The sequence below is a fragment of the Hordeum vulgare genome, chromosome 4H (assembly GCF_904849725.1).
Source record: "Hordeum vulgare subsp. vulgare chromosome 4H, MorexV3_pseudomolecules_assembly, whole genome shotgun sequence".
Taxonomy (NCBI): domain Eukaryota; kingdom Viridiplantae; phylum Streptophyta; class Magnoliopsida; order Poales; family Poaceae; genus Hordeum; species Hordeum vulgare.
In genome coordinates, this window is record NC_058521.1 from 268,192,256 (window position 1) to 268,264,344 (window position 72,089).

Sequence of the window (72,089 nt, forward strand, 5' to 3'; positions counted from 1 at the left end):
CTTTTGGCCTAGCTTGGTCTACTCCCAAGGTGGGAAATAACCAGCTTCGGGATACTCCGGAGCAGACTGTGGATGCCATTGCTGTGTGAGCTCCTATGGGTCTCCTATGGTTATGTAGTCTCTTCGTTTTACCTGAAAGTCAAAGAAAGAAAGAGCAGGAAGGGTAATATGGAAAACATGCTGCCGGTTAAATATCCAGCGGTATAGGAGGGATCAATGATCTCTCTCAAGGAACTGGTAGCGTGTTAGAGCGACACGATCAAGGTAGGCTGTACGGAGAGGAGGCTCTTCTGGACGGATGGATACTCCAAGAAAATTTGCTAAGCGTGTAGCATAAACTCCACCAAAGAAATCCCCCTCACTGGCATTTTTATTCAGCCTCCTTGCTATTATAGCTCCCATATTGAAGCTCCTGTCACCTGTTACTGCGCTCTTAAGGATACTAAGGTCGGAAGCGCATAGGTGACGATGTGCACCCTTGCCGTTAATGCACCTACCTATGAAGAGGGCAAGTGCAAGGCAGGGAAATGGATGCTTCATATGGTGGCTTGCGTGATATCTCTGGTTTCTCCAACAGTTATACTGGAGACAAAGTCTCTGACCGAACACTTAGAATGATCATTAATACTACCCCATCGGGTATCTTGGAAATCCTATTGAAATCCTCCAAATCCACGGTTAGGATTTATCGTACAGATCAAACAGTATGGATGAGTCACGGCCAACTGAAAATTTAAATCTACGCACGAAAGAGGTAGTGAGCATAGCATACTGTTCACATTTATCTAAGAGGAATTCTTCTAACCCGACATTGCGGACAAGTGTATCAAACTCATCCTTGAAACCTGCTTTGATCATGAACTCATCGGAAGGCCATTCACATGGTTGTACCAGTGCGTCCATTAGTTGAAAAGGTTCGGGCTCCCGAAAAGAGAGACGAGGACCCTTCTTACTAGAGGAACCACCATGAAACTTCCTCCTGAACATAATTTCCTTTTGCTGAAATTTTTGAAGTTCAAGAGAAAAATGAATGAAGACCCACCACACCTTGTAGCAACTACTCCTACTAGTGCCTAGAGACTGTATCACGCGCTAAAACTACTTGGGACCAACTAAAATCAACATTTCTAGCTCAAGAACAGGATCACCAAGGTAGCAAGAATACACGAAGAATAAAGCACTAGAGCAAAAAACTAATTGGACCAATGGAGGAGTCACTTACCAAGGAGTAATTTCCCCAAAACGGTTCGGAGAATGGTGCTTTGAGCAAGGAGATCAAAAATCACAGCCAAATGAGCAAGATCATGGGTTTGAGCTGCAAAACAATTTTTTCTAGAGGTGGAAGAAAAGGCTGGGAGCTGGAATGAGTGGAGGGGGTCCCTATGGGCCCCACAAGCTTGCACTCCGTCACCAGGGGGTGGGTGGCAGTGGCAGGGCTTGTGGCCCACTGGTCTGGCCCCCAGGCCAGCTCTCAGGCCCAGTAATTTTCAAAAATTCCAGAAAAAATCATACTAAATTTTCAGGACCATCAGAGAACTTTTATTTTCGAGGTATTTTTCTCCAAGACGCTAAAACAGAAAACACGAAAAACTAAACTAATTCTATCATTTTTCTTGTAAGCAACAGAAAATGAAAGCTTAAAGCAGAGGTATGTGACTCTTTGATTCATCCGTTTCATGGTCATCGAAAGAAATCCGTCAATGGGGTTGATCAAGTCCTCATGACAAAACCTTCTCGAATCGCAAGAGAGAATGGAAAATTTTCGAATAGCCACTAAGTCACCCCAATGGGGATATGTATCTCCCCAACAACCAAATCATACTTCATCTTGACACGAGGAATAGGGCATTCAAAGCTCCCAATGAGAATCGATGAAGTATTTTCGATAGCATTGATGCAATGTGCTTGTATCGTTTCTTCGAAAAGTGCACTGTGTGCTCATTACTGTTGACATGGAAAGTGACATTGCCTTTGTTGCAATCTATAACAGCCCCTGCGGTGTTTAAAAAGGGTCTTCCTAGGATGACAGTCATGGCATCGTCCTCGGTAATATCCAAGATAACAAAGTCTGTTAAGATAGTAGTGTTAGCAACCACAACAGGCCCATCCTCGCAAATGCCGATAGGGAAAGCAGTTGATTTGTCGGCCATTTGCAGAGAAATTTTAGTGGGTGTCAACTTATCCAATTCTAGTCTACGATAAAGAGAGAGAGGCATAACACTAACACCGGCTCCAAGGTCACATAAGGCAGTTCTTACGTAGTTTCCTTTAATGGAGCAAGGTATGGTGGGCACTCTGGGATCACCAAGTTTCTTAGGAGTTCCACCTTTAAAAGTGTAATTGGCACGCATGGTGGAGATCTCAAGATCTGGTATCTTCCATTTATTAGTCACGATATCTTTCATGTACTTGGCACACGGAGACATCTTGAGCATATCAGTTAACCGCATCTGCAGAAAGATGGGTCTTATCATCTCAACGAAGCGCTCAAAATCCTCATCATCCTTTTTCTTGGATGGCTTAGGTGGAAAGGGCATAGGTCTCTGAACCCATGGCTCCCTTTCTTTACCATGCTTCCTAGCAGTGAGGTCATTCTTATCGTATTTCTTAGGTTGTGGGTTATCAGGATTAACCGTAGGTTCAATTTCCACATCCTCGTCATTGCTAGGTTGAGCATTATTATGAACATCACTATCCATATTGTCACCAATTTCATGTTCATCACCAGATTGTGTTTCTGCATCAGACGCAGAAATATCATTAGGTTCTTCAGGTGTGACAGTATTTGGTGAACTGGCATGCAGGCTTCTATCATCCTTCTTCTTCTCCTTAGGATGACTAGGTGTATCAGCATTGATTCCTTGAGAATCTTGATCAATTCTCTTAGGATGACCTTCAGGATACAAAGGTTCGTGAGTCATTTTGCCTCCTCTAGTAATGACTCTGACAGAGTTGTCATTTAATTCATTAAGCAGGTCACTATGAGCTTTAAGTACTTGTTCTACCTGAGTAGTAATCATAGAGGCATGTTTACTCAGAAGCTTCAGATCATTGACATTTCTGTCTACACAAGCACTTAAATGGCTAAGCATACGAGTACTTTGTTCCAAATGTCTGCTAACATAATCATTGAAACTCTGTTGTTTGGCAACAAAGTTGTCAAATTCATCAAAGCATAGGCTAGCAGGTTTGTCAAAAGGAATATCACTCTCATCAAACCTACGCAGAGAATTCACTTCTACTACGTGTATCGGGTTATCGAGACCATGGATCTCTTCGATAGGTGGTAGATTTTTGACATCTTCAGATCTAATGCCTTTCCCTTCCATAGATTTCTTGGCTTCCTGCATATCTTCGGTACTGAGGAATAGAATACCTCTTTTCTTAGGAGTTGGCTTAGGAGGTGGTTCGGGAATAGTCCAAGCATTATCGTTGATCAAGATGTTATTCAGTAGAGTCTCAGCTTGTTCTATAGTTCGTTCCCAAAAAACAAAACCGGCACAACTATCTAGGTGGTCTCTAGAGGTATCGGTAAGTCCGTTATAGAGGATATCAAGTATCTCGTTCTTCTTAAGAGGGTGATCAGGCAAAGCATTCTGTAGCTGGACGAGCCTCCCCCAAGCTTCTGGAAGCCTCTCTTCTTGGAGTTGAGCAAAGTTATATATTTCCTGCAAGGCAGCTTGCTTCTTATGGGCAGGGAAATATTTCTCACAGAAGTAATAGACCATCTCCTGGGGACTACTCACACATCCAGGAGCAAGAGAGGTGAACCAGGCATTAGGTGCATCCTTTATAGAGAAAGGAAACAGCTTAAGGATATAGTAGTGGCGGATCTTCTCCTCAGTAGTGAAAAGGGTGGCTATATCGTGTAGTTTCGCAAGATGGGCTACGACCGTCTCAGACTCATAACCGTGAAAAGGATCAGATTCGACTAGAGAGATTATCTCAGGATCGACAGAGAATTCATAATCCTTATCGGTGATAAAGATAGGTGAAGTGGCAAACTTCGGGTCGTATTTCATCTTAGCTTTCAGAGATTTTTCCTTCCACTTGAGAAGTAATTTCTCGGCGTCATAGGCATCCTTACACGCAAGAAAATCCTCAGCTATCTCTCCCTCCATAACGTAATCCTCAGGTAGATCAGGCAATTCATATCTAGGAGAGCTAGATCTAGCAGGAGCAAAAGCAGGTTCTATCTCAATAGTATCGGCAGTTTTATAAGCATCACGAGCATTGGCAGTAACTCTAGCAATATGAGCATCAAGGAATACCCCTAGTGGAACATCAGGCAAAGTAGCATCTCTAGCAGTATCAAGCATAGCATCATCAGGCAAAATAGTATCTCTAGCATCATCAGGCAAAGCAGTATCAAGCATAGCATCTCTAGCAGTATCAAGCATAGCATCATCAGGCATAGTATCAAGAATAGCATCTCTAGCAGTAGCATCAAAAGCATCATCAAGCACAGGCTACATATCAAGATTTCTAGCAGGAGGTGATGTCGCAAACTTACTCATAACTGAAGGTGAATCAAGTGCAGAGCTAGATGGCAATTCCTTACCTCCCCTCGTAGTTGAGGGCAAGACTTTGGTCTTCGGATCCTTCAGCTTCTTCATAGTGATCAGCAGATATAAATCCCAAGTGACTCAGAGAATATAACAATACCTCCCCGGCAACGACGCCAGAAAAATGCTTCATGTCAGTTGTGCTTCCCCTTGCAACGACACCAGAAGAATGCTGCTAGCACTCTCTGGCAATCGAAACTAGAAGAATGTTGTTGACGGCCCACCAACGAGTGGGATCGTAGCAGTTTTTGAGGGTAGAGTATTCGACCCAAATTTGTTGATCGCCAAACAACAGGTGAGAGAATACTCTCGAGTATTAGCAACTGAATTTGTCAGATTCGACCACACCTGAAAGATTAGTATCTGCAAGCAAAGTAGTAACAACAGAGTAGCGAGTAACGGCAGTGGCAAGGAACAGCAGTAGTGACAGAAGTAGCAAGTAGCCACAATAGCAAGCGATAGTAGTAGCAACAGTAGCAGCAGAGCAAGACAAGTAACATCAGTAGCAACAGTAGTAACAACAGCAGAGCAAGACAAGTAATAGCAGCAGTAGGACAAACTCGTAAGCAATGGGTCGGTGATTTGTTTGGTTGATATTCATCATGCAACAGTTATAACACAGAGAGATATGTGGCTAGCTCTTGTTCGTCAATGTGATGTAGGCATGCATTCCGTGTGTCGTCATACGTGCTTAGGGAAAAGAACTTGCATGACATCTATTGTCCATCCCTCCCGTGGCAGCGGGGTCCAAAAGGAAACTACGGGATATTAAGGTTCTCCTTTTAATAAAGAACCGGACCAACGCATTAGCACTTGGTGAACACACGAACTCCTCAAACTATTGTCATCACCGGGAGTGGTTTCGGTTCTTGTCACTCCGGGGTTGCCGGATCATAACACATAGTAGGTAACTACAACTTGCAAGATCGGATCTAAAACACACATATATTGGTGACAACATAATAATTTCAGATATGAAATCATGGCACTCGGGCCCTAGTGACAAGCATTAAGCATGGCAAAGTAGTAGCAACATCAATCTCAGAACATAGTGGATACTAGGGATCAATCCCCATCAAAACTAACTCGATTACATGATAGATCTCATCCTACTTATCACCGCTCGGCGAGCTTATGAATAGATTACTCACGAATGACGAAGAGCTTCATGGAATTGGAGAGGGAAGAAGGTTGATGATGACGATGGTGACGATTTCCACTCTCCGGAGCCCAAGACGGACTCCAGATCCGCCCTCCAGATGAAGAACAGGTGGTGGAGGCGCCTCCTTAACGCAAACGCGATGAAAACTTCTCTTCTTATTTTTTCTTGGACAAAAGTGAACTTATAGAGCTGGAATTGGGGGCGGCAGATCCGTGTGGGCCCCACAAGCCTGCCCACCGCCACTAGGGGGGTGGCGGAGCCAGGGCTTGTGGCCCACTGGCCCACCTTCTCAGGTGGAACTTGGCGTAGATATTTTTCATATTTTCCAAAAATGCTCCCGTAAATTTTTAGGACGTTCGGAGAACTTTGATTTCTGCACAAAAATAACACCAAGGCAATTTTGCTGAAAAAGCGTTAGTCCAGGTTAGTTCCATTCAAATCATGCAAATTAGAGTCCAAAACAAGGGCAAAAGAGTTTGGAAAAGTAGATACGATGGAGACGTATCACTTATCTTGATGAAAAAGAGATATATCATGTTATTATTAGTGCTAGCCTATCAGAGCATGAAGAAAAGAAGTTACTAAAAACTATGAGGAAGCACCGTGCTGCTATTTGATATACTCTTGATGATCTTAAGGGCATTAGTCCCACTTTATGTAAGCACAAGATTAAAACTGATCCTGATTCCAAGCCAGTTGTTGATCATCAACAGAGATTAAATCCTGAGATGAAAGAGGTAGTAAGAAAAGAAATACTAAAGCTCCTGGAAGCGGGTATTATCTATCATGTTGCTCATACTGATTGGGTGAGTCCCTAAGAAGGGAGGCATTACCGTTGTCCCTAATGATAAGGATGAATTGATCCCACAGAGGATTATTACTGGCTATAGGATGGTGATCGATTTTAAGAAATTAAATAAAGCCACTAGGAAATATCATTACCCTCTTCCTTTTATCGACCAAATGCTAGAAAGACAGTCTAAACACACACACTTCCGCTTTCTAGAGAGTTATTCCGGTTTCTCCCAAATACCTGTTCCACAATCTGATCAGGAGAAAACCACTTTCACGTGCCCTTTCGGTACCTTTGCTTACAGACGTATGCCTTTTGGCTTATGTAATTCACCTGCCACCTTTCAAAGATGTATGATGGTTATATTCTTTGACTTTTGTGAAAAGATTGTTGAGGTTTTCATGGATGACTTCTCCGTTTATGGGTCTTCTTTTGACGATTGCCTCAGCAAGCTTGATCGAGTCTTGCAGAGATGTAAAGATATCAATCTTGTCTTGAATTGGGAGAAGTGCCACTTTATGGTTAATGAAGGCACCATCTTAGGACATAAAATTTCTGAAAGAGGTATTGAAGTCGATAAGGCTAAGGTTGATGCAATCGAGAAAATGCCATGCCCCACAGATATCAAAGGTATAAGAAGTTTCCTTGGTCATGTTGGTTTCCATAGGAGGTTCATTAAAGACTTCTCTAAGATTTCTAGGCCTCTTACCAATCTCTTGCAAAAGGATATTCCTTTTGTTTTTGACGATGATTCTGAGGAAGCCTTCAAAATACTTAAGAACGCCTTGATAACTGCATCTATTGTTCAACCACCTGATTGGAACTTACCTTTTGAAATCATGTGTGATGCTATTGATTATGTTGTTGGTGCTGTCCTAGGGCAAAGAGTTGATAAGAAGTTGAAATGTTATTCACTATGCTAGTAAAACTCTAGACAGTGCCCAAAGAAACTATGCTACTACCGAAAAGGAATTTTTAGCAGTCGTGTTTGCATGTGAAAAGTTCAGGTCTTACATAGTAGATTCCAAAGTCAATATTCACACTGATCATGCTGCTATTAAGTACCTCATGGAGAAGAAAGACGCTAAACCTAGACTCATCAGATGGGTTCTCTCTCTACAAGAATTTGATTTGCATGTTCTTGACAGGAAGGGTGTTGATAACCCAGTAGCAGATAACTTGTCTAGTTTGGAGAATGTTCTTGATGACCCACAACCTATTGATGATAGCTTTCCTGATGAGCAATTGAATGTCATCAATGCTTCACATAGTACGCCGTGGTATGCTGATTATGCAAACTATATCGTTGCCAAATATATACCACCTAGTTTCACATACACGAAAAAGAAGAAATTCTTCTTTGATTTGAGACATTACTTTTGGGATGATCCTCACCTTTATAAGGAAGGAGTAGATGGTGTTATTAGACGTTGTGTACCTGAACAAGAACAGGGACAGATCCTACAGAAGTGTCACTCCGAGTCCTACGGAGGACACCATGCCGGGGATAGAACTGCACACAAGGTATTGCAATCAGGTTTCTATTGGCCCACTCTCTTTAAGGATGCCCGTAAGTTTGTCTTGTCTTGTGACGAATGTCAAAGAATAAGTAATATCGATAAACGTGAGGTAATGCATATGAACTATAAACTTGTCATTGAACCATTTGATGTCTGGGGCTTGATTATATGGGACCTTTTCCAAAATCCAACGGGTATACTCATATCCTAGTTGTTGTTGATTACGGCACTAAGTGGCACTACAAGAAATATGTCAACTAACGACCTTTTGTTAGTGACGCTGGAAGGAATGGTCATAAATCTACGACCATTTGATATCATTTGGTCGTAAGCTATTTGGAGGGGTCCTAGCCCCAAAAACCAACGACCATTTCATCAGAAAGTTCATCACTTGCTTACTGGAAAAGGTCATAAAGCGGACAGCACCTGGCACTGCCTTATTTCTAGGTGATAATGACCAATATGAATGGTCGTGACTAAATAGTTTGAATGCATTAGGCTGGTTACGCAGCCACCTCAGCAGCCTCGCTTACTTGTCACTGAGGTAGGACCCATTTGACAGGCAGGTGAGGGGCGAAAAAACATGCGCGAGCCTCACTTAATTCCCGTGGGACTCGAACCCACGATCGAGCGCTTCCGCTAAGTGTTTGCTACCGCTGGGCTAGAGAGGGACTGTTGCTCAGGTATCGGTATTTGGTGTTATATTATATTAAATCGCGGGTCTCTCATATCATTGACAAGTGGGACGGCCAACACTTGGCCAATTTCTGACGAGCAAATCTAGATCTCGGGGGGCGGCGGCAACCGACGGGGATGGGGCGGCGGCGATCGACGGGGGCGGTGACCAGCGGTGGTGGTGCTGACGCCACGGCCACCTAACCCATCGGCAGTGGTGGTGGTGCCGGCACCACGGCCACCTCGGCCACGACGACCTCGCCCGGCCAGTGGTGGTGCCGCTCACCTCAGCCACCTCGCCCACTGGTAGTGGTGGTGGTGCCGCTCGCCTCGAACAGCGACCTCGCCCACACATGGGGGACTCGACGCCGCCGAGCATGAGGGACTCACCGCCGAGCATGGGGGACTCGCTGCTGCCGCCGGACAGAAGCTGGATTAGAAAAGGAGTTAGAAGGTTTTTGAAAGAACATATGAAAGGAGTTGATGAATTCATGCAATTTGTTCGTGCCAATTTTTCCAAGGATGCTGTCATTGTTTGCCCATGCTGTAATTGCCTCAACCATTCGAGAAAAGCTCAAGGAGTAGTGGAAGATCATCTTCTTCTTAATGGGATGGCCAGCACATATGATAGATGGATATATCATGGAGAACCTTTAGCCAGACAACCTCAACATATTGAAGCTGATACACAGGCCCCTCATATGATGGGTGGTGGTGATGCTTGCATTAATTTTATGGAAAATATTTTGCGACAGAATGCCAGTTTGGATGAAGAGGATGGGCATGAAGATGATAGGATTCCTGACCTATTGAAGGATCCGTACGATCCTGAAGATCATGTTCATGGGCAGAAGTCGATGTTTGCTGAGGTGTTGGAGGAGGCTAAGCGCGCAGCTCATGAAGGGGGTAAATTTTCAATATTTACCTTCACCGTGAAGTTACTCCACATCAAGTCTTTCTACCGGATTAGCAATGATGCATTCAACGCAATACTCCGCCTTTTGACCTTGCAATTCCCTGATAGCTGTGTTCCCAGGTCTTATGATGAAGCATTGAGCATAATCCGCAGGTTGGGGCTAGGTTATGTTTCAATACATGTGTGCCCAAATAACTGTGTCTTGTTTCGGAAGGATTTTGCGAAGCATGACAACTGTCCAAAATGCAATGCCTCAAGGTGGAAAGATACTGATGGGAAGAAGTCAATACCAGAGAAGGTACTGAGGCACTTTCCATTGATACCAAGGCTGCAGCTGATGTTTATCTCGAAGAAATCATTGTTGGAGGTACAATGGCACAAGCTTCAGCGGCGACCTGTGGACAATGAGCTGAGCTATCCAGCGGACGGAGAGGCATGGAAAGAATTTGACAGTGAACATGGAGATTTTTCTGCAGAACCAAGGAATATAAAATTCGGCATTGCCACAGATGGCTTTAATCCGTTTTTGTGGTGCCATACAACCTGCCACCTTGGGCATGCATGGATCAGTCGAACTTCATGATGTCACTGCTTATCCTAGGTCCAGAGTCTCCAGGAAAGGATTTTGATGTCTTTATGGAGCCCCTCGTAGAAGAACTGCTCCAGCTCTAGACTGGTGTACGTACATGCAATGCCTCTAGTTCGGAAGAAAAGTTCAATCTACGTGCTGCAGTCATATGGTCCATCCATGATTTCCCGGCACTGCACACTCTGTCTGGGAGGAACACAGCGGGTTATCAGGCATGTGTCCATTGTGACAAAGACCCTTGCTCAAAGAGAATAAGGAGCAAGATCTGCTATATTGGACACCGCCGCTTTCTTCCCCGAAACCATCGCTGGAGAAGAAGTAAAGATTTTAATGGTGAGAATGAAACCCGTGACAAGCCAGCTAAATTCACTAAGGAAGAGTTGGAGAAACAACTTGAGAAGGTGAAGGATGTGCGACTAGGAAAGCTTGCAAAGAAAAGAAAGCGCGCGGAAGCTCAATGTTGGGACCGGAGGTCTTGTTTGTGGGACCTGCCATACTGGGCTGGTCTGAAATCAAGGCATAATCTCGATGTAATGCACATTGAGAAAAACATATGTGAGAATCTGGTAGGGATGTTTCTGAACATTGAAGGGAAGACAAAGGACACGGTTAGTTCTAGGCTTGATTTGGAGGACATGGGCATAAGAGAAGCTTTGCATCTACAACATGATGAAGCTGAACATACATTTGAAATGCCACGAGCATGGTATACAATGAGTAAAGAACAAAAGCTAGCATTCTATGAATTCATAAGAACGGTGAGATTTCCAGATGGTTATGCTTCTAACCTAGCAAAGTGTGTTACTTCTGATGGATTCAAGCTTTCAGTACTGAAAACCCATTATTGTAACATCCTCCTCCAAAGGATTTTACCGGCTGGCCTCCGTGGAATCATGGACAATGATATATATGAAGCGGTTGCTGAGGTGGGAAATTTCTTTAGAGAACTGTGCTGCAAATCACTCTAGTTAACTGTTCTGGAAAGACTTGAAAAATAAATCCCAATTATTCTTTGCAAGCTTGAGAAGATTTTCCCTCCAGCTTTCTTCACCGTGATGGTCCATTTGGCGGTGCACTTACCAAAAGAGGCAATGCTTAGAGGCCCTGCGCAATACGGTTGGATGTACCCAATCGAAAGAAGGCTGCTTACTTGTAAGCGTTATGTGCGAAACAAGGAAAGACCTGAAGGTTCGATTGTTGAAGCATATTTCGTTGATGAGTGCTTGACTTTTTGCTCTAGATACTTTGGTGATGTGGAAACAAGATGGAACCGGCCGGGCAGAAACAGAGAGCGGTCTGATTCGCATACTGGTGATGTCTCGGTTTTCAACCATGGTGTGAACTCTCTTGGAGCCTCGCGATAATTGGAGGCTGGTGATGAGTATGACAAGATGGTTTGGTATGTGCTCAGCAATTGCGCCGAGGTTATACCATATATCGAGTACGTTATATCTTGTGCACTCGTTATTTATTTACTTTTGCTTGGGTTCTTGGCACCAGCCTAATATTTTAATTCACATGTTTTGTTGGCATTGCAGGAAATGCAAGGAGAGTTAAATCAGGAAGAAAGCCAGATCAATGTTGATACAAGGGTTGCCAAGGGATTTGCTAAATGGTTTAAGCATCATGTTGGAAAGTTGCATGAGGAGAAGAAACTCAGTGATGATCTATTTGCTTTGGCATGCTTACCGGATAAGCGAGTGCGAGTGTATTCAGCATGCATTGCTGATGGTGTCCGGTACCACACCGTTGATCGCGAGGAAAAAAGGAAGACACAAAATAGTGGAATCGTCACTGAGGGGTCACATGATCGTGAGAACATTGACTTCTATGGTCAGCTGAGAAGCATCATAGAGTTGCAGTACAACTCTAGTGGAGGAATCCATTGCTCGGTTGTCTTATTTTGTGGTGACTGGTTTGATCTTGGTAACAAGAATAAGAGACGCTCTTGTGTCAAGTATGATGGCCACTTCAAAAGCATCAACACTTCAAGGTGCTAGTATAAGAGTGATCCCTTTATTCTAACATCACAAGCAACAATGGTGTTTTACCTGCCAGACACTCTTTTGCACGGAAAATGGCGAGTTGTGCAAAACTTTGAGCACAGACACTTGTGGAGTGTGACTGAAACTGAAACTGAAGTGGAAAAGGGCCCCGGTGGTAGTGGCCTAACATATCAGGATGATGACTCTATGTAAGTTCCGGTGCAAGCTGGTGATGAATCTATGGAAGTTCAGGTGCAAAGCAGAGTGCGTAGGGACCGGGAACGTGTGCTCATTGATGCTGCAACAGTTGAAGGCATCAAGAAAAGAAGAAAGGTGGTAGCGGATGGACATGAGAGCGAGGATGAGGAAAACAGGACTGATCATACTATGCTGCAATATTGTAGTGACGATGAGGAAAACAAAAGTGGGTATAAAGTTCCTGGTTTTGGTATCGACGTCGATGAGTAGCGAATAGACATGAAGGTAAAAGTTGTCTCCTTGGTGATCTAAAACTATTACTGCATGTTCCTTGTTTTGATTGGTGATCAACCTTCTCTATAGTTTTTGTTGTTGTGATCCTGATGTAGTTTTGTACTACAATTCTCTCCAGGTAGCAAAATGCATGAGACTGATGGTTGTAGTGATGGAGAGGCAGGTGGTGAAGATCATGATGGGCGAAGAGGCAAAATGATGTAGTTTTTGTGATCATGATGGCTCGAGAGGCAAAATGTTGTATTCAGAAATGGCTGGAGAGGCAAAATGATGTAGTTTTGGTGCCATTTTCTTAGTTTTGGTGAGAACTGTTGGTTGTGATGTGATCTTGATTCAAACTGTTGTGTTGTAATGCAAAATATTGCAAACTGTTGGTTGTGATGTTCTGAAGTTTTTTTGAACTGAATTGAGATGTTGTTTTCAGAGCTATTTTCAGAACTACATCAGAGAGTTGTTGCTATCTACATCAGAGAACTGAATTGAGATGTTGCATGTTGCTGTTGTTTTCAGAACTGTTGCTGTTCCTAAAGTTTTCAGAAATGAATTGAGGTGTTGATTTCAGGGCTTTTTTCAGAACTACATAAAAGAGTTGTTGCTATCTACATCAGAGAACTAAATTGAGATGTTGCATGTTGCTCTTGTTTTCAGAACTGGGAAACATTTGCATTATGTCATCATATGTGATAAAGTTACCATGTAAAATAATAAACTTGTAAAATGACAATTATTTTTAAAAAGTGTTCACACAAATGAGCTATCGTGTGTGAAGATTCATGGCTTTCAAGCCACATGATCAATCTCATGGCCATATTCATGGCATAGTTTGTTGAAATGGTCTCATATTTTGCACAATGGTGCATGTTGGAATGACAAACAATGTTGATTAAGGAAGTTTTCATCTTCCTTGTATGAAAAAATCATTTTTCATTTTTCAAGTGCCCGAAATGAGTTTTCTTGTAAAGGACCTACCATATATTTGTTTCAAAATTGGTCCAAATCATTTTTCGAACATACTAGGCCATATTTAATGTACAATTGACAAAATGGTTGGATGTCAAAAGCTTTTATCCATCTCTCGTGAAAATATAAATCTATGTCGAATTAGCTGGAAGCGGGTCAAATTTGAACTTCGGCTGCCTTATAGTTTGCTCTTTATTTTTTCCAAAAATCATTTCTAGGTACACAAGTATCTACTTAATCATAGAAACACCAAAAGGTTTCCAAGATTCAACCACTAGGTAGGAACGGTCATGCCCGCAGTTTCGACCGCATTTTGAAATGGCCATGGAAAATTCAACAAAAATCAAAAAATGGGAACCTTTGCATTATGTCATCATATGTGATAAAGTTACCATGTAAAATAATAAACTTGTAATACGACAATTATTTTTAAAAAGTGTTCACACAAATGAGCTATCATGTGTAAAGATTCATGGCTTTCAAGCCACATGATCAATCTCATGGCCATATTCATGGCATAGTTTGTTGAAATGGTCTCATATTTTGCATAATGGTGCATATTGGAATGACAAACAATGTTGATTAAGGAAGTTTTCATCTTCCTTCTATGAAAAATTCATTTTTCATTTTCCAAGTGCCCGAAATGATTTTTTTGTGAAGGACCTACCATATATTTGTTTCAAAATTTGTCCAAATCATTTTTCTGACATACTAGGCCATATTTAATGTACAATTGACAAAATGGTTGGGTGTCAAAAGCATTTATCCATCTCTCGTGAAAAAGACAAATCTATGTCGAATCAGGTGGAAGCGGGTCAAATTTGAACTGCGGCTGCCTTATTGTTTGCTCTTTATTTTTTCCAAAAATCATTTCTAGGTACACAAGTATCTACTTAATCATAGAAAAACCAAAAGGTTTCCAAGTTTCAACCACTAGGTCGGAACGGTCATGCCCGCCGTTTCGACCGCATTTAAAACGGCCATGGAAAATTGAAAACAAATCAAAAAAATGGGAAACCTTTGCATTATGTCATCATATGTGATAAAGTTACCATGTAAAATAATAAACTTGTAATACGACAATTATTTTTAAAAAGTGTTCACACAAATGAGCAATCATGTGTGAAGATTCATGGCTTTCAAGCCACATGATCAATCTCATGGCCATATTCATGGCATAGTTTGTTGAAATGGTCTCATATTTTGCATAATGGTGCATGTTGGAATGACAAACAATGTTGATTAAGGAAGTTTTCATCGTCCTTGTATAAAAAAATCATTTTTCATTTTTCAAGTACCCGAAATTAATTTTTTTGTGAAGGACCTACCATATATTTGTTTCAAAATTGGTCGAAATCATTTTTCTAACATACTAGGCCATATTTAATGTAAAATTGAAAAAATGGTTGGGTGTCAAAAGATTTTATCCATCTCTCGTGAAAAAGACAAATCTATGTCGAATCAGTTGGAAGCGGGTCAAATTTGAACTGCGGCTACCTTATAGTTTGCTCTTTATTTTTTCCAAAAATCATTTCTAGGTACACAAGTATCTACTTAATCATAGAAACACCAAAAGGTTTCCAAGATTCAACCACTAGGTAGGAATGGTCCTGCCCGCCGTTTCGACCGCATTTTGAAATGGCCATGAAAAATTCAAAAAAAATCAAAAAAATGGCAACCTTCGTGTCGCATCATCACATGTGACTTGCCAACTAGAAAAGATATATAAATTTGAGTACCGATGTCATCTTCACTATTCGGTATGACTTTAACCATTATTTCTACACTATTTATAAAAAAGAAAAAGAAAAAGTGTGCCTCCAAACCCCAAAAAACTAGTGAAAAATTTTCCTCCCACCCCACCAAATTTTCCCTCTCACCCCACCAAAATTTCCATCCACTCCCTCTCCCACTACCACGCGGGACCCACCACTCCCTCTCCCACTCCCCTCTCCATTCCACTCCCCACTACCCACTCCCCACTCCCCACTCCCCACTCCGCCGCCCCTCCCCTACTCCGCGCCGCCCCGTCGCCCCTCCCGTGCTCCGCGCCGCCCCTCCGCCCCTCTCCCCTCTCCCCGATGACGTCTACATCTATGACGTCGATGACTACATCTACATCGACGACATCGACGGCTACATCTATGTCGACGACGACGGCTACATCTACATCGACGTCGACGGCTACGACTACATCGACGACGACAGTACCTCTCCCCTCGACCCATCACCCGTTAATAGATCCCCTCATGTGTTCTTCTAGTAGATCTTCTAGGGTTTGATAGATCCCCCTCATGTGTTCTTCTAGGGTTCATGGGGCTGGACCAATGGGGATGGTTCGATACATTCATGGGGTTAAGGTTAGGGTTCATGGGGTAAATATGTCCGTGACGTGGTTCATAGGGTTAGGGTTCATGTTGCTTGACTACTATGGCTTGCTTGCTTGCTAGCATACATGGTTAATTAGAGTTTCCATGCATTGCTACACTTGTATGTGCATGCTAGTCCAAGTGCTTCAATTTAGTTGCTTGCTTCAACTGTCAGTTTAGTATTGATGCATTAACTGTATGTGCATTGCTACACGTGTATGTGCATGCTGGTCCAAGTGTTTACATGTATTATTACGGATGCATTAACTACATCACTATATTGTTGATCCAACAAGTTTGCTTCACATGTATTACATGTATGTGCATGCTCGTCTAAATGCTTTCCTTTATTGATATAAGTGCATCATTTTACTTTATCCCTGTTGTATCTGATTGTTGTTTATTTTGTTTTGCAAGCACCACCTCAAGATCATCCATGTCAAGGATGACAAGGTCAAACCCGAGGCCAACCAGTGGTATGCAAGTTGCTCCTTGTGGTTATACTGTCAGATTTATAAATATCTTGGAGGCTGACGATGTAAAATACTGTCAAATTTTATTATGCAAATGTATTGCTGTAATCTGAATTAGTTGTCTTACCTGTGCGTGTGTGTTGTTACTCTTCCTTAGCTGAATAAGCAGGATTAAATGATAATAAAATATCATAAGATATGTTTGGTTGTCTGTCCATGCATTCCAACAATTAACCTAATAATTATGTTTGCTTTGCCTTGGAAAGATGGGCCTCCTCTCACTGAGTACGAGAAGGTTAGGGCTAGAAATATGACGAGGAACAATCGGATATTCCAGTCCGTTGTCATTGATGCAATAGCGTCAATGATTAGGAAAACAAATGATGTACAACAAGGTACAACTAATGGGGTTCAAGAAGGTAGTGGAGTTATCAGTGATGACCCAGAGTACAGTCCTAAGGAGGATGAAGTTGTAGTCCACAAGACTGTTAAGGTGCAAACTCTGTCTTGATTGGAGGGTTTGGGTTCTTGTATGCTCTGTGTTTCCTTGTGCTCACATATTTATCTCGTGATCTAATTTTTTTCTGTGCTATTTATACAAGGAACTGAAGGAATCTAGAACGAAGAGGCCTGGTGTTAAGAAGACAGCCAACAAGAATAGGAAGAGCTCAGAAGCATCTGCTCGAATGCCTCCAGGAAGGGTGATGGCCCCACCTCCAGGACAAACAAAGATGATCTTGGAACCTGATGAACCTGATAGAGTCACAAGGCAGAAAGCAACTATGGGGGCTGCGATGGACCATCAGGAAAGTCCGCTGGGCATGGACTTTGAGAGCTCGGTGGAAATGCATGATGAGTTTTCGCCGATGGACAAAGAAACCACTCTCTGCATGGATGAAAGCGGCACTGTGTGCGTACCCCTCAGGCGTGGTGCACCTTCTATTGACAGGAATGATGTCGTCAGTGAAGAAGAACAGCAGCTTGTGCTTCAACCAGGCAAGTTCACCTTCTCTTTTACTAGTGCATTTTGCAATTGGAAGTGATCATGTATACTTACCTGTTTAGCAGAACCATTCCTGCATTTGTCGATTTCTCTTCTAATTTACTTGTTCAATTTCATTTTTAGATGCAATGGCTAACAAGCATAGACATAGAAAGGGCAAAGGGCTAGAGAGAATCACCAAGGCGCTTGGCACAAAGGTGCCTATCCAAATTGCCCAAGGGATGAAGCATCCAGAGAAGCCTCTACAGGCAGCAAAGTTTGCTTCTGAGTGTGGACTCGTTGCAAGAAGCCATCTCCCGGTTCTTCCTCACTTCAAGGAATACAAAAATAATGCTACTCTAGTGGAGGACTACATTGGGAAAGTTGATGTAAGCTACTTGTTTTATACTTAATGTGCTACTCTATTTTCTGTCATGTAGTTAATAATCACTAATGTTATTCCTTCCTTGTTTGCTGTCTTGGTAGGAAAATTTTGAGATAAGCACAGACTTGGAGACCATCAAGTACGCGTGCGAAGATGTTCTGCAGAAAAGTTCAAAGAATCGATGCCATAATTTCAAGAAGAAGTATTTTTATACCGTAGCAGCAAACAAAGTGAGCACCAAGTCTCCGGTGCCAGATCTGACGGACGGTGAATGGCAAGCTCTGGTGCAGATGCGGTCTACCCCAAGACACAAGGTATGTATATGCTCTCTTTGCTGATTTATGTTCTGCACATCAGGATGGGAATGGGCCATGGTCCCCTTCTTCCTCTTCCATGTTTCTGATCACAGTAGGAACAATAGAGAGCATCAACTTTCAAAATCAACACCATATGTAATACACTGACGCTTATATAGTACTAGTTGTTCATGTACTTGTGCTAGTGCAGGATAACTGAAATATTTCCAAATCAAATATGCTCAGACTCGTATTGTCCTACTATACTACGGCCTATTCCACTTTCTTTCAACTTGGCAAATAACATTATGCGTTTTTGTAGGAAACATGTGTGTCGAACAAGATTAATCGAGAAAAGGTCGTGTACCAACGGAGAACTGGTTCCAGGCACTACACCGCACACATTTTTGCCACTGTGAGTACCTTTTTCTAAAGACCTTACCGTTTGATCCTCGTTGAATACCATTTCTTATTCTTGCTGAATAACATTTCGATTTTTGTTGAAAAACATTTCAGAAAGAAGAGCGTAAGGGTGAGGAGCTATCTGTGATTGACTTGTTCAAGGCCACCCACAACAGCAAGAAGCACGGGTTTTCGGAGCTAGTCAAGATTCCTATTGTAAGTCACTCCATGCTTTTGTCCAGCTAGTTCAAACTTTTGTCTATAGACCTGAACCCTGTTTGATTCACACCCAGCAAGAACACACACTATGTTCCATGATTTGATGTTGTTTGCTAGAGCCCAAGATAGGTTTGGTATCTCAACAAAGATATCGGAATTTGTTGTACAGTTCTCAACAAAGATATCAGAATTTTCTGTAGCTATTTGTTGCATTTTTATGATATGATGAAAATTGATCTGAATGTTAGTTCTCAACAAAGAAGCCATATTATATAGAACCACCATATTGTTCCGATTGCATGTCTCTAGATCACATAAGTGTGTACACTTGCTGTAGCCAGATTCAAATAATGCTTTAAGTTTAGTAGTTATCATCTACTCCTGTTTGAGTTTGAGTAAAATATCTACATATAGATTTTGTGTGCTGGTTTGATTACTTCAAATAATCCATTTCTTGGTCTGGTTTGGTGGCATTCTTGTTTGGTTTCTCTTGCGGAATGTGAAATAGATCTGCCACTAATGTCTATCATTTTCCTCCATATGCTAGATTGAGATGGAAAAAATGAAGGACGCGTCGATACCAGAAGGTGAAGAACCAAAGTCTGATGCTGAGATTGTTGAAGAAGTGCTCAAGACCGAAGTCAACCAAAGCACATTCCTCAGGAATGTTGGGCTCAAGTCATCTTGTAACAACTCTGGCAAAGGAACTGGTGTTGTGGCTGCTCATGGTCGTGATCTTCAGCAGAAGCTGGAGAGGTCGGAGCTTCAAGCTGAAGTGATGCAAGAAGAAATGGCAGCAATCAAGCTAAAGGCGGAAGAATATGAAGCTGCACGCGACAAGGAACTTGAGCTGCTGCGCAAGAAGTCTCAGGAATAGGAAGAGAAGTTAGCCCACTTGATGGCTCTCTTCGGCGCTAAAGCATTATAGAAGTTGAACCTGTCGTAGAACCTGTCCTAGAAAAAGTGAAGTGGGCTAACTTCTCAAGAACCTGATGAAGTTAGCCCACTTGATTGGTCATTCTGGTGATGAAACAATGTCTTGCTCTATTTTGTGAAGCTGTGCACCTGTGAAATTGTCAATTATTTAAGTTTTGTTTGGACCATTTTTTTTGGGCACTAAAATTAAAATTTGTCTAAAAAGGCTTGGGCCTAAAAAAAGAGTAGGCCAAGGCCCAAACAAGAACTGGACTAAAAAGAGTAGGCCAAGGCCCAAAAGAAAAGTGGACTAATAAAAAACCTGCTCAGTAAAAGATTCTATCCTAGAAAATAAAAGGCCAAATTATTGGGCCCGGCTCATGTAGACGACCGGAATGGACCGGGCTGAATCTTATTTACGACCTTTTCATTTGGTCATAATTTTGCCACGTCAGGCTACCAAGGTGGATCTCACGTGGTGCGGGCAGATTGCTAGTGACCAAATCGTTTGGTCGTTAAACCTACGACCTTCTGTTTGGTCATAAAATCCTACGACCAATCCAGAAAAAAGGTCGTTATAGTTCACTAAAGACCCTGAGCTTTAGACCTTCTATTTTTGGTCATAAAAAGGTCACAAATGGAAATCAATGACCATTCAGTGACCAATATTGAAGGTCGTTAGTTGACGTATTTCTTGTAGTGTGGGTAGAAGCTATCCCAACAAGTAGTGCTAAATCACAACACCTCTATCAGGATGCTTAAAGAAGTTATTTTCCCTAGATTTGGAGTCCCTAGATATCTAATGACCGACGGTGGTTCACATTTCATTCATGGTGTTTTTCGTAAAATGCTTGCTAAGTACAATGTCAACCATAGAATTGCGTCCCCCTATCACCCTCAATCCAGTGGTCAAGTAGAGCTAAGCAATAGAGAGATTAAACTAATTCTGCAAAAGACTGTCAATAGGTCTAGAAAGAATTGGTCTAAGAAGCTCGATGATGCACTGTGGGCTTATAGAACGGCCTATAAGAATACCATGGGCATGTCTCCGTACAAAATGGTGTACGGTAAAGCATGTCATTTACCTCTTGAGCTAGAGCATAAAGCTTATTGGGCAATCAAAGAGGTCAACTTTGATTTCAAACTTGCTGGTGAGAAGAGGTTATTTGATATTAGCTCGCTTGATGAGTGGAGAACTCGGGCATATGAAAATGCCAAGTTGTTCAAAGAAAAGGTTAAGAAGTGGCATGATAAAAGGATACAAAAGCGTGAGTTCAATGTAGGTGATTATGTCTTGCTGTATAATTCTCGTTTAAGATTTTTGCAGGAAAGCTTCTCTCTAAATGGGAAGGTCCATACATTGTTGAGGAAGTATATCATTCCGGTGCTATCAACATCAACAACACGGAAGGTAATTGTCCGAGAGTGGTAAATGGGCAGAGAATCAAGCATTATATCTCAGGTACTCCCATAAATTTTGAAAGCAATATTATCAATACCATAACCCCCGAGGAATACCTAAGGGATATTTATCAGCCTCTTTCAGACACCGAAAATGAAGAGGTATGTGATACGGTAAGTAAACAGACTCCAAAAAAATTCTAGTACGATTTTTTCTCCGTTTTGGAATATTTGAAAAAATAGAAAACTTTTAAAGCAGTCCGGAAAGCGCACGAGGAGGTGACAAGCCTGCTAGGCGCGGGCCACCCCCTGGCCGCGCCTGGGGGGCTTGTGGCCACCTCGTGTGCCTCCCGGACTCCGTTTTCTTGCGGAGTACTCCTTCTGGTCGGGAAAAAATCATTATATATTCTCCTGTAAGGTCTGACCCTCGTATCACGCAAATTTCCTCTGTTTTCGTTTCGAGCCTGTTTCTGCTGCAGATTAAGGGCAAGATGTATTTTCAAGATTCAGAGGGGGAGAGCTATGTGGGGGATTACCTTGCTAACCCCAAGTTCCATGGGGACTTGGATCCTTATGGCTGGACAACTGATGAGGAAGAAGATTATGATCCCAAGGGGAAGGAACAAACAATTTCCGATGAGGAGGAGGCTCCTCTACCTCATCTTGGACACACGCATGTGGAGTTCAAGAAGTCGAGCCTCCCTGACTCAAGGAAGAAGCCTAAGACTTTGTTTATCCCTTCACGTTTCTTGCAGGAGAGTAAGCATGAATTATGCCAAAGGGTGTTGAAGCTTGAAGAGGAAAATGATGATCTCAGGGAGCAGAATTTTATGCTCAAGTGGAAATTAAACAAGTTCAAGACCTCTGCAACAACTCAACCACCATCACCTCCAAAGGAAGACAACTAAGCATGGGTATGGGCAATCCCCTTGGCTTGTGCCAAGCTTGGGGGAGTTGCCCCGGTATCGTATCACCATCACATCTTTTGCCTTTACCTTTGTTTTAGTTTGTTCCTTTTCAGTTTTCTCTTTCCCTAGTAGAGTAAAGGTCTTAGTATTTTAGGCTTGAGTTTTGCTTTGTGTCACCCCTGATGTATTCGAGCTCGTTATCCATATAATAAAGAGTGTCTTAGTTAAGGGCATTGCCTCATGCCTTGATTAAGAGAATGAGAAAAGAACAAAAGCATGAAAGATCATGTAATGATCTTATGGGAAGTGATGGCTTCACATATAAAAAGAATAATGATTGAAACTTGTTGAGGGTAGACAAACGTAGACCTTGGTCATTGTTGCAATTAATAGGAAGTGATAAAGAAGGAGACGTTCACATATAATTATATCATCTTTAACACCATCCATGATTGCTAACACTCACTAAACTATTACATGCTTAGAAGTAGATGTTGGACAAGGAAGACAACATAATGAATTGTGTTTGCTTGGTTCCGAACAATGTTATATGACTAGAGATCCCTTAGCATGTGACGATTGCTTCCACCTCATATTAGCCAAAACTCCCGCACCAAGTAGAGATACTACTTGTGCATCCACAAACCTTCAACCCAGTTTTGCCATGAGAGTCCACCATACCTACCTATGGATTGAATAAGATCCCTCAAGTAAGTTGTCATTGGTGCAAGCAATAAAAATTGCTCCCTAATATGTATGATCTATTAGTGCGTGGAAAATCAGCTTTGTACGAACCTGCGATGAGGAAGACATAAAAGCGACGGACTGCATAATAAAGTTCTTTATCACAGGAGGTAATGTAAAGTGATGTTCCTCCACAAAAAGGACACACATCCAAACCTCATAAGAGCATGACAACCTTTGCTTCCCTCTGCGAAGGGCCTATCTTGTACCTTTAGTTTTTGTCCTTGAAAGAGTCATGGTGATCTTCACCAATTCCTTATTCCGCCTTTATATTGGCTAACGTCATATGCTTGGGAAAGATCTGTATTCATATGTCAACTTGAAAGTAAGTGTTCATGAATTATTATTGTTGACATTACCCTTGAGGTAAATGGTTGGGAGGCGAAACTATAAGCCCCTATCTTTGTGTGTCTCCAGCTGAAACTTTTATCTCATGAGTACCACATGAGTTGTAGAAATTGTAGAGTACGAAAAGATGATTGAGTATGTGGATTTTCTTTACAAGCTCTTATTTGACTCTTTTCGATGTTGTGATAAATTGCAATTGCTTCAATGACTAAAGGCTATCGGTTGTTAATTCTCGGTAAGGTTCTTCATCCATGCTTTACTTTGTGAAGGAATTGTCACTTCAGCATAAGAGTTGATATGATGGTATTACTGTTCTGACAATGATCATGATGCCGGCATGTTCGTATCTTGTTTTGTAGACACCTCTCTCTCTAAACATGTGGGCATATTTATTGATCTCGGTTTTCGCTTGAGGACAAGTGAGGACTAAGCTTGGGGGAGTTGATACGTCCATTTTGCATTCTTTCATGTTGATATTTATCGCTTTTTGGGTTGTTATTACACTTCACGGTACAATAATTATTCCTTTTCTCTCTTATTTTGCAAGGTTTGCATGAAGAGGGAGAATCCCGGCAGCTGGAATTCTGGCCTGAAAAAGGAGCAAGTTTGAGATACCAATTCTGCGCAACTCCAAAAGCCATGAAAATCAACGAGGATTTTATTTGGGATTTATAAATAATACTGGGCCGAAGAAGTACCAGAGGGACGCCAGCAGGAGGCCACAAGCCTGCTAGGCGCGACCTCCCCCCTGGTCGTGCCTAGGGGGCTTGTGGGCTCCCACTTGGCCCTCTGGCTCCCCCTGTTTGGCCATAAGGAGGGTTTCGTTCCAGAAAAATCAGGAGGAGGCTTTTCGGAGGTTTCGCCGCCGCCACGAGGCGGAACTTGAGCAGAACCAATCTAGAGCTCCGACAGGACGATCCTGCCGGGGAAACTTCCCTCGCGGAGGGGAAATCGTCGCCATCGACATCACCAACACTCCTCTCATCGGAGGGGACTCATCACCATCAACATCTTCATCAGCACCATCGCATCTCCAAACCCTAGTTCATCTCTTGTAAACAATCTCCGTCTCGCGACTCCGATTGGTACTTGTAAGGTTGCTAGTAGTGTTAATTACTCTTTGTAGTTGATGATAGTTGGATTACTTGGTGGAAGATTATATTTTCAGATCCTTGATGCTACTCATTACCTCTCTGGTAATGAATATGATTATTCTTTGTGAGTAGTTACTTTTGTTCCTGAGGACATGGGATAAGTCATGCTATAAGTAGGCATGTGAATTTAGTGTTCATTCGATATTTTTATATGGTGTATGTTGTTTTTCCTCTACTCGTGTTATGTGAACGTCGACTACATAACACTTCACCATTCTTTGGGCCTAGAGGAAGGCATTGGGAAGTAGTAAGTAGATGATGGGTTGCTAGAGTGTCAGAAGCTTAAACCCTAGTTTATGCGTTGCTTCGTAAGGGGTTGATTTGGATCCACTAGTTTAATACTATGGTTAGACTTTTTCTTAATTCTTCTTTCGTAGTTGCGGATGCTTGCGAGAGGGGTTAATCATAAGTGGGATGCTTGTCCAAGTAAGGGCAGTACCCAAGCGCCGGTCCACCCACATATCAAACTATCAATGTAGCGAACGCGAATCATATGAACATGATGAAAAATAGCTGGACAGAAATTCCCATGTGTCCTCGGGAGCGTTTTACCTCCTATAAGACTTTGTCCAGGCTTGTCCCTTGCTACAAAAGGGATTGGTTCCACTTTGCTGCACCGTTGTTACTTTTGTTACTTGCTACTTGCTACGAATCATCTTGCCACACAACTACTTTTTACCGTTAATTTCAGTGCTTGTAGATATTACCTTGCTGAAAACCACTTGACAGACCCTTCTGCTCCTCGTTGGGTTCGACACTCTTACTTATTGAAAGGACTACGATAGATCCCCTATACTTGTGGGTCATCAATAACATTGATGGTCATGTTATATATTTCTCTGATGAAACATCTCATGTTCCTAAACACGACCATAAAGATAAACATAAATCTATTGTTGGCATGCCTCTTGTTTCTATTAAGATTGGAGATTATTGTTATCATGATTTATGTGATATGGGTGCTAGTGTTAGTTCCATTACCTTTACTCTTTATCAAGAAATTATGAATGATACCCCACCTCTTGAGTTGGAAGATATTTATGCTACTATTAAGATTGCAAATAGAGAGACTATTTGAGCGCTTAGGGTTGTTAGATGTTGAAGTATTGTGTGGTAACATCAACTACTCTATTGATTTCCTAGTTCTTGGATCATTACAATATAATTTGTCTCCCGTTATATTTGGTAGACCTTTCCTGAATACTATTAATGCCAAAATTGATTGCAATAGGGAAACGGTTAACGTTAAATTTGGTGATATGTCTCATGAATTTGATTTCTCCAAGTTTAGTAGACAACCAGATAATAAATAATTATAATGTAAAGATGAAATTATTGGTCTTGCTTCTATTGTTGTGCCTCCTTCTTATTCATTTGAGCAATATTTACTAGACCATGAAAATTATATGCATATAGACGAATGAAAACAAATAGATGATATATTCTTTAATCAAACACCTATCCTTAAACATAATCTACCTGTAGAAACTTAGGGACATCATCTTCCTCCTAAGAGTGATCCTGCGTTTGAATTAAACAACCTACTTGAAACATTGAAATAAACTTAGCTTGATGACAAAAAGATATATCATGTTATTATAAGTCCTAACCTTTTAGAGTATGAAGAAAGGAGACTAATAAAATTCTGAAGAAGCATCATGGTACCATTGGATTTGCTAAACCACCCTATGTCCTAACCTTTTAGAGTATGCAGAAAGGAGACTAATAAATTTCATGATCTCAAGGGCACTAATCCCACTCTATGTCTGCACAAGAATAATATGGAACCAAATGCTAAACCAGTTGTTGATCATCAATGCCATTTGAATCCTAAGGTGAAGCATGTGGTAAGAACTGAAACACTAAATCTTCTAGAGGCGGGTATAATTTATCCTAGTGTTGATAGTAGATGTGTAAGTCTTGTCCATTGTGTTCCTAAGAAAGGAGGCATTATTGTTGTTCCTAATGATAATGAACTTATCCCTCAAATAATTGTAACTGCTTATGGGATGCTAATTGACTTTAGAAAAATAAATAAAGCAACTAGAAAATATCATTATCCATGCCTTTTATTGAGAAAATGATAGAAATATTATCTAAGCATACACACTTTTGTTTCCTGGATGGATATTCTGTTTTTTCTCAATACCTATAGCAAAATAAGATCAAGACAAAACAACCTTTACTTGCCCTTTTGGAACGTATGCCTTTTGGTTTGTGCAACACACCTCCTACCTTTCACATATGTATGACTTCTATATTCTCTGATTTTTGTGAATAGATTGTTGAGACATTCATGGATGGTTTCTCCATTTACGAAACCTCTTTTGATGATTGCTTAAACAACCTTGATCGAGTTACGCATAGATTTGAAGAAACTAATGTTGTCTTGAATCGGGAGAAGTGTAACTTTATGGTGAATGAGGGTATAGTCCTTGGGTACAAAATCTGTGAAAGACGTATTGAGGTAGACAAAGCTAAAGTCGATATGAGAAAATTCCATGTCCTTATCATATTAAATGTACAAGAAGTTTTCTAGGCCAGCTAGTTTTTATGGAAAGTTCATGAAATACTTTTCTAAGATTTTTAGGCCCCTTAAAAATATTATTCAAAAAGATGTACCATTTCTTTTTTATAATGATTGTGTAGAAGCCTTTGAAATACTTAAGGGAGCCTTAATTTCTGCACCCATTGTTCAACAACCTGATTGGAACCTACCCTTTGAAGTAACGTGTGATGCTAGTGATTATGCTCTAGGTGATGTTCTAAGACAAAGAGTTGATAAGAAACTGAATGTTATTCGTTATGCTAGTAAAACTCTAGACGGCGCTAAAAAGAACTAGGCTACTACTGCGAAAGAATCTCTAGCAGTTGTGTTTGCATGTGATAAATTCACATCTTACATTGTTGATTCTAAAGTAATAATTCGCACTGATCATGTTGCTATAAATATTTGATGGAAAATAAAGATGCTAAACCTAGATTGATTAGGTGGGTTCTTCTATTACATGAGTTGGATTTGCATGTCGTTGATAGGAAAGGAGCTCAAAATCCTGTAGCAGATAATTTGTCTAGGATGGAAAATGTTCTTGATTACCCAGTACCTATTGTTGATAGTTTTCCTGATGAGCAATTAGCCATTATAAATCCTTCTACTTCTCGCAATAGTCGTTGGTATGCAGATTATGATAATTACAATGGTGCTAAATATATACCACCTAATTTAAGATATCAAGAAAAGAAGAAGTTTTTATTTGACTTGAGACATTAGGTTTTGCGATGGTCCACATTTATATAAAGAAGTAATTGGTGGTATTATTATAAGATGTATGCCTGAGCATGAATATGAAGAAATCCTACGAAAGTGTTATTTTGAAGAATATGGAGGACACCATGTTGGAGATAGAACTGCACATTAGGTATCAGAGTGTGGTTTTATTGGCCTACTCTCTTCAAGGGCACAGATAAGTTTGTCCTCTCTTGTGATGAATGTCAAAACATTGGCAACATTAGTAGACGTCAGGAAATGCCTATGAATTATTCATTAGTTATTTAACCATTTGATGTTTGGGGCTTTGATTATATGGGACCTTTTCCTTCCTCTAATGTCTACACTCATATTTTAGTTATTGTTGATTATGTTACTAAGTGGGTAGAAGCTATTCCAACTAGTAGTGTTGATCATGACACTTATAAAAAAATGTTTAAGGAAGTTATATTTGTGAGGTTTGGAATCCCTAGATATTTAATGTCGCAGGGTGGTTCACATTTTATTCATGGTTCATTTCGTAAAACCATAGCTAAATCTGATGTTAACCGTAGAATTGATTCTCCATATCATCCTGAATTTAGTGGTCGAGTTGAATTAAGCAATAGGAAAATAAATTTAATTTTGCAAAAGACCATTAATAGATCTAGGAAGAATTGGTCTAAGAAACTTGATGATGCATTGTGGGCATATGGAAAATCTTCTCATTTGCCTCTAGAGTTGGAACATATGGCTTACTGGGCAGCTAAATAAAATAATTATGATTTGAAACTTGTCGGTGAGAAGAAGTTATTTCACATTAGTTCTCTAGGTGAATGTAGAACACAACCTATGAAAATGCGAAGTTGTTTAAAGACAAAGTTAAAATATGGCATCACAAAAGAATACAAAAACAAGAATTTAATGGTGATGATCTAGTTCTATTAATTCTCGTTTTAGATTTTTTGCAGGAAAACTCCTCTTCGAATGGAAAGGACCCTATATTATCAAGGTTTAAAACTCCGAAGCCATCAAAATCAACAACGCTAAAGGAACTAATTCTAAAGTGTTTAATGGGCAACGAAATAAATATTATATTTCAGGTACATCCATTAACAAGGCAGCCAACATTATCCAAACGCTGACACCAAAAGAGCACACAAAAGAGACCTTCCAGTATGCTCTAGAACGCTTAAAAGGGTAGGTGTGTGGTATAGTAAGGAAAACGACTCCAAAACTTCTACAAAGGATTTTTTTTCTATCTTTTGGAATATTTTAAAAAATATAAAAATAATAGATAGCCAGGAAAGTGCATGAGGAGGCCACAAGCGTTTGGGCGCCCTACCCCGAGGGTGTGCCCGCCGAGCTTGTGGGCCCCTCATGGACTTCCCCATCTCCATTCTGTTCTCGTGGACTTCTCCTGCATGGGAAAATTCATTATATATACTTCTCATTGTTTCGACCACCGCATCGCAAGTTTTCCCTTTGTTCTTGTTTCAGTCTTTTTTTTGTGTCACATATCGAGGTCCTAAAGCTATGTCCTTGTCCTCCTCCAACAATGTTGGTGACAATTCTTGGTTGTTGCATATGGAGCTCCAAAGAAAAGGAACCGAGGAATTCATCTCAGGAGAAGGCTCTTTCAACTCCATGGAGGTGCAACCCCCTCTTTGGAGCAAGGCACACTTGTTGTTCTACCTATGTAGCTGAATCCTTGTCCATCCATGGGAAGAAGAAGCCAATCAGTTCAAGGGGTACAAGATGAATCTAATCCAAGGAGACCCCTCGGCGTGTAACATGGAAATAACTTTCATAATTTCATTTATTACTAAGCGGTGGAGAGTGCTTCCCATATGCAGATAGCATCCAATTGTGACATCTCTCGCCCAAGTGAAAGTGATGTGGGAAAGAACTCCTCATGGCAGGAGAATAAACATCTTATGGTGGAAGTGCAAAGAAACAGCACAATGATTCAGTATTTACTTCGGAGATGCAGAGCCTAAAGGATGCTCTACATGTAATCATGGAAAAAATCCTACAACTTCATCACCACCATCACCAAAGAAGGAAACTCGAGTACATGGGTATGGGCACCACCCTTGGCTTGCTCCAAGCTTGAGGGAGGTGCCCCGGTATCGTATCATGATCACTTTTATCATCATTACCTATTCCGGTTCCATCCTTAGTTATCCTATGATCTAGAAGAATAGAGTTTTAGTATGGTTTACTTTTGTGTGTTTGCTTCATGATCTTTCGATCTATGTACTCGAGTGTGAGAATTATATAATAAAGGGTAGTTTGAGTTTGTTTACTTTACCCGTATGCATCAATCCTAGCAATGAAAAGAATAAATAAAAGATCATATGATAATCCCTTGCGGAGTGGTGACTTCACATAAAAGTAGTAATGGAAATGAAGTCTTGCATATAGATATACTATCTTGGACATCTTTTATGATTGTGAGCCCCCATTAAATATTATATGCATGATCAGCTAGTTGACATTGGACAAGGAAGGCAACGTAATGAGTTATGTTTGCTTCTATTCACATGGAAGTTATATTGTTATGGATCATCCAACATGTGGTGCTTTCTCATAACCTTTGCTAGCCAAAACATCGCACTAAGTAGATATACTACTTGTGCATCCACAAAAAACATAAACCCACTTTCTTGTCATAAGAATCTAGCGAGCCTTTGAGGCTAAGGGATCTCGGGACTTAGGATCCAAACACAAATCAACTACAAAGGTATTTGGCTTCCAAGACGAAGACGTGAAGCGTGAGAAACTAATCTGATGAGAACGGTCGTCCTCGACGTTGGAGACTAGTTCAGGGGCTATTGAGGGTGTCCTCGACTAGGGGATACTAGCATATACAGTTTGTTACCTATGGGCTGGACCGAGGCCCACCGGCCATCGCCTCGAGGATAGCCTAAGTTGTAGACCTCGTTGTGAGTAAGATGGAAACCACCAAAGACTTGGTGTGTACTTCAACCATAGCTCTGATTGTCGTCATGTTTATCTCTAGTTAGCAACCAACCCTATGTGTAACCCTAGGTACCTTGGGCACTTATATAAGCCAAGGGTTTTAGTCCGTAGAGGCACATTTACTCACCTTAGGGTTAGAGCACAGTCATACAATCTCGAGGTAGATCATCTTATACTCGATACTCCACCACATCAAAATAATCAACTCATTACATAGGGTTTTCAAAGGCCCCGAACTTGGGTAAACTTCGTCTCCCTTCTCTCATGTTACCCATTGATCCCAGATCCACACCTTGTGACCCCCTGCACGAGATCAATCGGTTTTAGTACCGACAAACAGACTAAAGCCTATTTGGGCTGCCCATGGTGTCAAGATAATTTTGTGGTGCTCCCAGTAATCCCGAAGCCCTACTATACTTATTTAAGGTCCTATGGTATATTTTCTACCTAGAATCCTAGTATTATCCGAAACCCTTCCGGTAACTCCAAAACGCTTCCAGTTTCTCTCGAAACAATTTCTATTATTCCCCAAAACCATCCTGGTAATATTTTCTCATATTACAAACTCCAATAGAACTCAGCACATCAAAAACCCTTAAGTGTGTGACGCTGCGGGTTTGGTGAAATATAGGCATGAACGAAAATTCCTTTCATTCGATGATCAATAGCGAAACTATGCACATCTTTATTGACCCCTATACTGACATGAATGATATTCGAGTGAACCTTTGGTTATCATATGTTATCCTTTTGCTTTGATACCTTACAAAACTAGAGGTGAGCTGTATTATTATCCTCATGAGTTAAGCTCATGCACATTATACCGATCTCGTCGTTAACACTTTTTTTTCGTTCTTGTGTTTTTCATCTCCGTGAACAATTCACCTTGTGTCTGGCTATATGATGATGGATGCAATCACATCGAGAGGGCCTTGATAATATCTCTCCATCGTCGAAGGAGAAAATTCCAGTCTCAAGCTATATAGTCTCTTGTCGTACGTTTCCGATGAACATGTAAGCTACTGTTATGATCACCTTGTTACGGCTAATGCTAGAGCAACCCAAAGTGCAACTCCCAGTATGGAGTGACTCGATACTATCATGGTCTAAGGAATCAAACATACTTTAACTTCTTGTGTTATGTACTATATATTATTAACTATTTCATCTCTAAGTATAACTTGGGTCAATCCAACATGAGTGTTCTACCAACATCATGATCTCAAATGTTGTTGGCATCATTGTCATGCACATGATCAGGAAAATAGAACCATCAATTAACACTTGAGCTAGTCCTATAGGCAAGACTAGGAATCTTGTTTTACTATTTATTATTCTACACACATGAACAATAATTGTTATAACATAGAATATATACATTAATTATAAACTTGTAAATAAATTATACCCAAAAATTAATACCTCTAGGACATATTTCCATCATAGATCTTACGACTCCACATTCTCCGCCGTAGCTACCGCTCAACCCCCCACTCCCACCCCTCCTTTCTCTTATCGTGCGAGCTTGAAGGGTGTGAAAATTTATCTTATGTTATGTGCATTGATTTGGATGCAACATTCTTCCCTCTTGCTAGCATAATGACCTATTAGTCATAGGTAACTTTGACGTTACGATTCAGAAATTGACAAGAATTGCAACATACAACGTATGACTCAAAATAAAAGCAGTGTACAATGTGGACTAGACATGAACTAGACATGCAGTGTGACTTCTTTGTCATCATGCATACTCTATTTTTCTATGTAATTTGTTGTGTGAAAAAATGCACAGCTCCAACTGAATATCACCAATAGAGATGCAGTAAAGTTGATAACTATTTCAGATAATGGACTATCAAGTCCCAACTCTGTAGCACTCGTATATATCTGTTTGTCCATTCGTGGAACCATACGATTCAACTAGTGACTTTGTTAATTGCAAAAATCCTATGGCGTGACTTGTTCTCATCATACAAGACAATGATATTTGTATGTGTGACAATGATTTCCCATTTGTTCTACTTCTAACATTCCACGATCTTCTGAAATTGATTTTATGTTCCTACGTGCATCAAAACTGTTGGGGAACGTTGCATGGGAAACAAAAAATTTCCTACGCACACGCAATAAGTATCCATGGTGATGATCATCTACGAGAAGGGAGAGTGAATCAACATACCCTTGTATATAACTATGCAGAAGCGTATATAACGCGGTTGATGTGGTGGAACATCTTCTCGATCCAAATCACAGCTCGTCTCGCGATCTCATCACGATCCGTCCCGCGATTACATCACTATCCATCCCGGTCTAGTGTCGAACGAACGGCACCTCCGCGTTCAGAACACGTACAACTCGATGAAGATCACTGCCTTCTTGATCCAGCAAGAGGGACGGATAGGTAGATGATTTGTCCAGCACGGAGGCGTGGTGGTGGTGGTGGTGAACTAACCCAGCAGGGCTTCGCCTAAGCACCACCGAACTAGACTAGAGGAGAAACAGAACTAGAGATAAGTAGAGGCAGCCGTGGCTGATTTCTATGTCTCAAAACCCTCAAAACCTCTAGTATATATAGGGGGAGGGTAGAGGTGGAAGCCTTGGCCCCTACTCCTAGGAGAAGGGGTCGGTCGAACCCTACAAGGAGGAGTCCACCTTCCCACAAGGGAGGTGGACTACTTCGGGAGGACTCCTCCTTCCTTTCCTTTTAAAGGACTTTTGCCTTTTATCTCCACTCCTAGCGCATGGGATTTTGAGAGAGGCTTCAGGCAGCCCATCAGGGGCTGGTTCACCTCCTATAACAGCCCATAAGGCTCTTGGGTCGTCACACCCCTCCCGGTGGTCCCCCAGCACCCTCCTGGCACTCCCGGTACACTATCGATAAGCCCGAAACTTTTTCCGGTGACCAAAACAGGACTTTCTATATATTAATATTTACCTCTGGACCATTCCGAAGCTCCTCGTGACATCCAGAATCTCATCCGGTACTCCGAACAACCTTCAGTCACCAACACCTATAACTCAACTATACAGAAACGTCACCGAACCTTAAGTGTGGAGACCGTGCGGGTTCAAGAACTATGCACACTTGGCTTGAGACACGCCCTGGTCAATAACCAATAGCGGGACATGGATGCCCATATTGGCTCCTACATATTCTACGAACATCTCTATCGGTTAATCCTCTATGTCAAGGATTCAGTTAATCACGTATGTTGTTTTGTTTGTCCTTCGGTATGTTACTTGCCCGAGATTCGATCGTCGGTATATCCATATCTCGTTACTGGCAAGTCTCTTTACTCGTTCCGTAATACAAGATCCCGTGACTAACTCCTTAGTCACATTGCTTGCAAGGCTTGTTGTGATGTTGTATTACCGAGTGGGCCCCGAGATACCTCTCTGTCACATGGAGTGACAAATCCCAGTCGTGATCCATGCCAACCCAACAGACACCTTCAGAGATACCTGTAGATCACCTTTATAGTCACACAGTAATGTTGCGGCCTTTGATACACACAAGGTAATCCTCCTGTGTCCGGGAGTTGCATGATCTCGTAGTTATAGGAACATATACATTCACATGTAGAAAACAGTAGCAATAAACTGTTACGATCATATGCTATGTTTATAGTTCGGGTCTTGTCCATCACATCATTCTCCTAATGATGTGATCCCGTTATCAAGTGACAACACTTGTCTATGGTCAGGAAACATTGACCATCTTTGAGCAACGAGCTAGTCAACTAGAGGCTCACTAGGGAAAGTGTGTTGTCTATGTATCCACACATGTATTTGGGTTTCCAATCAATACAATTATACAATGGATAATAAACAATTATGATGAATAAGGAAATATAATAATAACCAATTTATTATTGCTTTTGGGAATATTTCCAACAGTATCCCACTTGCACTAGAGTCAATAATCTAGTTCACATCACTATGTGATTGTAATGAATCTAACACCCATGCAGCTCTGGGGTTTGATCATGTCTTGCTTGTGAGAGAGGTTTTAGTCAATGGGTCTGAACCTTTCAGATCTGAGTGTGCTTTACAAATATCTATGTCATCCTGTAGGTGCTTCTACCAATGTATCATTTGGAACTATTCCAAATGACTGCTCTACTATACAAATCCGGTTTCCTACTTATGGTCATCCGGATTAGTGTCAAAGGCTGCATAGACGTAACCCTTTACGACGAACTCTTTTATCACCTCCATGATTGAGAAAATTTCCTTAGTCCACTAGTTACTAAGGATAACATTGACCGATGTCTAGTGATCCATTCCTGGATCACTCTAGTACCCCTTGACAGACTCATGGCAAGGCACACATCAGGTGCGGTACACAACATGGCATACTTTAGAGCCTGCGGCCAAGGAATAGAGGACGACCTTTATCCTTTCTCTTTCTTCTGCCGTGGTCGGGTCTTGAGTCTTACTCAATGCTCACACCTAATAACACAGCCAAGAACTCTTTCTTTGACTGATCTATTTTGAACTTCTTCAAACCATGTCATGGTATGCATTCATTTCAAAGTTCTCTTAAGCATTTTGATCTATCTCTATAGATCTTGATGCTCAATGTTCAAGTAGCTCTATCCAGGTTTTCATTTGAAAAACTCTTTTCGAACAACCCTTTATTTCCGTTCAACAATATGTCAAAGACATATTCTAACCGGAAATATAGTGCTCCCACTCACTTCTTTGGAAATACAAGTTTCTCACAAACCTTCTATAAACCCAAAAACTTTGATCATCTCATCAAAGCGTATATTCCAACTCCGAGATGTTTGCTCTAGTACATAAAAGGATCGCTGGAGCTTGTATACCTGTTAGCATCCTTAGGATCAACAAAACCTTCTGGTTGTATCACATACAACCTTTCCTCAAGGAAACCGTCGAGGAAACATTGTTTTGACATCCTATCTGCAAGATTTCATAAATAATGCAGCAACTCCTAACATAATTCCAACAAACTTTTAGCAACGCTACGAGTGAGAAAGTCTCATCATAGTCAACTCTTCGAACTTGTCGGAAACATCTTTGCAACAAGTCGAGCTTTCTTCATGGTGACTTTTCACCATCATTGTCTCTCTTCCTAATAAAGATCCATCTGTACTAAACAGTCTTACGACCATCAAGTAGTTCTTCCAAAGTCTACACTTTGTTTTCATACATGGATCCTCTCTCGGATTTCCTCGCCTCCTGACATTTGTCGGAATATATCATATCATGTCTTTGGAACATATACATTCACATGATCCTCTAATCTATTGTTGCATGTTTTACATGGTTGTTATGGATATTTAGTATGATTGCATCTTACTTACGCAAAACCACAACGGTGATATGAAAGTTGCTATTTAACCTTCTCCAAGGACCTCCTCGGTCAAATCCGGTTCAACTAAACTTGAAGAAATAGGCACCCGCCAGTCATCTTTATGCAATAAGTTGCGTGTTAGTCGATGAAACAAGTCTCTCGTAAGCGTATGAGTAATGTTGGTCTAGGCCTCTTCAATCCAACAATACCGCCGAATCAACAAAATGCTAAGGAGGGTAGAAAATTGAACATCAACACCCACAAACTCTTTTGTGTTCTACTCGAGATATCATCTAGGCATGAACCTAGCTCTGATGCCACTGTTGGGGAACATTGCATGGGAAACAAGAAAATTCCTACGCACACGCAATACCTATCCAAGGTGATGATCATCTACGAGAGGGGAGAGTAAATCTACATACTTTTGTAGATTTCTAAGCGGAAGCATATATAAGGCGGTTGATGTAGTGGAATGTCTTCGCAATCCAAATCGCAGCCTGTCCCGCGATCTCATCACGACCCGTCCCGCGATCCCATCATGATCCATCCCGATCTAATGCCGAACGGACGGCACCTCCGCAATCAGCACACGTACAGCTCGATGACAATCCCTGCCTTCTTGATCCAGCAAGAAGGGCAGAGAGGAAGATGAGTTCTCCGGCACGACGGCGTGGTGGTGGTGGTGGTGAACTAATCCAGCAGGGCTTCGCCTAAGCACCGCCAAACTAGACTAGAGGAGAAACAGATCTACATAGAAGTAGACGCAGTCGTGGCTGATTTCTATGTCTCAAAACCGTCAAAACCTCTAGTATATATAGGACTTTATACCAATAGACATGGTTCGCATGTCTCAAGCTTTTCAAAAATGAGTGTGTCTAAAGATCCATCAGGATGGAGCTTCTTCATGCGTTTTATACCAATATGACTCAAGTGGCAGTGCCACAAGTAAGTGGTACTATCATTACTACTTTATATCTTATGGCATCAATATTATGAACATGTGTATTACTACGATCGAGATTCAATAAACCGTTCATTTTAGGTGCGAGACCATTGAAGGTATTATTCAAATAAACAGAATAACCATTATTCTCTTTAAATGAATAACCATATTGCGATAAACACAATCTAATCATGTCTATGCTCAACGCAAACACCAAATAACAATTATTTCGATTTAACACTAATCCCGATGGTAGAGGGAGCATGCGCTGTTTGATCACATCAACCTTGGAAACACTTCCAACACATATCGTCACCTCACCTTTAGCTAGTCTCCCTTTATTCCGTAGCTTTTAGTTCGAGTTACTAACACTTAGGAACCGAACCAGTATCTAATACCCTCGTGCTACTAGGAGTAATAGTAAAGTACACATCAATATCATGTATACCCAATATAATTTTGTCGACTTTGCCTGCCTTCTCATCTACCAAGTATCTAAGGTAGTTCCTCTTTAGTAACTGTTCCCCTCATTGCACAAGCACTTAATCTCGGGTTTGGGTTCAACCTTGGGTCTCTTCTCTAGAGGAGCAACTGGTTTGCCGTTTCATGAAGTATCCCTTCTTGCCCTTGCCCTTCTTGAAACCAGTGGTTTTACTAACCATAACCAATTGATGCTCCTTTTTGATTTGTGCTTTCGCGGTGTCAAACATCATGAATTGCTCAAGGATCATCATATATATCCCTGATATGTTATAGTTCATCACGAAGCTCTAGTAGCTTGGTGGCACTGACTTTGGAGAACCATCACTATCTCATCTGCAAGATTAACTCCCATTCGATTCAAGCAATTGTAGCACTCACACAATCTGAGCACATGCTTAACGATTGAGCTTTTCTCCCTTACTTTGTAGACAAAGAATCTTGTCGGAGGTCCCATACCTCTCAACAAGGGCACAAGCCTGAAATTCCAATTTCATCCCTCGGAACATATCGTATGTCCCGCGACGTTCGAAACGTCTTCAACCCCTCAATTCTAAGTCGTTTAAGCATTATGCACTGAACTATCATGTAGTCATAAAAACGTGTATGTCAGATGTTCGCAACATCTAAAGATGACGCTCGGGGATTAGCACATCGAATGGTGCATTAAGTACATAAGACTTCTATGCAACAATGAGGACAATCCTCAGTTTACGGACCTACTCCGCATAATTTCTACTATCATCTTTCAACTAAATTTGCTCTAGGAACATATTAAAGACGGTAGAGCTACAACGCAAGCTACAGCATAATTTGCAAAGACCTTTCGACTATGTTCATCATAATGAGTTCAATTAATCATATTACTTATGAACTCCCACTCAAATTGAAATCCCTCTAGTCATTCGAGTGTCGCATGATCCAAATTCACTAACTCAAGTCTGATCATCACGTGAGTTGAGTTTAGCTTCAATGGTGAACATCTCCATGTTGATCATATCATCTATATGATTCATGCTGGACTGTTTGGTCTCTTGTGTTCTGAGGCCATGTTTGTACATGCTAGGCTCGTCACATTTAACCCCGAGTGTTTCGCGTGTGCAACTGTTTTGCAACTGTTGTATGTGAACGTTGAGTCTATCACACCCGATCATCACGTGGTGTCTCGAAACGATGAACTGTCGCAACGGTGCACAGTTGGGGAGAATACAATTTTATCTTGAAATTTTAGTCAGGGTCCACCTTATAATGCTACCATCATCCTGCGCAAAACAAGGTTCATAAAAGGATTAACATCACATGCAAATCATAAGTGAGATGATATGGCCATGAACTTGTGCTTCTTAATCTCCATCATCCAAGCACCAGCATGATCTACATCGTCACCAGCGCCACACCATGATCTCCATCATTGTGCTGCCATCGAGGTTGTCGCGCTAACTATGATGTTACTACTAAAGATACTACTATCAATAAAGCAAAGCATCTCCAAGCGCAAAATATTTAAAGACAACCCAATGGCTCCTGTCGGTTGCCGTAGCATCGACGTGCAAGTCGATATTTAAGTATTAAAACATGATCATCTCATACATCCAATATATCATAACATGTCTTTGGCCATATCACATCACATGCATACCCTGCAAAAACAAGTTAGACGTCCTCTAATTTGTTGTTGCATGTTTTACATGGCTGCTATGGATATTTAGTACGATCGCATCTTACTAACGCAAAACCACAACGGTGATACGCAAGTTGCTATTTAACCTTCTCCAAGGACCTCCTCGGTCAAATCCTCTTCAACTAAAGTTGAAGAAACAAGTACCCGCCAGTCATCTTTATGCAACAAGTTGCATGTTAGTTGATGAAACCAGTGTCTCGTAAGCGTATGAGTAATGTTGGTCTGGGCCTCTTCAATCCAACAATACCGCCGAATCAAGAAAACACTAAGGAGGGTAGAAAATTGAACATCAACGCCCACAAACTCTTTTGTGTCCTACTCGAGATATCATCTACGCATGAACCTAGCTCTGATGCCACTGTTGGGGAACGTTGCATGGGAAACAAAAAAATTCCTACGCACACGCAATACCTATCCATGGTGATGATCATCTACGCACACGCGATACCTATCCTTGGTGATGATCATCTACGAGAGGGGAGAGTGAATCTACATACCCTTGTGGATTTCTAAGCGGAAGCGTATATAAGGCGGTTGATGTAGTGGAACGTCTTCGCGATCCAAATCGCAGCCTGTCCCACGATCTCATCACGACCCATCCCGCGATCCCATTACGATCCATCCCGATCTAGTGCCAAACGGACGACACCTCTGTGTTCAGCACACGTACGGCTCGATGACGATCCCCGCCTTCTTGATCCGGCAAGAAGGGCGAAGAGGTAGATGAGTTCTCCAACACGTTGGCGTGTTGGTGGTGGTGGTGAACAAATCCAGCAGGGCTTCGCCTAAGCACCGCCGCACTAGACTAAAGGAGAAACAGATCTACAGAGAAGTAGAGGCGGTCTTGGCTGATTTCTGTGTCTCAAAACCCTCAAAACCTCTTGTGTATATAGTCGTGGTGGTGGTGGTGGTGAACTAATCTAGCATGGCTGCTATAGAAAAGACTAAGGAGCGGAGAGGAGGCAGCGTTGGCGCCTAGTCCAAGGAGAAGGGGTCGGCCGAACCCTACAAGGAAGAGTCCACCTTCCCGCAAGGAAGGTTGACTACTTTGGGAGGACTCCTCTTTCCTTTCCTTTGAAAGGACTTTTGCCTTTAATACCCACTCCTAGTCACATGGGCTTTTGAGGGAGGCTTACGTCAACCCACCAGGGGCTGGTTCACCTCCTCTCAAAGCCCATAAGGCTCTCATCATGATCCGTCCCGCGATCCCATGACGAGCCATCCCGATCTTGTGCTGAACGGACGGCACCTCCGCGTTCAGCACATGTACAGCTCGATGACGATCCCCGCCTTCTTGATCCAGCAAGAGGGGTGGAGAGGTAGATGAGTTCTTCAGCACGGCGGCGTGGTGGTGGTGGTGGTGGTATTATTCCAGCACGGCTTTGCTTAAGCACCGCTGAAACTAGAGGAGAAACAGATCTAGAGAGAGAGGGCAGCATCTGGCTGTTTTCTGTTGTGTCTAAAACCCTCAAAACCCTTAGTATATAAAGGAGGATAGGAGGGAGAGGGCTACGCCCTATGGCTGTTTTTTCGTTATGCAAGGAGGAGAGGAGGAGTCCTCCTCCAATCCTATTTGGAGTAGGATTCCTCCTTCCCACTTGGAAACTTTTTCCACCTTGTGGTTTTTCCTTCTCCGACCTTATGGGCCTTAGTGGAAACTTATTCCAGTCCACTATGGTCTGGTTTACCTCTTCCCATAGCCATGAGGCCCCTTGGGGCGTGACACCCCTCCCGATGGTCCCCGACACCCCTCCCAAAACTCCCGGTCCACTACCGATGAGCCCGAAACTTTTTCGGTGACCAAAACAGGACTTCCTATATATAAATATTTACCTTCAGACCATTCCAGAGCTCCTCATGACGTCCTGGATGTCATCCGTGAACCCGAACAACCTTCGGTCACCAACACATATAACTCAACTATACCGAAACGTCACCGAACCTTAAGTGTGCAGACCCTGCGGGTTCAAGAACTATGCAGACATAACCTGAGACATTCTCCGGTCAATAACCAATAGCGGGGCCTGGATGTCCATATTGGCTCCTACATATTCTATGAAGGTCTCTATCGGTTGAACCTCTATGTCAAGGAATCAGTTAATCCCGTATGTTGTTCCCTTTGTCCTTCGATATGTTACTTTCCCTAGATTCGATCGTCGGTATCTCCATACCTAGTTCAATCTCGTTACCAGCAAGTCTCTTTACTCGTTCTGTCATACAAGACCCCGTAACTAACTCCTTAGTCACATTGCTTGAAAGGCTTGTTGTGATGTTGGATTACCGAGTGGGCCCCGAGATACCTCTCCGGCACACGGAGTGACAAATCCCAGTCTTGATCCATGCCAACCCAACAAACACCTTTGGAGATACCTGTAGAGAACCTTTATAGTCACCCAGTTATGTTGCGACGTTTGATAACCCACAAGGTATTCCTCCGGTGTCCGGGAGTTGCATGATCTCATGGTCATGGGAACACATACATTGACATGCAGAAAATAGTAGCAATAAAGTGACACGATCATATGATACATTTATAGTTTGGGTCTTGTCCATCATATCATTCTCCTAATGATGTGATCCCGTTATCAAGTGAGAACACTTGCCTATGGCCAGGAAACCTTCACCATCTTTGATCAACGAGCTAGTCAACTAGAGGCTCACTAGGGACAGTGTGTTGTCTATGTATCCACACATGTATTTGAGTTTCCAATCAATACAATTCTAGCATGGATAATAAACGATTATTATGAACAAGGAAATATAATAATTTTGAATTTATTATTGCCTCTAGGGCATATTTCCAATAGTCTCCCACTTGCACTAGAGTCAATAATCTAGTCCACGTCACTGTGTGATTGTAATGAATCTAACACCCATACAATTCTGGGGTTCGATCATGTCTTGCTTGTGAGAAAGGTTTTTAGTCAACGGGTCTGAACCTTTAAGATCCGTTTTTGTTTTACAATTCTTTGTGTCATCCTATGGATGTTGCTACCACGCGCCATTTGGAACTATTCCAAATGACTGCTCCACTATACGAATCCGATTTACTACTCAGAGTCATCCTGATTAGTGTTAAAGCTTGCATGAACGTAACCCTTTACGCCGAACTCTTTTATCACCTCCATAATCAAGAAAATGCCTTAGTCCACTAGTTACTAAGGAGAAATTTTGACCGCTATCCAGTAATGCATTCCTGGATCACTTCTGTACCCCTTGACAGATTCATGGCAAGGCACACATCAGGTGTGGTACACAACATAGCATACTATAGAGCCTACAACTAAGGCATAGGGGTCGACCTTCGTCCTTTCTCTTTCTTCTGCCATTGTCCAGCTTTGAGTCTTACTCAAATTCACATCCTACAACACAGCTAAGAACTCCTTCTTTCCTGATCTATTTTGAACTCCTTCAAAAACTTGTCAAGGCATCAATTTCATTGAAAGTTTTATTAAGTGTCTTAATCTATCTTATAGATCTTGATGCTCAATGTTCAAGTAGCTTAATCCAGGTCTCCCTTTGAAAAACTCCTTTCAAACAACCCTTTATGCATTCCGGAAATTCTATATTATTTCCGATCAAGAATATGTCAACCGCGTATACTTATCAGAAATTCTATAGTGCTCCCACTCACTTCTTTGCAAATACAAGTTTCTCATAAACTTTGTATAGCCAAAAACTTTGATCATCTTATCAAAGTGTATATTCCAACAACGAGATGCTTGCTCCAGTTCACATAAGGATTCCTGGAGCTTGCTTACTTGTTAGCATCCTTAGGATTGAGAAAACCTTCTAGTTGTATCACATACAACCTTTCCTCAAGGAAACCGTCGAGGAAACAATGTTTTGGCATCCTATGTGCAACATTTCATAAATAATGCAGCAACTGCTAACATAATTCCAACAGACTTTTAGCATCGCTATGAGTGAGAAAGTCTCATCATACTCAACTCTTTGAACCTATCGGAAACATCTTTGCGACAAGTCAAGCTTTTATTAATGGTGACATTTCACCATCATCGTCTGTCTTCCTTTTAAAGATCCATCTGTACTTAATAGTCTTAGACCATCAAGTATTTCTTCCAAAGTCTACACTTTGTTTTCATACGTGGATCCGCTCTCGGATTTCGTGGCCTCCACCCATTTGTCGAAATTCGGGCCCACCATCGCATCTCCATAGCCCGTAGGTTCATTGTTGTTCAATAACATGACCTCCAAGACAGGGTTACCGTACCACTCTGTAGCAGTACGCGACCTTGTCGACCTACAAGGTTTGTAGTAATTGATCTGAAGCTTAATGATCACTATCATCAGTTTCCACATTAATTGGCGTAGGCGCCACACGAACAACTTCCTGCGCCCTGCTACACACTGGTTGAAGTGACAGTTCAATAATCTCATCAAGTTCCACCACCCTCCCACTCAATATTTTCGAGAGAAACTTTTCCTTGAGAAAGGACCCGTATCTAGAAACAAACACTTTGCTTCCGGATCTGAGATAGGAGGTATTCCCAACTGTTTTAGGTGTCCTATAAAGATGCATTTATCCGCTTTGGGTTTGAGCTTATCATGCTGAAACTTTTCCACATAAGCATCGCAGCCCCAAGCTTTTAAGAAACAACAGCTTAGGTTTCTCCAAACCATAGTTCATACGGTGTCCTCTCAACGGAAATATGTGGTGCCCTATTTAAAGTGAAGGCAGTTGTCTCTAATGCATAACCCATAAACGATAGTGGTAATTCGATAAGAGACATCATAGTATGCACCATATCAAATAGGGCGCGGTATGATGTTCGGACACACCATCACACTATGGTGTTCTAGGTGGCATGAGATGTGACACAATTTCACATTTGTCTTAATTGTGTACCAAACTCGAGACTCGGATATTCATCTCTATGATCATATCGTAGACATGTTACCCTCTTGTCACGATGATCTTCAACTTCACTCTGAAACTACTTGAACCTTTCAATAATTCAAACATGTGTTTCATCAAGCAAATACACTAGTATCTACTCAAATCATCTGTGAAGTAAGAACATAACGATATCCACTGTGTGCATCAACACTCATTGGACTGCATACATCCAAATGTATTACTTCGAATAAGTTACTTTCTAGTTCCATCTCACTGGAAAACGAGGCCTTCAGTCATCTTGCCCATGTGGTATGATTTGCATGTCTCAAGTGATTCAAAATCGAGTGAGTCCAAACGATCCATCTGCATGGAATTCGTTCATGTGTTTATACCAATAGGTATGGTTTGCATGTCTCAAACATTTAAAAAATGAGTGAGTACAAAGATCCATCAGCATGGAGCTTCTTCATGCATTTCATACCAACATGACTCAAGCGACAGTGCCACAAGTAAGTGGTTCTATCATTACTACTTTGTATGTTTTGGCATCAATGTTTTGAACATGTGTAGCACTATGATCGAGATTCAACAAACCACTGAAGGTATTTATTCAAGCAAATAGAATAATCATTATTATGTTTAAATTAATAATTGTATTGCAAGAAACACGATCTAATAATGTTCATGCTCAATGCAAACACCAAATAACAATTATTTAGGTTTAACACTAATCCCGATAGTAGAGGGAGCATGCGATGTTTGATCCCATCAACCTTAGAATTACTTCGAGCACAAATCGTCACCTCACCCTTGCTAGTATCCATTTCATCCGTAGCTACAATTTTGAGTTACTAACACTTAGAAACTGAACCGGTATCAAATACCCTGGTGCTACTAGGAGTACTAGTAAGGTACACATCAATATCAGGTATATCCAATATAGTTTTGTCGACTTTGCTAGCCTTCTCATCTACCAAGTATCTAGGGTAGTTCCGCCTCAGTGACCGTTCCCTCATAACAGAAGCACTTAGTCTCGGGTCTGGGTTGAACCTTGGGTTTCTTCACTAGAGCAGCAACTAGTTTTCCCTTCTTGCTCTTGCCATTCTTGAAACTACTGGTTTTACTAACCATCAACAATTGATGCTCCTATTTGATTTATACTTTCGCGATGTCAAACCTCGTGAATAGCTTAAGGACCATCATATCTATCCTTAATATGTTATAGTTCATCAGGAAGCTCTAGTAGCTTGGTGGCAGTTACTTTGGAGAACCATCACTATCTCATCTGGAAGATTAACTCCCACTCGATTCAAGCGATTGTAGCACTTAGACAATCTGAGCACATGCTCAACGATTGAGCTTTTCTCCCTTACTTTGTAGACAAAGAATCTTGTTGGAGGTCTTATACCTCTCAACAAGGGCACGAGCATGAAATCCCAATTTCATCTCTTGGAACATCTCATATGTTCCATGACGTTCAAAACATATTTTGGCGCCTCAACTCTAAGCCGTTAAGCATTACACACTGAACTATCACGTAATCATCAAAAACGTGTATGTCAAATGTTCACAACATCCACAGACGTCGCGCGAGGTTCAACACACCGAGCGGTGCATTAAGGACATAAGCCTTCTGCGCAGTAATGAGGACAATCCTCAGTTTACGGACCCAGTCCGTATAATTGCTACTATCATCTTTCAACTAAATTTTCTCTAGGAACATATCAAAAACAGTAGAGCTAGAGCGCAAGCTACCACATAATTTGCAAAGACCTTTTGACTATGTTCATGGTAATTGAGTTTAGCAAATCATATTACTAATAACTCCCACTCAAATAGACATCCCTCTAGTCATTCGAGTGGCGCATGATCCGAATTCACTAACTCAAGTCCGATCATCATGTGAGTTGAGTATAGTTTCAGTGGTGAACATCTCCATATTGATCATATCAACTATATGATTCATGTCTACCTTTCGGTCTCTTGTGTTCCGAGGCCATGTCTGTACATGCTAGGCTCGTCAAGTTTAACCCGAGTGCTCCGCATGTGCAACTGTTTTGCACCCGTTGTATGCGAACATTGAGTCTATTACACCCGATCATCACGTGGTGTCTCGAAACGACAAACTGTCGCAACGGTGCACAGTCGGGGAGAACAAAATTTTATCTTGAAATTTTAGTGAGGGATCACCTTATAATGCTACCATCGTTCTAAGCAAAATAAGGTGCATAAAAGGATTTACATCACATGCAAATCGTAAGTGACATTATATGGCCATGATCTTGTGCTTCTTGATCTCCATCACCAAAGAACCAACATGATCTTCATCGTCACCAGTGCCACACCATGATCTCCATCATTGTGCCGCCATCGAGGTTGTCGTGCTATCTATGCTATTACTACTAAAGCTACTACCTAGCAATATAGTAAACGCATCTGCAAGCACAAACGTTACTTTAAAGACAACCCTATGGCTCTTGTCGGTTGACGTAGCATCGACGTGCAAGTCGATATTTAACTATTACAACATGATCATCTCATACATCCAATATATCACATCATGTCTTTGGCCGTATCACATCACATGCATACCCTGCAAAAACAAGTTAGACATCCTCTAATTTGTTGTTGCATGTTTTACGTGGCTGCTACGGGTATCTAGTATGATCGCATCTTACTTGCGCAAAGCCACAACGGTGATATGCAAATTGCTATTTAACCTTCTCCAAGGACCGCCTCGGTCAAATCCGATTCAACTAAAGTTGAAGAAATAGACACCCGCAAGCCATCTTTATGCAACAAGTTGCGTGTCACTCGATGAAACCGGTCCCTCGTAAGCGTACGAGTAAGGTTGGTCCGGGCCGCTTCAATCCAACAATACCGCTGAATCGAGAAAAGACTAAGGAGGGCAGCATATCAAACATGAACGTGCACGAACTCTTTTGTGTTGTACTCGAGATTTCATCTACGCATGAACGTGGCTCTGATACCATTGTTGGGAAACGTAGCATGGGAAACAAAATGTCCCTACGCACACGCAATACCTATCCATGGAGATGATCATCTACGAGAGGGGAGAGTGAATCTACATACCCTTGTAGATCGCTAAGCGGAAGCTTATATAACGTGGTTTATGTAGTGGAACATCTTCGCGATTCAAATCGCAGCCCGTCCCGCAATCTCATTACGACCCGTCTCGCGATCCCATGACGATCCATCCTGATCTAGAGCCGAACAGACAGCACCTCCGCGTTCAGCACACGTACAGCTTGATGATGATCTCCACCTTCTTGATCTAGCAAGAGGGGCGGAGAGGTAAATGAGTTCTCAAGCATGGTGGTGCGGTGGTGGTGGTGGTGGTGCTATTCCAGCACGGCTTCGCCTAAGCACCGGTGAAACTAGAGGAGAAACATATCTAGACAAAGGGTATCATGTTGCTGTTTTCTGTTGTGTCTAAAACCCTCAAAACCTTTAGTATATATAGGAGGAGAGGAGGGAGAGGGATGCACCCTAGGACTGCCTTTTTCCCTTGCGCAAGGAGGAGAGGAGTCCTCCTTCAATCCTATTTGGAGTAGGATTCCTCCTTCCCACTTGGAAACTCTTTCCACCTTGTGTTTTTCCTTCTCAATCCTTATGGGACTTAGTGGGAACTTATTCCAGTCCACTAGGGGCTGGTTTATCTCTTCCCACAGCCCTCCCCATGGTCCCCAGCACCCCTCCCGGCACTCCCGGTACATTACCGATGAACCCGAAACTTTACCGGTGACAAAACTAGGACTTCCTATATATCAATCTTTACCTCTGAACCATTCCGGAGCTCCTCGTGACGTCATGGATCTCATTCGAGACTCTGAACAACCTTCGGTCACCAACACATATAACTCAACCATACCGAACGTCACCGAACCTTAAGTGTGCAGACCATGCGGGTTCGAGAACTATGCAGACATGACCTAATACATTCTTTGGTCAATAACCAATAGCGGGACCTGGATGTCCATATTGGCTCCTCCATATTCTATGAATATCTCTATCGGTTGAACCTCTATGTCAAAGATTCAGTTAATCTCATATGATGTTCCCTTTGTACTTCGGTATGTTACTAGCCCCAGATTCGATCATTGGTACCTCCATACGTGTAAGTGCATCTAGTACCCTTAGTGATTTTGGTGGTTTGAAGACTTATAGGTTAAGTATCTAATGTGTTCATGAGTGTACACATGATCCATAAGTCGCCAAGAAGTTTGAATTATATGATGAATATCGTCCCCTAAAAATGTATATCTTCGGTTGAAGAAATTGGTCTTCTGCAGAAGACTTTGATCGAGAAGAAATTGCGATGAAATTGATATTCCTCATGCAGATATTGAAGATGAGGAATTCGGAGTGTCCTGAAGAAAAATAATCCGAAGACTTTGAAGCGTGAAGATTTATTCGTTATGTTTCATTTTCTTCACTTTTCAGTCATAGGAACACCGTACTGTTAAAGGGGGTGGAGGTAACACTTCAGAATGAATTTCCTCATGATGCTCTACCCAAGCCTAATCCTACAAAAGCCTAAGGTGAGGAATATGAGAGACATGTGGACTCTCACAGTTGAGGGTCCCGGCCGTTGCCGGATTTCGCGCCACATCACCAATCTTATCGACACCAACGGTCATAATATTTAAGGGAGTTTATGTCAAATCATGTCGGGATGCTCCCAGGCAATAAATAGCCGCCCCCACAACCATTAGCTGGTTGGTTGCTCCGCAAGAAACTGACACTTGTCATTTAGAGCAACCCAAATTCCTAAGAGTCTTCGAGAGTAAATCATCAGTGAGGAAATACCCCAAACACCAAACAACAAACCAAAAACCTAGTGATTGAGCATCACTGAAGAATTTGGTCATGTGTGGAACTGAAGCCTTTTAGCTTTGAGGACTGTGCATCCTCGAGACGGTTAGGCGTCATGGTCTAGAGCAATCCACCAGTCAATTGTGGATCGTCGGGTGACCGAGTTTGTGAGGGTTTGGAAGTCTGCCCTGAAGACTTACCACGAGTGTTGGGCGAGGATTGTGTGTCCTTAGCTCAAGGAGAATACGGTAGGGACTGTGTGTCACGTGACTGTGTGTCTTTTGGTTTCAATACCAAGCCGCTCCAAACTAGACGTACGACTATCACGGCAGTTGGAACTGGGTCATCAACAAGTGTCTTCACTGTGATACGGGTTCTATTTCTTCAACTCTTTCAATTCCTCAATATTGTATGTTGAAGATTTTTGTTGTCTCTATTTGAAGAATGTTCTGAAGACTTTCTCTGAATTTCCTCAACCTCAAATTCTTCACACTAGTTAATCCTTACTTGCTTACTCTGTGCCTGCGTACTAAACAAACTATTTTTCATAATCGTCATCGAGAAAACTGTTGTAGTAATACGTTGCACCCCTGATCCTTTGTTGTTTCCGCTGCAAGTTATTCATTAGTGGGAATTTCCTCAAAAGGAATTTCCTCACCGATGAAATTCTAAAAATCTCCTATTCACCCCCCTCTAGTCGTTATAACACACTTTCAATTTGTATCAGAGCAAGGTACTCTCGTGTTCTGTGTTATTTTGGTTTAACCACCTGGAGTTTTAGTTATGTCGACTGCAGGCATGATCAAGGTTACTGCAGGATGTCCTACTTTTGAAGGAAAGGACTTCCCCTACTGGAAGACCAAGATGCAGATGCATCTACAAGCAATGGACAATGATCTCTAGTATATTGTGGAACATGGTGTTCCCTCCATTGCTGCTACTGTCTTTGTCGCTGATGTGAAGAAATTCAAGCAACTTGATTCTCAAGCGAAGAATATCATTTATGCCATCTAAGCAAAGGTGAGTATGGCAGAGTGAGCGCTTTGGGCTCAGCGCAAAAATCTGGGAAAGGTTTTCCAAAGTCAACGAAGGAATATCAACTCAGCGTGACTCTCGTGTTGATGTTCTTCGCAATCTCTTCAATCGCTTCAAGAGGCTTGACAATGAAAGCTGCCAAGATACCTTTGATCTCCTCAGTGACATCTCTAATGAACTACAACCACTGGGAGCTCGAGACATTATTGACCATGAAGTTGTGAAGAAACTGCTAAGATCTTTGGATTCATCATTTGATACTTTAGTTCTGATGATTCAAGAAAGATCAGACTATAAGATGCTTGATCCTGCTGATATACTCGAAAGACTCAATACTCATGAATTCCAGCAGGAAGAAAAGAGAGATTTGTATGGACCAAGCTATTCTAGACCTTGTGCGCTGAAGTCCAAAGCAATTTCCTCACCTGAAGAAGAAGACTCGGATTGCAGCATTGGTGATCCTGAAGAACTTGGACAGGAGCTTGCAATGCTCGTGAGGAAATTCCAGAAGTTTACAAGACGTGGCCAGTTTGGTAAATCTTCAAGAAGAGATATGAGGAAATCAGAATCTTCATCTAAGGACTACAAGAAAAGAACCAGCCACAAATGCATGAAATCAGGTCACCATATTGTTGATTGTCCTCGATGGGTGAAGGAATCAAAGAAAAAGAAATACAATGATGAAAGTTCTGATGACTCAAAGAAAAAGAAGAAATCTTCAAAATCCTCATCCTCGAAGTCCTCATCGCACAAGAAGACTAGTTTCAGAAAGGCTCGGGCACTCATTGGCAAGGAAATGGATTCCGAGGAAGAATGTGAGGAATGTGATGAAGAGGAAGGTTCCAAAGAAGACTCTCAGTCTGGTGTGGAAATTCTTGCACTGGCTACCACATTCGTCAGCAAGTCAATCTTCAACCTTGAAGAAAATGACAATGCCATCTACACTGATGACTATGTTGATGACTTCGCTCCAACCTATTGCTTCATGGCAAAAGATTCAATGGTACCGAATGACACTTCCTCATATGATTCTAGTGACAGTGAACCTAATGATTATAAAAAACCCAGTTACAGTAAACTTGCCAACATTGCAACTAAACAACAAACTCTCCTTGAAAAGCTTCAAAAATTGCTAGACAGAAGCGATGACCTGTTGAATGATGAAATGAATCTTACCCAAATCCTCGCTGAAGATATGAAAATTCTTCAGTCCAGATTTGATAATCTTCAATATCGTCATGGCACACTCTTGGCTGATCATGAGAAACTTTCCTATGAATTTATTCAAAGGAAACTTGATCTTGAGAAGCTGAGGATGCCTCATGATGATCTTCGAATGGAAAACGATTCATTACTTGCTCAACAGATCAGTGTCGCTCAGGTTGAATTCATTCCACCATGTATCAAATGCATCGAACGTGAAACTGCCAATTCTTCACCAGAATCATAAAATGCTTCTATTGCAACAAATTCTTCAACTGCTCATGTGGTATCAAATTCCTCACTTGAGTAAACTACAAATGTCTCTGACGAAAATGCAGGGCTGAAGGAATTGTATGTGACGACTAGAGGGGGGTGAATAGGAGATTTTTAGTATTTCATCACCGAGGAAATTCCTTTTGAGGAAATTCCTCACTCATGACTAACTTGCAGTGGAAAGAGCAAAGGATTAGGGGTGCAAAGTATCACTACAACAGAATTCAAGATTAGGAATATGAAAAACAGTTTGCACAATACGCATGCAGAGAGAAAGCAGGTGAGGATTAACTCGCGTGAAGAATTTGAGGTTGAGGAATTTGAGTTGTATGTCTGGTTTGGATAGTGGTATGTCTGGTTTGGAGTGTCCAACTGTTGTGAGAGTTGTATGTCTGGTTTGGAGCGGCTTGGTATTGAAACCATAGGACACACAGTCCTGGGACACACAGTCCCTACAGTATTATTCTTGAGCTAAGGACACACAATCCTCGCCCAACACCCGGCAATCCACAATTGACCGCTGGATTGCTCTAGACCATGACGCCTAACCGTATGGAGGATGCACAGTCCTCAAAGGTAAAAGGCTTCAGTTCCACACAGGAACAAATTCTTCACTGATGCTCAATCACTTGGTTTCTGGTTTGTGGTTTGGTGTTCGGGGTATTTCCTCACTTATGATTTACTCTCGAACTCTCTGAGGAATTTGTGTTGCTCTAAATGACAAGTGTTAGTTTCTTGCGGAGCAGCCAACCAGCTAATGGTTGTGGGGGCGGCTATTTATAGTTTGGGAGCATCCCGACATGATTTGACATTAATGCCCTTAAATAATATGACCGTTGGTGTGGATAAGATCGGTGATGTGGCACGAATTGCGGCAATGGTCGGGACCCTCAATTGTGAGAGTCCTCATGTCTCTCTTATTCCTCACTTGAGGCTTTTGGTAGGATTAGGCTTGGGTTGAGCATCATGAGGAAATTCATTCCAAAGTGTTACCTCGACCCCCTTTAACAGTACGGTGTTCCTATGACTCAAGAGTGAAGAAAATGAAACATAAAGAATAAAACTTCACGCTTCAAAGTCTTCAGATCATTTTTCTTCAGGACACACCGAATTCCTCATCTTCAATATCTTCATGAGGAATATGAATTTCATCGCAATTTCTTCGCGATCAAAGTCTTCAGAAGAAGACCAATTTCTTCAGCCGAAGATATACATTTTAGGGGTCGATATTCGTCGTATATTTCAAACTCCTTAGTGACTTATAAATCATGTGTACACTCATGAACACTTTAGATACTTAACATATAAGTCTTCAAACCACCGAAATCACTAAGGGGCACTAGATGCACTTACAATCTCCCCCTTTTTGGTGGTTGATGACAATTAGGTTAAGTCTTCAACGGGGATAAAAATATGAAGTGTGAATACTCATTTGAGGAATTTGAAATCAAGATACAGAGACACTCCCCCTGAAGATGTGCATATCTTGAGGATTTTGCTTTTCACAGCAAACGCACATTGATTATTTATATCATGGAGTTCTCCCCCTGAGTCTTGTAAATCATGCATACATATAATATGAAGAATTTGAGAATGCATGATGAGAAATTGTATCTGACGAATTTCAGCATGCGTGCATTAATATTTTGAGGAATAAGCATGCGAAGAAAAACATTCAAAAGCGTCGGAGTACCATCGGGCTTAAGTTACAAATCATTACATAAAACACTTCAGAAGAACCAAGAGTTTGTAACTTAATAAAGTTCATAAGCCCCAAAATATATCCGCGTGAAGACTAACTCTCGGACTTCTCCCCCTTTGTGATCAAGTGACGAGAAGGGACAAAACTGAGGACTAACACCCCTTGAAGACTTTCACTTCTTGGCTGATGAAGAAGACGCGTGAGGATTCTTGGCGACGGGCTTCCTCCTTGGGCCAGTGGCAGTGTCTTCTTGTTCTTCATCAGATTATGCAGTGCAGAATGAAGAAAAGGAGCTATCCTCAAGGTCGAGAACTGGAATTGGCTTGAATTTACTCTTGGGAGGCCACGACCAGTCGAAGTCCTAAGTAAATTCCAATTCATCAAGTTCTTCTTGAGTCTTCAGATGAGCCAAAGTGGCCCAGGTGCGATCAAAAACCTCATGAAGATAGTAGTGATTTTTATTCACTACATTCTGAGTCTCATTGAGGGTTTTCACAATGGCACTGAATTGACGTTTGACCCATTTGTGATTGCGATTGACCTTCTGATGAAGACTGATGAGTAGTTCTCTGTTAGTCATCACCCCTGGGCAACTAGGCTAGGCCGCTCCTGAGTTTCAGTATCATCCCATGAAGAATATGCATCTGGTTCACGAAACTGGCCATCAAGGGGGCTACTACCTTCATCGATGATAAATTTTCCTTTTCCTTCAACAGGCTCAAAAGTCTTCTTGTTGACTCTAATAGGAGGCATATATCCAATGTGGTTGTTGAAATCAACATGATAGTTGATGTCTGACCTGCGTCTGATGAATCTCATGATCCATGGAGCGTAAATCTTCAGGTCGAAGGGTGACATTGCATTGTCAGCCAGAGTCCTCAGGAAGAAGTCGTGAAGGTTTATTAGGATGCCATGAATGATGTTGAAGACGATATTCTTCATGATGCCGACACCATCTTCTTCATCATCATGGCCCTTGATTGGAGCGATGACACTGCACAGAATCCTATAGACAGTCCTAGGTTCATACTTCAAGTCTTGAACCAGAAAAGTCATGCTTGGGGACTTCCATCAGTTTGTTGGGCAATTCCCGTTCATCATACATCATCACAGCATGTTCAGAGGGAATTGAAACCGGAAGCACTCGCAGCAGCTCAGTAGCAGGGGCTTTGTAATGTGTGTGTTGAGTCATCCAGTCGAGCACCCAAGTGTTGATATCTTTCGGGTCTCCAGAGATGTGTGAAGTTGCATAAAACTAGAAAATGATATCACTGTTCCAATCACAAATATCAGTGCAGAGAGGTAGTAGTCCGGCTTCATGAAGAACGTTGAGGACTGGGGTGAAGCAAGGAATTTCTTCCAACTCAACATGAGGAATATGCCCGTGTTGAAATATTTTGTTTCTTCCACAGAGCACAGAGGCATAGTAGTTGAGCTGAGTCCTTGTCCAAAAGTTCATGTGCCTGATGCGAAGCTTGTCATATGGATTGTCGCTGATGAAATACATTCGTTCTTCATAGAAAGCTTCCTTCTGAAACTTTGGCCTCTTCGAGAAGGGTTGATTTTGCTTTGGTTGAAGATTATGCTGTTGTTCTTGAGGAGATACTGTGATTGTTGTTTCAGTGGTGACCACAACAATAGCAGTTTTACTATTGGGTGCAGGAGCATTTTCTTCAGCATATTCCTCAGGTTGTGGATTTTCTTCAGGATGAGGATTTTCGTCAGGTTGAGGGTTTTGCTCCGGTTGAGGTTTTTCCTCAGGTTGAAGATTTTCCTCGGGTTGAGGATGTTCCTCAGCTTGAGGAATTTGCTTGGTGGAGGAGGCAAAATCTTCAGCTGTTGCACCTGATCCTTGAGCAGGTTCATCAGGCGTCTTGTGAGGAATGGAGGACTGAGGAATATCATCAATTTGAATTTGCTCATCCATGGTTTTGTCAGAATCAGCGTCTTTCATTTCCACATCAATCGGAATCTCCTCATCTTCTTCAGGAATGATATAGTCAATTCCGAAGGGGATCATATTGTATGATGGAGCTATCTTCAGAGGCACAACATCCAGTGGAGCAGTTTCATCAAGTGTTTTGAGGCGCTTTGCCTCTGATGATTCTGGGGTTAAAGAAGCTTTTCTTTTCTTTGCTTCTTTCTCAGCAGCCTTGGTTTTCTTCACGTCTGATGCAGACGGAACTATTTTCTTCACCTTTGAGGATTGAGGTGAAGGAATTTTCTCTTGAGGAGCTGGTGCAGTATCAGTCCTGGCAGTTTCCTCAGCTGAAGCATTTTTATTCAACTGGAGCACATTCATTAGCTGGCACAGATTCATTAGCTGGAATGTCCTTAGATATTTCCTCAATTACCGGTTCATTGGCACGGCTTTCTTGAGGCATTTCCTCAGTAGGAGGTTCTTCTTCTTCATCTTTCTCAGTGAGCTGAACAGAATAGCTGGGCTCAGGCTGCTTTGGTTTTCCTGGAGGAGCTGCGTTCTTGTTTTATTCATCAACTACATTAGTTGCAAACTTGATGAAGTTGGACTTGAGATTTTATGATCAGATAGTTTGATATACTTGTCGGTCAAAGTCTTCAGTTCACCTTGGGTTGACACAAGATCATCAGGTGACAGGTTGAGGAGATTCTATGTGAGGAATTTTTCCTTCTTCACCTTTGCAGCCTTTGATTGCTTGGCTTGCGTCTCTTTCCATTTGGCCTCATTGATGAATGTGGCCACCATATGGCTGATACCAGGGGGAAGCTTCAATTCATCAATGGGAGTGTTAGGGTCATCATACCAGACATTGATGTAGTCCAACAGGACCTTTGGGACCATGGCAAGAGGAATAGCGCTGCCTAAAGCATGTGCGACGCGTTCCTACTTGTTTCTGATGATAGCTTGAAGAGTTTCATCATCAAATTCATCATATACTTGTGATGCAGAAGGGACTCTGATGACTTTGCTTGGGCTGGGTCTGATGCCTCTTCCAGCAGTCATTTTAGTCTTCAATGGTGTTGGTGAAGACTTTGTCTCTGAGCTCGTGGCAGATGGTACAGAGGAGCTGGAGTGAGTAGGCTGTTGCTTGACAATCTGCTTGTGTTCAGGCTTTGAAGCCTGTGTACCTGTTGAGTGTTTTGGCGCAGGTGCAGCTTTCTGAAGCAATTGCTCTTTAGGCTTTGAGGCCTTTGGTTTCTATGGCACGGACTTCACTTGAGGAATAGCTGTACCAGAAGCTTCAGCAGCAGAAGAGGTGGTTGCAGTGGCAGCAGCAGATTTCTCATTGAATTTCCTCACTGCAGCTTCTGCTTTCTTCTGGAGCTTAGACAAGTGTTTGTCTTTCTCCTCAAGATAATTATCAATAGTTTTGATGCTTGAAGGATGTGCTACCTCATGATCCTCGAGAGGAGGGCTTCTGCCATGTGGCTTGAGGGCAAATTTCTTCGCATACTTTGGAGTGACGAAGCGATATTCCTTCCACTCCTAAACCCACCTGCGTTCTATCTTTTGAAGCCTGATTTTCCTTTTTTCCATAGGTTCTTGCTCATCTGGCGTACAATAGTCTAGGTAGATATCCTCAGGGATGTCAATTGCAGTGTTCTGTTCAAGTTTCTTGCCACCCTTTTGCTTTCTGTCATCTTCCATTTTCTTCAGCTCAGGCTTTTGTTGAGGAATTTGCACTCTGGAGTATTCTGATGACACTGGCAAAGTTTCTTCGAGGAATGCTGCAAATGAGTTAAGTTGATGAGAACCTAGAGATTCATCAGCTGACATTTTGTACCTATGAACAGAGTATAGGTGCAAGGAATTTGGAGAGGTCATATGCGTTCTCAGATTTGAAGAAATTGAAATTTTTAAAGTTGAGGACTTTGACCAGTGGGTTGAGGAATTTGTCTAAGCACTCTGATCTTGGGTTCCAGAGTTGTACAAATTCGAAAATTTGCACAATTGAGGAATCAGGTGAAGAATTTTAGTGGCTTAGTGAAATTCATCAACTGTTTGAGGAATAGAGTGTGTGAAGCTGATAGACACTGAGGAAAAACAGATTTCTCGAAACTAAGGTAAAATAGTAGATCGAAAGGGACAGTTAAAATAGGATTTTATTTACCCTATATGGTAAGCACGAAGAATAGAGGTAGCAACAATAGATGCTCTTCGGTTCGAGTCCGATGCGCCCTAACTTGGCGGCACAAGACGGCTATGGCTGCGGCGGATGAAGATGTTCTGCTTCCGGCGTGAGCTCGGCGATGGAGAGGTCGAGGCAGTGAAGTTGTTCCTCGCCGGTGACGAGATTTCTAGCGGTGGCGCTAGGTTTTGCTTGTGGCAGAGAGAAGGTCGAGATTATAGCAGATTTCTAGAGTTTGGATAGAAGGGGTAAGGGCGTATTTATAGCTCAGGTGAAAACTGTCCGGCCGATACTTTCGGACCGAACTGCCCTTGCCTATTCGTCTCCGCACACACGTGTAGCCAGAGTTTAAAGTGGTGGAGATCGTGCTTATCTGATCGTGGAAAGTGGGGTTCAATTACTGTTTAACAATATAAAAATCATTTTTGAGGATTTGAGGATTTCGTTGCAAAATCATGAGATGACAAGGACACGGTGAGGATTTTGAACAAATTTTCAAGTAGAACGCATATGATGATTTGAATAGACTGGGTGAGTAAAGCATAGGGGGGAGTAGGGTCCGATCACATTCACTTAGATGAAATATAAATTGAAGAAATGGCTATAAGTGAATGATGTTGAGGACTTCGAAATCACAGCATATATATAGGCAAATGAAAATCATCAAGGGTTTTTGAGATTTTGACTAACTTGAGGATTTTGTGACAAAGCGGTAGGTTGATGAATTTCAACTTTGAACAAAAACAACTTTGAAGAAAATCAACTTGAGGAAAAAAAACAACTTTGAAGAAAAAGCAACTTGAGGAATTTCAAAGTTGGGTGGTGGCGTGACCCACCGTATAAGAATGATGATTTCAGGCGCCGCATACAATTGTCGTAGGGCCCTCAGAACCAAATTCTTCATTAACTTCCTCACACTAAGAGTGATATTCTCCATTCGTTGAAGAAAATCGATTCTTCGTGTGTTGCACATCTAAGTCATCAATTTTGCATAAGTGTTAGGATGTGTGCATGTTTTTACAAAGATTTGAAGATTCTAAGATATTTAGCTCACACCGCAACTTGCAAAACCTTTTCTCATCCAAGGGCTTAGTGAAGATATCAGCTAGTTGATCGTCAGTCTTCACATGGTCGATGATGATATTGCCCTTGAGGACATGGTCCCGAAGAAAATGATGACGAATCTGGATGTGGTTAGTCTTCGAGTGTTGTACTGGGTTGTATGCAATCTTAATTGCACTCTCATTGTCGTAGTAGAGAGGCACATTCTTCATGTTGATGACGTAGTCCTCACTACAGGAATTAGCTTCTTTGCCGTCTGCCATCACAGACGGCAAAGAGTAAATCCCGGACGGCAAAGAGAATATCACAGACGGCAAAGAATCTCACGGAAGGCAAAATTTCTGCATCAGCCTATGACGGCATCGTAGCTTCTTTGTTGTCTGTCTCCCCAAAGCGGATGGCAAAGAGCTTTGCCATCAGCTTTTCATAGGAGTAGTCGACAAAGTGGTCGAGACGGCTGCCGACAGGCATTGCCTCCGTTAGGGGCTAACGGAGGCTTTGCCGTCTGCCTCCCCCTCTTCTTTGCCGTCAGCCTCCCCCCTCTTCTTTGCCGTCTGCCTCCCCCCTCTTCTTTGCCGTCTGCCTCCCCTCTCCTCTTCTTTGTTGTCAGCCTCTACCTCCTCCACCCCTCCTCTGTGCCCTCTTCTTTGCCGTCTGCCCCCCTGCAAGCAGACGGCAAAGATACTATATGACCAGCTACTACTGCCCAGGTTGCACAGCTGGGCGCCACGTGGCACCTTTGCCGTCGGCCAGCTGACGGCAAAGGCCTTTGCCATCAGCTGGCAGACGGCAAAGAGCCTATATTGTCACATTTTTGTTTATTTTTTCTATTTTACGGCACATATACATATAATTCATAGCACATATATGATAAATAGGTCACAACACATATATGATATACATATAAAGCTCATCAATGCCATTTGTTCATCAACGTACATCCCATATATCAAAAGAACCAACACATACAATGTTTCATCCATATATACATACATATAGTTGCACATATATTGTTCATCCATATATACATATACATATAGTTCCATATTGTTCATCAACTCAAATAAAAACGGAAACTAAAGCACACCAATGCCAGCTTCCATGCATGTAGTACATCCAATCTGCAAAATGGGAATAAGAAAGTCAGAAGAAGAAGAACAACAACATATATATGAAAAATAAACTAAATTGAAGAAGAAAGAGAAGAAGGAATAAGAGAACAAGGAGAAGAAAACAAGAAATAGGAGGAGAAGGAGGAGGGGAAGGGGAAGGAGAAGGAGAAGGAGGAGGAGAAGAAGAAAAAAGAAGAGAAGGAGAAGGAGAAGAAGGAGGAGAGGAAGGAGGAGAGAAGAAGAAGGAGAAGAAGGAGGGCTCCTTCTCCTTCTTCTCCTCCTTCTCCTTCTTCTTCTCTCCTTCTCCTCATCCTCCTTCTTCTTCTCCTTCTCCTTCTCCTTCTCCTTCTCTTCTTCTCTTCTTCTTCTTCTTCTTCTTCCTTCTTTTCATTTCTCCTCTTGTCCTCTTCTTGGAGCTAAATTGTCTAACTATGTCTTTTTGGAGCTAAATGGGCTAATTATGTCATTATATAGGAAAACAAGCTAAGTATATAATATTAATGAGCTAACCAAGGTTCTTATACCATTTTGAGCTTATGATGTCTTTTAGGAGCTAAATTGGCTAATTATATCATTGTTGGGAAACTTAAGGCAAGGCGAATATGAAAGAGGAGAATAAAGAGGAGGAGGAGGAGAAGAAGAATGAATAAAGAAGAAGGGGGAGAAGGAGGAGGAGGAGGAGAAGGACTAGAAGGTCCTTGGCCTTCTCCTCCTTCTCCTACTCCTACTCCTCCTCCTCCTTCTTCTCTTCTTCTTCTTCTTCTTTCTTTTAATTTTTCCTATTTGTTCTCCTCTTCTCCTCTTCTTGGAGCTAAATTAGCTAACTATGTCTTTTTGGAGCTAAATGGGCTAATTATCTCATTTTAGAGGAAAACAAGCTAAGTATATAATATTGATGAGCTAACCAAGGTTCTTATGCCATTTTGAGCTTATTATGACATTTTGGATCTAAATGGGCTAATTATGTCATTGTTGGGGAAATTAAGGCAAGGAGAATATGAAATAGGAGAAGACAGAGGGGGAGTAGGAGAAGAGGAAGAAATAAAGAAGGAGGAGAAGGAGGAGGAGGAGGAGAAGGACTAGAAGGTCCTTGGCGTTTTCCTCCTTCTCCTCCTCCTCCTCCTCCTTCTTCTCCTCCTCCTTCTTCTCCTTCTCCTTCTCTTCTCTTTCTCTTCTCTTTCTCTTCTTCTTTTTGTTCTTCGTTTTCATTTCTCCTCTTCTCCTCTTCTTGGAGCTAAATTAGCTAACTATGTCTTTTTGGAGCTAAATGGGCTAATTATCCCATTTTAGAGGAAAACAAGCTAAGTATATAATATTAATGAGCTAACCAAGGTTCTTATGCCATTTTGAGGTTATTGTGGCATTTTGGAGCTAAATGGGCTAATTATGTCATTGTTGGGGAAATTAAGGCAACGAGAATATAAAATAGGAGAACAAAAAGGAGGAGGAGAACAAGAAGAAGCAATAAAGAAGAAGGAGGAGAAGGAGGAGGAGGAGGAGAAGGACTAGAAGGTCCTTGGCCTTCTCCTCCTTCTCCTCCTCCTCCTCCTCCTCCTTCTCCTTCTTCTCTTCTTCTTCTTTCTTTTCATTTTTCCTATTTCTTCTCCTCTTCTCTTCTTCTCGGAGCTAAATTAGCTAAGTATGTCTTTTTGGAGCTAAATGGGCTAATTATCCCAATTTAGAGGAAAACAAGCTAAGTATATAATATTAATGAGCTAACCAAGGTTCCTATGCCATTTTGAGGTTATTATGGCATTTTGGAGCTTAATGGGCTAATTATTTCATTGTTGGGGAAATTAAGGCAAGGAGAATATGACATAGGAGAAGAAAGGGGAGGAGGAGAAGAAGAAGAAGAAATAAAGAAGCAGGAGGAGAAGGAGGAGGAGGACTAGAAGGTCCTTGGCCTTCTCCTCCTTCTCCTCCTCCTCCTCCTCCTCCTCCTTCTCCTTCTTCTTTTCTTCTTCTTCTTCTTTCTTTTCATTTTTCCTATTTCTTCTCCTCTTCTCCTCTTCTTGGAGCTAAATTAGCTAACTATGTCTTTTTGGAGCTAAATGGGCTAATTATCTCATTTTAGAGGAAAACAAGCTAAGTATATAATATTAATGAGCTAACCAAGGTTCTTATGCCATTTTGAGCTTATTATGGCATTTTGGAGCTAAATGGGCTAATTAAGTCATTCTTGGGGAAATTATGGCAAGGAGAATATGAAAGAGGAGAAGAAAGAGGAGGAGGAGGAGAAGAAGAAATAAAGAAGAAGGAGGAGAAGGAGGAGGAGGAGAAGGACTAGAAGGTCCTTGGCCTTCTCCTCCTTCTCCTCCTCCTCCTACTACTACTACTTCTTCTCTTCTTCTTCTTCTTCTTTCTTTTCATTTTTCCTATTTCTTCTCCTCTTCTCCTCTTCTTGGAGCTAAATTAGCTAACTATGTATTTTTGGAGCTAAATGGGCTAATTATGTCATTGTTGGGGAAATTAAGGGAAGGATAATATGAAAGAGGAGAAGAGAAACTTACCGTAGTGGTCATCAAGGAGGAGAAACACCTGGAGAAGGGTCGTGCATGCCGCTCGGGAGTTATTCTGCAGAATAGATATTTTGCAATGTCTCAGTTAGCATGATGACACTCAATTATTAATACTAGTTTACAATGAAACTCACCATGCCCATCAAAGAGAAGACGGGCATCGGCGGAGGGACTTGACTGCTCTTCTCGCACAAACCCTGAAGAGTGGGGTGTATTAGTTAGTAATGAAACAAACATTACACACATGATTTGGCTAATGTGAAAAAAAAAACTTACCACAAAAAGCTCGTACAGGGCCCGTTGACCCGCCTCATTTCGGGACCTCTCCTCCTCAATCAATCATGTCGTGGTCTGGTCCCTCTCATCAAGAGCAGTCTGACTTGCAAATCTCTATTTCTCAAGAGCAGCCTCAAGAGCAGCCTGGCTTGCCAATCTCTCTTTCTCAAGAGCAGCCTGGTTTGCCAATCTCTCTTTCTCAAGAGCAGCCTGAAACACCATTCCTCGTTACCACAGTAATGATCTATGGTGACACACATAATGAAATGGATCAAAGTGTTCTTAGTCCGTACAACTAACCTTGATGGAAAGATCGACTAGCCGTGGACGACGCATTATCTCAGGACAGCTGCTCGACTAGCGCGCCTTGATCTCTAGGAGAGTGAGTGGACAACGTATTATCCCATCTCCAATGGCTATCGAGCCATGGGGCCTCCCGCCACCAGATATCATCACCAGCTCTGGATCCAAAGGTTCCTGGCTATGGTTAAAGTCATCCCCTTTCGTAGCCTTCCCCGCGTTCCTGTATGCCACGAGCTTCTGGTGGGATGATATGTTGGTGAAGTTATTGGGATCATCCAGGTCAGACTGAGAGAATTCCTTCGCCTTCGTGTACGAGGCAGTATGGGCCATGCCATAAAGGTCGTACAAGTGTGGCATCTCCGTCTTATTGTGATGCTCCGAAAAGAGAGGACCAAAATATTAGCATGAAGAATGAATTGCATGAATCATGAAGCAAATCACATACCCAGTTTCGTCCGAACTGAAGTAAGTTGGTGCTGCCTTGATGGTGTGGCACACCAACCATTTGGCTACGCCGATCCTTCGCATTCTCGTGGACGGCTCGCCAGCTGCCTGTGCACCACTCATCAACCAACGCCTCCCAACAATCCATCTTATCCGCACACCATCTCGGGGGCACCTGTAAGTTATTAGAAAGCATTTTGAGTGCTACGCCTACGAATGAAATCAAGAAAACTACGTAGAAGGACTTAAGAATAGGTAATTACCTTCATGTATTGCTCCTTCTTCAGAAACTTTCTGCGGCAATCCTTCTTCTGCTTCTTAATACCACACGTGGCGTAGTAATCTCGAATAGCGTGCGGCCGAGCCTCGTGGCCTAAGTTTTTTAGTAACCGCCTACACTCGGACTCGAGAACCCTGGCCGCCTCCTCCTCATATCCATCCTCACACCTATAGAAGGTCTGCAATCAAACGTGAAAACACCGATTAGTACAATATTTAGCTATATTGTTAATTTTAGATTCTGTAAAAGGATAATTTACCCAAAAGCTCTTGATCACCATCTCGTCTCTTGTGTGGCACAAGACACCATCTGTAATCTCCTCCAGCAGGGCCTGCGCAGCCTGGTAGTGCTCCCAGGAAAATCCTAGTGTAGGAACCGGACCCTCACCTGGCAACGTGACAAACCCCGGGAAATTTGTCCGGCAAAGCACACCAAGGACGGAGTTCGGCCTGCGGACTCCAAGTGGGTGTACCTATCCCCTGCAGTATGATAAGGTCAACACATTAGATATTTGAAAAAACTTGAAGGCAAAAGCTAAAAAAAGAGTAAATGTACTTACCTATCTCCTTCAGGTTTAATCACCGGCCTCTGCTCGCGGGTAGCCGGCACGACCGGGAGACGTATACTACCACGCTTGTATACAGTGGCCCCGTCCACCTGCACACCACCCTCGCTATCCGTAAGCCCATCCCCGCCATCCCCTCCCCCTGAGCCACCCGGACCCTCGGTCCAATCCGGCAACTCGGTCCAATCTGGCTAGGTCTCCCATCCGGGCCTCTCCACGTCGGGTGAAGCCTCCGGAACCGTAGTCTCATGGGCCGAATGCACCTCGACCCGAGGCTGCTCCTGGACCGGAGTCTCATGGGACGAATGCCCGTCAACACAAGGCTCCTGGAACAGAGTCCCCGTAGCCTCCTCCGCAAACGGGTCGACCATAGTAGTCCTATGCTCGGGTGAATGAGCTGGTGGTGGTGGCGAGGACGGCTCAACAGTCCTCCTGGATCTTCCGCGGCCACCACCTCTCCCTGTACCCTTCCCCTTCTTCCCTACTCGACCAGCACCTCTCCCAGTGGGCAATGCCGCCGATGAAGAAGAACCCATGGGTCATGTCGACACACTGTCTGCCAAGGCTCTACGGAGAGATAGGGGTGGAAGGGAAGTACCACCCCTCGAGCGGGGCGCCTGGGAAGAACCCGTCGAGTGATCTGGACCAGCGCCCACCATCTTTCCACACCTGGTGACCTGCCATGATAAAGATTAAAAGAAATTAGTACAACATATAAAAATTGAATAACTGACATGAATAATAATATGTACATGAATAATAAATATTAAAATATATATAATTTAAGTTGTGAATCTTACAAACTAATAACCATCATCAATAAATGCATCATCATCATCACTATGACGCATGTCTTCAGGAATGACGTGCTCGTCGGGTTCAACGGCGTGAAGTTGTGAAAGGCCTTCCTTTAATCTTTCAAGGATTGACAGGTCATCCACATCAGTAACCTCTACAAGTTCCAGGTCTTCTGGTTCCAGCTCAGGGCTGGAGTCGGATTCATTGTCGCTATCTACTTCCATGTTCTTGGGTGAAGCACGGCGGTTCTTGAAACGTTTCTTGGAAAGACGTGTTTCTTGGAAGAATTCTCCATCATATGTGTCTGGGTTAATGTGAGGTTCATAATCCTGTTCATTTGGGAGAGGTGGTCTGACATGTGGCGGCACTTCATAAACAACATACCAACCTTCCATATTCTTATCCGTTTGGCATGCCCACGGTAGATAGAAAACTTGGGTCTCTTGTTGAGCCGTAATATAGACATCGGGAACATCTAAATGGGTGTTTGGATTTATTTCCACTAGTCCTATGTGTTCAAGAGTCCTTCTAGTCTTCTTCAGCTGGAACCAATAACATTTGAAGACTACGACGTTCGGTGGGTTTTCACCATAGAATTGAAGTTCATAAATTGCTTCAACTCTTCCATAATACTCGATAACACCTTCGCCGATAGCAGATACACCACAATTTGTAGATTTCCGGTCGGGCATAGATAGCTCTTTGCCAAAGGTACGAAAGAGATACCCGTTGATGTTGTATTTCTCAAAATGAACGGACCTTCTAGTCAAAACCATTAGCGACTTGTCTCAATTTGGCGTCCATAGACTCTGAATTAGCCTACAAGTTTAATACAAAATGATTGTTGCATTAGCCGCAAGTTAGACGAAGAAATGAAATGGTCCATTATTGATAATTACCGTTTGTTTGAACCAAGAGATGAAACCGGGATAGCCGCCTCCTGTCTTCGACAGAAGCTCATACTCTTCGACGGAATCATTTTCGATCACCGCTCCATCCGAGAATTTGGCGACGTAACGACTGTTTGAAATATCCGGGAATAAGAGCAGTTCAAATGAATTAGAAGTTACAGGAAAATGTGCTGAGAACTCACTCGATGTACGGGCGCACTTCTATTAGGTTGTTATACAATGAAATGTTCTGCCATTCTTCGACATCCAACGTTATTGGTTTCAAAGCACCGGCTGGTGCGAGCTTCCCTTTGAATAGCCTGAGGTTGGACCCACCTTTTTAGGGTCTGCATCATTGTGCCGAGGCTTCGGATTATGCAAATGATGATTTTGGCTTCGTAGTGTGCTGTCACAAAGTTTGCCACCTCCTCAGTAATGAATGCCTCAGACATCGATGCTTCAATTCTACGCTTATTTCTACATTTAGCTTGAAGGGTCTTCTGCATCCTCTCAGTTGCATAGCACCAACGATCTTGCAAGGGCCCACCCAATCTTGCCTCGGTCGGTAGATGTAAAATCAAATGCTGCATTGGATTAAAGAAACCCGGTGGAAAGATCTTCTCTAACTTGCACAACAACTCCGGTGCAAACTCCTCCATGTCTTCTACCACGCCAGGCGACAATTCTTTCGCACAAAGAATACGGAAGAAATAGCTCAGCTCCGCCAGTACTAGCCATTCATCCTCAGGAATAAAGCCACGTAACATCACCGGCATTACCCACTCTAGCCATATGTGCCAATCATGACACTTGAGACCAAAGATTTTTATTTTTTGAAGACTCGTTCCCCTCTTTAGATTCGCTGCGTACCCATCGGGGAACATCAAGTGCATCTTGACCCACAAGATAATTTCCCTCATAGCTGGCCTTCCAAGATTGAACCAGGCCTTTGGCTTCGACCACTTCTGCTTTCCTTTGCCTTCTCGCATGTTTTGTAACGGTCTATGACATAGTGTCTCTTGATCGACTCTAGCCTTAGTATTATCCTTTGTCTTCCCATCTATGTCGAACAATGTACCAAAAATAGCCTCTCCGATATTCTTTTCAGTGTGCATCATGTCGATATTGTGTGGAAGAAGGAGGTCTTTGAAGTAAGGCATATCCCAGAAGCATGGCTTGTGAGTCCAGGCGTGTTTTGAAATATACACCTTGAAATACCCTGGACGTTCTGGATCAGGCTCGAGGGCGTTTAACTGATCCAGGATCTGTTGGCTTGTGAACGCATGTGGTGCCAAGTTTTTGACAACTTTACCTTTGGTAAAGTTCTTCTTGTCTTTTCTGAACTGATGGTCATGATCTAGGAACTGTCTATGCAAGTCAAAGCAAGAATACTTCCGACCCTCCTGCAACCAATGAAACTCAAGAGCTGCCTTGCATTGGGGGCACGGGAACCTTCCGTGCACACACCATCCAGAGAATAGCGCATACGCTGGCAAGTCATGCATAGAGTACATTTACCACACATGCATTTTGAAGTTCTCTTTTCTAGCGACATCGTATGTCTTGACCCCATTATGCCAAGCTTCTTCCAATTCATCCTTAAGCGGTTGCAGGTACACATTCATATTCTTCCCCGGATAATTGGGCCCTGGAATTATCAACGTCAGAAATATGTTCTTTCTTTGCATAATCTGCCCGGGGGGGAGATTGAGTGGAATGACAAATACAGGCCAACAACAGTATTGGGTTGCCGTCATGCCGAAGGGATTAAAACCATCTGTGGCGGCGCAGACTCGAGGATTCCTTGGATCTGCCCCTTTATCCTGATGCAATCCATCGAAATGTTTCCACGCTTCCCCATCTGATGTGTGTACCATCATCTTATTCCCATCCACATCTAGTTCGGTTCTTTTGACCAATTTGTGCCATGTCATCTGTCTGGCTGTCTCTTCGACCATGAAAAGACGTTGAAGTCTTGGTACGATTGGCATAAATCGAAGAACAATAACTGCGATTTTGGTCTGCCTCTTCTCACCCATACCATTGTCTACCACAACATACCTACAAGACTCGCAATTGGTACGATTGTGCATACTCCTTCCTAAATAAGACACATCCTTTCTCACATGCATCTATCTTCTCATAGGGCATCTTAAGTACACGAAGTATTTTGTCCGACTGGTACAGGTTTGCAGGCATAACATGACCTTTGGGTAGGAAGCGTCCAAATAGTGTCATCATCGCGTCATAGCATTCTCTTCCCAAGTTCAACCGAGCCTTCAGAGCCATTACTTGTGCAATTGCATCCAGCTGACAGAGCTCAGTGTGCTCATGGAGAGGACATTTTGAAGACTCCAACATTTCATAAAAGGCCTTTGCAGATTCCTCCATCTCATCTTCCGAATCCCAAGCATCATCAAAGTCTTGCACCATGTCTTCGATCCCGGTACCATGCTCGTCCGTGCGACGACGGACCACCTCAGCTCTTGTGCGTTGTATAGACTAACCATGAAATGTCCACACAGTATAATTAGGCTTAAAACCCTTCCTCTGTAGGTGTTTAATCATTACAGCCTCTGTCGTCTTTTTATAGTTGTCGCATCCAGGACAGGGGCAATAGTTTCTTTCCTGGCCATTTGCGAATGCGGCTTTCACAAATTCCTTTGTTTTTACAAACCATTCTTTCGTCATTTCTTTCTGACTAGGGTGACCGGTATACATCCATGCACGATCACTCATCTTGCGTAGCTACTAAAGACAGAAGAAATATATTTATATATAATTTAGCATTTATATTCATTGGTTAATCAGGTTCGCCATTTTTATTACGTCCACGCAACCTACACGCTAATAGGTAAAGATAGGTCCTAATCCCACCCGAGTATGTGTAGATTCGGTTCGTTTTCCCATGCTCTACTCCGGATGCAACGCAAAATTTCGGCAGCACCTCCCCGTTGTTCTCCTGATACACATCTCCGCAATAAATAGAGAGGATGTGCATCTGGAGAACAATAGGGAGGCACTGACGAAATTCCGCATCGGATCCAGAGCACAACATATGGGAAAACGAAGCCAAACTACACATACTCGGGTTGTCCATGGATAATTTTGAACAATTCGAAAGGATGGCGGTTATAAATATGCAAAGACATGCATATTTATAGATGTCGCCCTTTCGAACGGGAGATGCATACTGGTCACGCATACTGATAAATTAATTTAATTACCTAAATCTAGAAAGTTTCCTCCGGAAACTGAGCCACAGTAAACGAAGGGGCGGGGAGGAGATGAAATTTGTACTGACCCACGAATGCAGGGGTGGATCCCGTACAACGCACGGGCACGTCTTCACACAGCAGATCTCACAGCGACGAGACAACTATCACATGTAAATCCACCCGATCAACACAACTATTCTAATTATGTCATTTTAGAGGAAAACAAGTTAAGAATATAATATTCATTAGCTAACCAAGGTTTTTATGCCATTTTGTAGCTAAATGGGCTAATTATCTCATTGTTGGGGAAAATAAGGTCAGGAGAATAAGATAGAGGAGAAGAAAGAGGAGGAGGAGAAGAAGAAGAAGAAATCAAGAAGAAGGAGGAGGAGGAGGAAGAGAAGAAGGAGGAGAAGAAGGAGAAGGTATTTTTCTTCTCTTCTTCTTCTTCTTCTTTCTTTTCATTTTTCCTATTTCTTCTCCTCTTCTCCTCTTGCTAGAGCTAAATTATCTAATTATGTCTTTTTGGAGCTATATGGACTAACTATGTCATTTTAGAGGAAAACAAGCTAAGAATATAATATTCATGAGCTAACCAAGGTTCTTATGCCATTTTGGACTTATTATGGCATTTTGGAGCTAAATGGGCTAATTATGTCTTCTTTTGTTCTTCTCTTCTTCTCTTCTTCTTCTCTTCTTCTCCTTCTTGTTTTTTTCTTCTCCTCTTCTTCTTCTTCTTCTCCTCCTCCTCCTCCTCCTCTCCTCTTCTCCTCCTCCTCTTCTTCTACTTCTTCCTCTTCTTTCTATTAAGCTAACTAACTAACTAATCTAACTAACCAAGCTAACTAAACCTATCGCTTAACCTATACAACACTAAACAGCAAAAAAATAACAAAAACATTATCTACCACTTAACTACCTACTAAATCTACTAACTAACTAAACTACCAACTAACTAAAGATAATCTACCAACTAACTAAACTACCACTAAATCTACTAATTAACTAACCTACCAACTAAACTATATATACCACTAAATCTAGTAATTAGAAAAAAAAAGAAAAAAAAATCACCTTGGTTAGTAGTGGGCAGCCGGAGTGGTGACGGTCGGGGCGGTGGGTGACCTGGCCGAAGCTGGTGGAGGAGGGGGTCGCGGGGAGGAGAGGGAACCAGGGTGAGGGGTGGCGCAATGGTGGATGAGAGGGGGTCGCGGGGAGGAGGGAACCAGGGCGATGGTGGAGGAGGGCACGGAGAGGAGGGGCGGTGCTGGAGCAGGGGCACGGTGGTGGAGCAGGGGATCGCAGGGAGGAGGAGGGGGCGAGCTCTGGAGGCGGGTCACTGGGAGAAGGGCGAGCTCCGGCAGCAGGTCACGGGGAGGAGGAGGGGGCGAGCTCCAGCGGCGGCGCGGGGAGAGAGAAGGGGGTTGTGGTGAACCGTTATGGGGGAGAGAGAGGGGTGGGGTGGGGGTTGACAACGTTAGGTCTAGTTGCCTCTTTGCCGTCTGCCCCCAACGGCAAAGTGGTAATAGGGTGACGGCAAATTGTTGGATCGTTATGGGTTAGAGGGCGGTGTGGGGTGGGTTCTTTGCCGTCTGCCTGCATGTGCTTTGCCGTCAGCTGGCAGACGGCCAAGAGTACACTTATGGCAAAGAGGATGTTTTCCATCAGCCTGCTCTTTGTCGTCTGGTTTTGGGTAGCTAATGGTAAAGAGTGTCTTTGCCATCAGCCAGCAGATGGCAAAGAAGCAGCAGATGGAAAATTCTCTGATTCCAGTAGTGCCTTGAGGGTTTGCTTCATCCATAGCAATTGAGCACAGCATGATCAAGCAGCAATGTACTCAGCTTCGGCAGTAGAGAAAGAAACGCAGTTCTGCTTCTTTGAGGACCAGCAGACTAATGATCTTCCGAGGAAATGACAAGTGCTAGAAGTTGACTTGCGATCCACACGGTCACCAACTTAGTCAGAATCAGAATATCCCACAAGATGAAGATTTGAGCCCTTGGAGTACCATAATCCTAGTGTTGGTGTGTGAGCTAAGTATCGAAGAATATGCTTCACAGCCTTATGGTGCTATTCCTTCGGTTTTGCTTGAAAAAGTGCACACATGCAAACACTAAGCATTATATCTGGCCTAGATGCACATAAATGCAGTAAAGAGCCAATCATTGAGCGATATACCTACTGATCGAATTCTTTACCATTTTCGTCAGTGTAGAGGTGGTCGTTGGTAGGCATGGGAGTCTTGGCACCTTTGCATTCATGCATGTCGAATTTCCTTAGAACATCCTTGAGGTATTTCTTCTGTGGTATGAAGATGCCATCGTGTTGTTGACGAATTTGAAGACCTCGGAAGAATTTCAGCTCCCCCATCATAGACATCTCATATTCTTCAGTCACCATGTAAGCAAATTCATCACTGTAATGTTTGTAAGTACAGCCAAATATGATGTCATCGACATATATTTGGCACACAAATAGTTCATTGTCATAGGATTTTGTGGAAATAGTTGGATCGAGTGAACCAGGTTTGATGCCTTTCTTCATGAGGAATTCCTTCAATGTATCGTACCATGCCCGAGGGGCTTCCTTGAGACAATAGAGTGCCTTTTTGAGTCTAAATACTTTGTCTGGATTCTTCGGATCCTCAAAACCTGGGGGCTGAGCAACATATACTTCTTCCTCAAGCTTACCATTGAGGAATGCACTTTTCACATCCATTTGATAAAAGGTAATGTTATGATGATTAGCATATGCAATTAGTATTCGAATAGCTTCAACTCTAGCAACAGGTGCAAAAGTTTCATCAAAATCAATTCATTCAACCTGTATGTAGCCTTGGGCTACAAGTCGTGCCTTATTCCTCATCACTTGACCATCCTCATCTTGCTTGTTTCGGCAAAATCCACTTGGTGACGATGATATTGTGCTTGCGAGGATCTGGTCGTTTGACGAGCTCCCACACGTCATTTAGCTTGAATTGAAGAAGTTCATCTTGCATGGCTTGAATCCACTCAGGTTCCATGGAAGCCTCAGCAACTTTTGAAGGTTCTATGATAGACACAAAAGAAGAATCCCCACAAAAGTTAACTAAGTGTGAAGCTTTTGAGAGAGTGAGAGGACCTGGCGCGTTGATGTCATCGAGGATTTTGTCAAGTTCTACTTCATTTGCAATCCTCGGATGAGCTGGTTGAGGATTTCATCTGGGCTGAGGAATATTTTTGGAGCAATTTCCTGAGGAGCATCTTCTTGATTTTCATTAGTATTGGGAGTGATTTCTTCAGCAATTTCCTCAGTCGGAACAATGTCTTCAGTAGCTTTGTGTCTGATTGCTTCCTCAGGAGACAACTTATCTCGATCAGGAGGCAATTGCTCTCTTTGCAAGCCATTAGTTTCATCGAACTGCACATCTACAGTTTCAACAACGTTGTTGTGATAGGTGTTGAAGACTTTGTAGGTGTGCGAGTCCTTTCCATAACCAAGCATAAAACCCTCATGTGCCTTAGGTGCAAACTTTGAGCTATGGTGAGGATCTCTAATCCAGCATTTTGCACCAAGACTTTGAAATAACTTACATTGTGTTTCTTGTCAGTGCGGAGTTCATATGAGGTTTTCTTGAGGACTTTGTGAAGATATACCATGTTGATGATATGGCAAGCCGTGTTGATTGCTTCAGGCCAGAAATGACGAGGAGTCT